Raw genomic sequence first — 71,496 nt, 5'->3', positions numbered from 1 at the left:
AAACACAACAGATTTTCACTTTTTAATTTTTTGGTCTATAATTTGTATAAAACAAAGAATTACAGATATGTTGCGAAAACTAGAAAAGTAAGACTTGTGATCCTAAACTAACTAACTGTAACAAGTTTGCTAAACTGAAAAAGAGGGAGAAAAGAGGTTCTCTTTCAGATCCGAAGAACTAAGGAAGTTTTTCGACGTCTAATTTACTTCAGAAACACTCTCAACTTCTTCAAATCGTGTGAATTGCAATGAATGCCAAGGTTGACCTTTTATAGTCATCATTGTATTAAACACATTATATTCAACTTTTCTGTGTGTCTTCTTCTGGGTGGCTGATCTATATATTATGCTACTCTTCACTTCAACCTTTGAGTTTGATGTAGACACAATTTTAACTTATTATATCCTTAAGTATGTCGAGGTAACAGTAAAACAAACAAAGTACAAATCATATGATGCATTTGTACTTACTTAGGCTGACATGTTGTACATGTTCTCATACCAAGAACAGAAGTAGAAGAGTTGGTGAACCAAACTTGTCGGCCAAATTTGTATTTCAAGATTCAGCTTGCCAATAGTAGTATTTGTTAGACTATTAGATGATTTTTTTATCTTAACTGATCTTCTTTCAGCTAGATGACAAACCAATCCTTTTTGGTGACGATCTTGATCTCACTTCAACTAGTCTTCGATCTTATTGAATGTATTTTGCTTTTGGATCAATACAGACAATTATAAGACTTTTATAAGTAACAATCCTACCTTTAACTATATCCGAGAGATAAGCATACACCAGATTTACCAGCTATAGAAAATTATGAAATAGTTACATCGGATATACAATGAGTACAGAGTGATAGATATCCTTCATCCAAAAAAGGAATTAATCAGATTATGGTTTATTATTTGTTTTTAGATGAAACTCAATTGTTCAAGGATATATCCGATGAGTGATATATCTTAATCCAATAAACAATAGAATCGGATGAGGTAATATCCGATAAGTGAACTATATCAGATATGTACCTTGTAAACTAAGGTAAACAAAAATGTTTCTTGCTAAGAGTTTGGTCGAATGTTTATGTGTATTATATACAAATCTGATGGTTGAGATAAACACTCTCATCCAATTATTTGTTTTCAACTTGCTTAAATCATAATTTCTTTTGTGTTTGTTTTAGCACATATTAATGTGATTAATCAGTTTGTTTCATTGCTGGAAAATTGGATTGAATTAACACATTGGATGGACCTAATCCAATCTGATTATTCATTGGATGCCGGATGGGTCCAAATTCTAATGCAATCCAATAGATATCCAACAAAATTATCAAATGGATGAAATGAATTGATCCAAATCATCCATTGAGTTGGATTATATCGGTTATCCAATGTTAATCGGATTGGTTCGATTGGCAAAATCCAACATCCAATGAATGATTGATCTGAGATGGGTTCATGCCAGGCTGGGTGCAGTGGCCAAAGCAAGATTTGATACCCATCATCTTGAGGAGTATGCCCAGACTTAGATCGATTCGGTTCTATTCACATCTATTGGATGTAAATCGATCGACAGACCTAATATGAATCATGACAAAGAAAGCCTAAAAATTTACAAGTAACTCGACAAAAAGACCAAAAGACGCTTAAGAACGTGGGTTGCCAAACGCCGTTCACGTCCATGAAAGAATCCTTCACAGTTATTAAATTCAAACAGAGAAAATAGAATACCAGACATAATTTTTTCACAACCGTGAATGAACTTTTCATGATCGTGAACAATAGACAAATAAATTCATGATTAGAGCTAAAGAAAAAAAAGACCAAGAAAAAAAATGCATGCAGACACTAAATTAAAGTAAACATTGAAATGCACTAAAAACGCAACTAATCTACATAAAATTAGGTGCATAATATGCACTTAATAATGACAACAAACGTAATACAAAATTATTTACCATCACTAATCAGATTTAAAGCATGCTTGTAGCTGATCATATCACTATTATTACTAGCGTCATCTAAAGATATACTAATAACACTATCTTTTAAATTTTACACACTTAAAATTCTCATTAACCCATTTTAAGTCCTCTCAGGATTACTGGAGTTTTGTAGCTGCTTAACTTCAGAACCCCATAAAATTAATTCAGGTACGTACACAATAAATGTAGATATAACACATATTTTGAATCTATGAGATACATCAAGTATTGAAACTTATCAAATTAGAGAGAATGGATAAGAGGCTCGTGGGATTGACCGTTGACGTGAGGGGGCAGGATGGCTATGGATATGCTGCCTGAAGAAGAAGATCAACTTTACATCACCCTTCAATTCCAACATATTTTTTAAAACGAAAGAAAACAAATATTTTAGAGATTTTGATGAAAATGTGCTAACAACATCTCCAAAATAAAGAATATAGGAGAAAGGGTGTCCAGAAATACTCCAAATCTGTATAACTCCCAAAAGATGATTAAAATGAGTTAAAATATTTACTGTTATTTCTAACCAATAATAAACCTTGAAATTAAATGTCTGGTAAAGAGAAATATTATTTTATTACATGTATGCAATATTTTAGTAATATAATCAATATTGTATTATCCAAAATTGAATAGTTGCTAGAGCTGAATGTAACTTTTTTTTTTTAATTACGACTCTTAGTTTTATAGAAATTTAGAAAAATATGTTGAAAATGATCTTATATTTTTTTTAATCTGTAATAATCATTTTAACAATGTGAGAACATCTTCAACATGTATGCTATATATATTTTTCTCTTTTCTAAGCCAGTACGGTAGTCTTCGTTCCCTAAATAGGAATAGAGCTACTTTACAAATAGGGCCATAGGGCCGTGTGATGCTGCGGTGTGCATCTCAATCTAAAGTCGATAACATAAAATGTCAACCATGTTTTATTTTTGTCTATTTTTTGTCCATCCTGATGCTAGTTGTATACCCATACAACATAGCTCAGTGTAAATTTTGAATAAATACCTAGTACAAATAAAATATATATGCTGATCCATTTTACATTTTTATGTTGAATGTGAGACAGAATTCAAAGCAAATCAATGTTAACGTTGTGAAAAACATGTTTCCTTGTGTGCAAATGGTTAGCAGATGATGTTGTTATGGAGATCTTTCTCAAAATTACCAGTTCTAATTTTTCCAAAGCTCTTGAGACTAATCAAGATGCAAGCAAGTTGGCTTAGACATCACGGTGAAAATGATAGTGGCTAATTTGAAAGTCTTTTAATTTGTGAATATAATACAAGTTGAGAATTTTATTATTGGTTGCTACTGTGATTTTGAAGTTAAAGTTTATGGTTCATCAGTAAAAGAATTATTTTCAATGGTTTTCTCAGATGCTAGCATTTCATCAAAAGATAAGAATATGTTATAAATGTGTTTCTCAATAAAACATAATGGTATTTTCGTAAATACTTAAAAATGTATGCTTTTGATTTTAAACACGCCAATTGGGAATCAAGTCATATAAATAATATTTTTCCATATAAAACACTACTTATATAACTCTGTTAGAAAGAAAAAAAACAACAGTTGTAAAATAGTTAAAAAAAAAGTAGGTTTACAATAGATATGTATGTGTATATAAGAACATGATGCTCTTGGCCCAAGCCTCTTCGGTTGAGTCGATTACAGGTTTATGTTTTCCTTCCTCCACAAACCCAGCCAGGTAATTCAGGTTATTCACTTTCGGTCAAAAGAATCGAATTTTTGAGCAGGTGAGTTTCTTCACAATAGCAACCAAAAAAATGCTTTTTACTAGTTGCTTTTTTTTTCCAGCCAGTCAAGATCAATACCAATTGTTTTTTAAAGCAAGACTTTTAGAATAGATATCAATCTTTATAAGCATAAATTTGAATATTGGTCTAACATTTTCAACATTCAGACCTTATAGTAAGGTCTACTGGTCTATCATTTTCAAAAATTAAGAGGTACATAAAAGGTCGTCATACAATTGGAATATATTGAGTTGGTTTGTTCGGTTTAGTTTTAATAAGATCCAAAATAACAATCATAAGCTTCTACATGCTCAAGATTTGTCCAATGTTTTGTATGACAATAAAAGTTAAACAATCAAAACGATCCAAAATTATAATGGTATAATTTGTAACAAAAAAAAAAAAAAAAAACACATTTTTAACATTTTTTGATTATGTAATTTAATATGTGCAAACTTTAAAGTCTATACATTTAGCATAATAACTTGTACCTCTTAAAAATTTCAAGATAACTATAACTATACATGCATATACTATATTATAAAACATTTGATAAAAACTTTTAAAAACCATTTATATGCATAAAGTACTGTWTATTGATGCATATTACTTGAACATTCAAGTTTACAAGTAATTTTACGCAAGTATAACTTATTAAAGCTCCATTTTTAAATTCGTGTAACTAATTGCGAATAAACATAATCAAATACAGGATAAATATCCACTTTGAATATAGAAAATCTGAAATATAATTAGGATAATCATTGAGTTCTAACAGAATATTTAATTATTATCTTTATAAAAAATTATATTATTAAATCAAAAATAAATTACTTTGTTATTAAATCTAAATTAAATTATAATAAAAAATTGAATTAAAACATTTACATAAAAAAACGAGAACTATTAAATAGTTAATTTGATACTAATATCGATTTATTTTTTTCAAATTCATATTTCATTCAAAAATAAAAACATTATCGCTTTCTCAAAACCACATAAAATCATATCATATCGATAGAGACAAAACATAAAAACTAAACATTAAAATCAAGATTTATTTCGCTGCATTACGCAAGTCTTCTTCTGGTATATAATAAAACATTTAATTTAGTTTGTTTGTTGCATTCATTTCATCACTGCATTGGATCCTTCAAAAGATACAAAATGGTTTTGTTTTTATGTTGAATTCTAGAAAAAGTTTATAACAAGAATCCATTTCGTTTTTGGATGATTGAGGGGTCACCACTAAACTTCCCAAATTCAATTAATCTGCAACGTATAAGATCCTTTTTGTCCCACAACGTGCCATAATCTAATCGAATATTTTGGGGGAAGCAAAACAAATCACACACAAACATATGCTCTCTTTTGTCTTCTCTTCTTGTTCCCGATCTTTCCTGTGCTTTGCTGTGTTGTTTCTAGTTGGTACTACATCAAGTTGACCACTTTCAGGCACCACCGCGCTCCGCCGCAGTTACAGTCGGAGTAATCTTACATCATAGCCGGTAACTTTTATTCCATCTGGGTGTTTCTTGTAATCTGTTGTTTTACCGTTATTTATAGCGAAATGGTGATTTTTCTTACTTTGTTACATGAATTTGGTTGATTAATCTTTTGTGTTTATCTACTTATCGTGATATAAAGGGTTTATCTTTTGTAATTTAGATCGATTAGGCTTTAACAGTCTAGCCCTAATTCCCTTGATGGTTCAACCTTCATCTGTTTGAGTTGCTGACTGCTTCTAGTTTTATAAGTTTACTGATCTTGATTCTTCTGCAACTGTGGTTGTATGTTACTGATCTTTGATTGTGCTAGAGTAATATGATGATATGATTCATTGATTCTGAATTTATGTTCTGTAAGTTTCTGAACCCTAGTGGTATCAACATGTTTAGTTCATTAGCTTTCTAGTAGACAGCCAAAATGCGGCCATTGGGGATTCATTCAAGTACTAAACAATGTTAAACAGTATTTCTTAATGCCCACTGTTTTGATTAGATACTATGAACCTGCAAATAAAACCTCAAACACCTTAAAAGAAACCAAAGGATCAAGTAAAATGTGCCACAACATTCATCAGCCAAAAAGTTCAATACCAATGAATACCATATCATCTTTGATCTTATCCCTTGTTTTTCTTAAATTTTGTTTTGTTTTCCCTGTTAGAGTAGGCTTCTCTTCTTCAATCATCATGATGCTGGTAAGATACAATTGCAGTTTTGATTAAAACCAAACCAAACCAACCGAACCAATTATATCCCACCTGAGCTGGGGTCTGGAAAGGTATACATATGCAGACACCTAAATTATGATTCCTTACAGTTATGTTGATTTTGGTTCCTCATGGTTGGGATGATTGATTCCTAGTGAGGCTCTCAAAGCTGCAAGTATTAAAAATAACTCTTATTTTTGCTGCCCTCTTCAACAATGTTCCCGAGTTATATTTCTTCATGGTAGATACACCAAAGGGAACAAAATTTTCTTTCTTCCTTTCTTTTGGATAAACGAATATAAGGGCATTTTAATGATGGTGAAGCTTAGTGTTTGAAATTGTCAATCCCACCATTATCTCAATTGAGAACTAGTTTGCTTTTAGTGAAAATGAACTTTCTGCTTTTGAAAAAGTACCGCTCTGATCTTGAAATCGAAACATGATGGTGTATATCTTTTCTGGTAGGGACTTTAGTCGGAGGAATCTATTGTCTGAAATTTGTAAGTGGAAACAGAAGAGGAAAAAGTGAAAGGAGTTTCTTGTACGTTTGATTGATTTCTTAGTTGTTATCTTGATATGTGTGGGACCCGATGATATCTCAACTTTTGTTCAATAATATTTAATGTTGATTCTTTGTGGGTGGAAAGTACAAGATTTGATTTTCTGCTAATTATAATAAGATGATGTAGATATATGTACAACGATGTATGATCATTGCTCTTTTTATAAAGGAATCCCATGAGTTCTTGTAGCTTAAAGAATTCGTTTGGCCCGATTAATCAACATTATCATATATCAGATTCGATGAATGGCATAACTCTGATAATTTAAAGAAACTGAAGAGCCTTTCAATTGGAATCATAGAACAGTTGAAAATAATTAAAGCGTTTAAGTGTGATTTTTGTGGTCCCGCCATAAATCAATGGTGGGATTAAGATATAAAAGAAATTGCAGGATGTGATCCTGTGGAAAAGCTAAGTTCTTGTGTCACTTTTGGTAGCAAAAAGAATCTTATTTGGGAAATATGTACTAAAAGAAACCGATGAATTAGCTGTTGTTTTGTTCTCATTTCAGTAAATAGTATTTTTTTTTTCCACCACTAAGTACGCACCTTCTTGCCTGTTTTATACCATATATATGTATATGTGTGTGTGTGTGTGTGTGCGTGTGTGTGTGTGTTAGGAAGGAAACTGATGAGGTTTTATCTTTTTCTCTCATTTTGGTAAGTTGATACTAGTTTTTCCAAGCATTAAGTTCATATCTCCATGCCTTCACTACACACACATAAATACATACTTGCATACATGTATTTATATATTTGTACATATATTTGTAGCTAAAGAAATCGATAAATGAGTTGTTTTCTTTCTCATTTTGGTAAGTTAATACTAGCTTTTATTGACCATTAAGCTCACACCTTCATGTATTTCATATTTACTCATGTGTGTGTGCTATGCTGTTAATTGCGGTGTTATAGCGGTCAGTGGTCCTGGGCCGCAATTATGATTTGCAATACCGGTGTTAAAACCACATATAGGGGTTGGGCTTTCAGTCGGGCTTTTTTAGGGTTTAGTGAAGATCAAGGGACTATGGGCTAGGGCACCAATTTTGATTTGCAATATCAGGGTGAAAACTCGCTATTTCTTTCTCATTTCTTCGGTATCGGCGGCGTGCATCGTCTTCTCTCTTCTGCATCTTCGCTTGAGATCAACATCATCTTCCAACATTGTCTGTTCGTCATCTCTTCCATTCACATGTTCTTCTATTCGTCTTCGACGTATATAATATATTATGTGTGTTTGTGTGTGTTAGTGTGTGTGTGTATATATATATATAATTCTAACTATTATATGGACTGCTATTTTAGGACTGCTATACCACCGATTTACCATTGCTATAACCATTATATCAAATCACGGTCCTGATTGCTATATTAGATTTTGATTGCTGCAACAGCATAGTGTGTGTGTATGCATATGATATGTATATACGAGATGGGCTGATAAGATTGCTAATTTTGCAGATACGCTTTCAAATCAAGAACGATAAAGGGTAAACATTGTTCTTCAAAAAAGCAAGAAACCATGGCTGCTGTCCCTCAGTTGCAAAGGCAGTTTATCGAGTACACAACATCTTTGTATAATGAGGTCTGAGATCTCTTTAAACTTGAAAAATGTCGCTTAAAAAAACTTCTAGTATTATAACGTATTTCTCTTTAGCCTGGGAAAGTGGGAGTTTTTATTTCTCTTATTTCAATTTCGTATTTATGGGTTGATTTTTGGATGTTGTTAGGGGTATCTTGATGATCAGTTTACACAACTTCAGAAACTGCAAGATGAGAGCAACCCAGATTTCGTGGTTGAAGTGGTGTCTCTTTTCTTTGAAGACTCGGAAAAGCTTCTTAACAATTTGGCAACTGCTCTGTAAGCTCACTTTTTACCAATCAGGGTTCTTTTTCTCAACGTATTTTAGACGCTTGTTATTTGTTCCTTATTGTAATATACTTTTTGTCTGACTTTTGATCAAAAAGTCAGCAGAAGACTGTGGATTATAAACAGGTTGATTCTCATGTTCACCAGTTCAAGGGTAGTAGTTCCAGGTATTCACCGATCTTTTCCTGACACGCCTATTTTTGGACAAAAGATTTCAATTTATATATGATCTATGCACAGATTATAATGATAAAATGTCTTTGTGCTTGTTGGTTGCTACTCAATATGTTTGAATAAAAAGATTGATGATTTTTTCCCTCCTTTTTGGTAATTTGTCTCAACAGCATAGGGGCACAACGAGTCACAAACATGTGTGTTGTCTTCAGAAACTACTGTGAGGAGAAAAATCTTGAAGGGTAAGTAACTATTTCTCATTATTACAATTATGGATTTCGAAGGAGATATTATTTGTAGGCAGTAAGACCCAAGAACATATTAAGGTACAAAGAAGTATGATGATGAATAGTCTTGATTTAGGGTTCTATATGTAATCTTGTTTTGATAATTGTAGATTTCACTAGTTGGGGTTCTTCAAGGAAACAACCACTCTATTCTTTAGGGTAAAGGTCAGGTCACTTACATCCCATCCTCCCTCCCTCCTACCAAAAAAAAAAGAGCCCACCTCCGGGTGGGATATACTCGGCTCGTTTGGTTTGATTTGGTTTGTTTTGATTTATCATGCTACTTGAACCAAACCGAACCAAACCAAACCAAACGAGCGCAATATATCCATCAAGAGGTGAGGTCCTTCTTTTTAGGGGGTTCTGATGTATGCAGACTTGACCCGTATCCTAGAGAGTAGAGCAACTGTTTTCATGAAGAAATTAGTATACATTACACATGTACTATAGAAATTGCAGTACTTTTTATTTCTGGAAAGTTTTCAAGCTATGTTTACCAATTCTTATCATCACTTAAAAAACTAATGATGGTGCTTTATGTTCAAAAGATTATTTATGGTGTGGTTACTAAAAGATGTTTGGATACTTTTCTCATGTGAATGTTCCTATGTGCACTACTAAATGGTATTCGATACGATGTTTAATAGAGTCATTGCAAATTTTCATAAAAATTTTTAAGATACATTTGAATCTTGTAGTCAAAAAATTATTTAGGTTGGTTTTTAAAGTTCGACATGGATCCCTTTCTTTTCTTTTTACTGATGATAATAACCTTAAACCGTTGGAAATAATGTTCACAGTTTTGAAATCACTTTGTATTGTAAAGAAGTGAAAAATGGTTAACATGATTATTTACCAGTTGTTTCTGACTATATCTGCAAGTATTTGATTTGTCTTTTAAGGGTTTATCATGTTTCTATAACAAGAAAACATTTTATTCCCATATCAGTACAAGTGCCAGTCCTGGGATGTGTCCCATGAGCATTATGGTGTTTTCCTTTTTTGGCAAGTTTTTGTAGCTAAATTACATCTTTGACCCTTATAAATTATTGATCCAGGCATATAAAGATTCTTCTATAATGTCATCGTTGAGGGTGGTTTCGTCATTTGGATAATTAGTCAAACTCTTTTATAGAGCTACATGGCATTTTCTTGATATGGAGAGAGTAGCTAAATTTAACACCAATAATTTTTTCCATAGTAATTCTTGTACTTCATATCTGGCTGGGGTCTTCATAGAAACAACTGTCTACTCTTTAGGGTAAAGGATAGGTCTATATATACCCCACCCGCAAACCCCATCTCCTGATGGGATATATTGGGCTCATTTAAGTTTTGTTTATGTAGAGTGCGTTTAGTATGCAGGATGAGACAATAAAAAAACTTGTCCCACGTTTGACCAAATCTAAGTGAGACCAACATGCATTTTTTTTCATGTCCCACCAAAATAGGTGGAACAAAAATCAAGACCGGTCACAATTGGTAAATTACTATACTATCATGTCAAATTAAAACCCTAAAATCTTTCACAATTCCCGTTCACACACCTATCTCACTCTTGCCTGTCCAGTCTTGTCCAGTCCTGTCCAGTTCCTTCCACGTACCAAATGCAATTGTACTTCTTAATGGAGTCATGTCATTCTGAAATTGAAAGTTGTTTGTTTGACATCTGAAGTTAAACTATGAAAGTACTACTACTATCAAAACTTTCTTTCTAAATTCGTTGGCTGGTGGTTGCAGGTGTATGCAGTGTCTGCAGCAAGTGAGACACGAGTATGTTCTCGTTAGGAACAAACTCGAAGCCTTGTTCAGGGTATGTCTTCTACCAAAAGCTAGTAATTTATGTTTTTACCCTTGTCCAAGTCAAAGTCTAGGTCTGTGTTTAGGAAAGATGTTGATATCTTCCTTCGTGTTTTGACCCGTTCTGCATATGATGAATGCAGTTGGAGCAACAAATCTTGCAGGCTGGCGGATCGGTCCCTATGATGGAATAGGTTCGTACCAACTGAAGTCCAATGGTTGGGAATCGAAACCTAGGATGGTAGAGGAGATTATGTGAATAACATTACTATTACTATTGTTTTTCATCCGAAATATACTAATATGATTTCTGGCATCAACTTCTTGTGTTTGAGTCCGAGTCTGACTAGAATGATGGGTTGGTTATCTTGTTTTACCTAGACGATGATCTTTGATTCGTTATTATTATAATGTTGTTTCTTGTGTGAATGCCGCCTTGGTGTGTACGTCTTGTGGTGGCGTTGGCGGCATGGTGGTTTTTTTTCCCTGGTTTGTGGGTGTCATTATGGATTTTAAACAATTTTGATTGGTTTATTGTAACATGTCTACAGATGATGTGGTACAATCTTTGGATTAAATGTTTTTGTGATGGAGTAGAGGTGTCAGGTGTGTAGTGGTTTGGATTTTTGCAAAATCCGTTATCTGGTACCAGTTGGAACCAGATTTGGAATTTGCCATCCTATCTGTTGATTGATCGGTTCCGGTTGGCCGTGCAAACACTTGTTGGATTAAGGTTGCACATGGATTAAGTGGGCTGGTTTTTGATCGGTGTGATTTGAAAAATCGCAACGTGTTATAGAAGTATTTTGAGTATAATCCAACTTAACTCGTTGGGAGTTGATCAGGTTGTGACATGATAACATGTAGCCGTGCAATAAAATAGTAAATAAAGTTACATGAATGAAAGAGTACAGATTGACTTATAGAAGATTGGAAAAGCTTGAGATCATCTGATACTCCGACTTGAACTCTGCAAAATGCAAGGACGATAATAAGTCAACTTGGGGATAGCTTTTTATGCTTTTTGGGTGTGACTATTTCTTGGAGGAGTCATAAACAACAACTGACGACGACTTCAACGATGACGGATGATTATAGTTTATGATGTAACATGTCATGCAATGTTGTTGAGAAATTTGATAAATGGACTCAAAAAGTAGTGAACTCCATTTCAAGGCCAATGAAGATTTACTACCATAATAACGCAATCATAAGCTTCTCGAAAAACAATAGTTCAAATGATGTTGTATTATATCTTAACGCAAAGTATTTGTTCTTACAAGGAGTGAAGAAACATCGTTTATGTATCAAGCACATTAGCACTCATGATATGTTTACAGATCTATCAACTAAAAGGTCCAAGTTATCTTAAGAACTTAAATCCTATTGTACATCTTTTTGCTCTTAACTATTTTACATTCTTGCATGATTGTGGTACGTTAGGCGTGCTTCATTTGGGAACAAGACTCGACAGGCAAAAATAAGTAGACGGATGAATTTGTGGAAGATATTAAAGTTTTAATTTGACATGGATGGTTTAATAATTTACCGATCTTTTCTCTCTTTCCCTAATTCATGTTTCACCTATTTTGGTGAGTCAAAACGATGCATTTTTGTCCCACTGAGTTCCGATCTAATTTCATGCCAAACGTGGACCAAGTTTTTGTTTTGTCCTAAGGTCCGGTTGCTATGTCATAAGACTGAATAGGACTCAGATGAGAATGACGTAAGCGAGTAAAAGAGTTGCGGAAGGTTTTGGGGTTTTTTTATTCCATCCATTTTGATGTCTCACTCCAATCAAAATGTCGTACCAAATATGGGACAGTTTTTATTATGTCATGTCATGTATTCTGTCCCATAATGTACTAAAAAAGTAAAAATTACACAAAATTCATGATCCATGCCCCCAGAATTCTAAGTTTGAATCCTTTGTCAAATGCAGGGCCTGATACACTAGTACACATTTTTGGGTTGTTCTCATGGACGCTGGCCGACTCCAAGCGCTTGCAGTAAACATTAGCGCTCCATGTTTAAGTTGCTTGTTCGGACAGATAGAATTGTGTGAGTTTGATGTATCGTTGAACGTTTTCATGTATGACGTTAGCTAAGCATATACTCGGATAATACAGCAGCAGATATAAGTCCGACTAGTGTCATAATGGATATGACATTTGCCACTGCTGCAGAAGAAGTCGATGAGAAGTAAATCTTGTGCAACTTGCTGTCACCCCTGAACCCTCTCACATTCATCGCCTGCGAAAACATACATAAACATCTACTTCACCCACATTATATAAACTCATCCAAAAACCAAACCCTAAATATATCAAAATCAAACTCAAACAGCACAGATTATAGAACCATAAATTAATGAGGGCTGTTGATGTTCATCTAGTTTGTATTAATATATGCATATAATAAATAAGTAACTTGAGTGCCACGTGTCATCATATGGTGAGACGGTTATATTGTTTTCCCGCCTAAACATGTATGTAGACACAATTTACATTAGTGGTTCAAAGAGGCCTATTTGGTTGACATATGTCCCTCTAAACATGTATCTTTTTTTTCGTGTTTTAACTGAGTTCCGTACGAAACGGGATTTACTTTCTTAGCAGGGTAAAATAGGTAATTAAGAATATAACTCTGAATATTCATATTTAGACTTCTAAGTCTGAAGTAATCCCAATTAAGAAGTCTGCAATGTGAAGTTTGTACTCTGAACTCTTGTGATTCAGAATTATTGTCAGAGTTATTTTCCAGAGTTATAAGACAACTCTGGTTTGTTGTTCTCCAGAGTTACAATGTGTAGTTAATTTCCAGACTTAGAAGACAACTCTGAACTGTTGTGCTTCAAAGTCATGCTCAGTTAATTTCCAGACTTAGAAGACAACCCTGACCTCTTGCTCCGTAGTTATTCAGACTTCTAAGTCTGAATGAAGAAATCCCAATTAAGAAGTCTGAACTGTGAAGTCTGTAGTATCAAGTATTCTGGAGTTATGTTCCAGACTCGGAATATGAACTCCTGTGCTTCAGAGTTATTCTCAGAGTTATTTTCCAAGACATAAAAGACAACTCTGAGCTCCTTTTCTTCAAAGTTATTTTCCAGACTTAGAAGACAACTCGGAACTCTTGCTCTGTTTTTATTCAGACATCTAAGTCTGAATGAAGAAATCCCAACTAAGAAGTCTGAACTGTGAAGTCTGTACTTTCAAGTATTCTGGAGTTATTTTCCAGACTTAGAAAACAACTCTGAACTCCTGTGATTCAGAGTTATTTCCCAGACTTAGACGACGACTCTGAACTCTTTTATTCAGAGTTACACTTATGAGTTATTTTCGAGACATAGAAGACAACTATGAACTCTTGCTCTTCAGAGTTATTTATCTCTGGAAATTCCAAACTTACTAAGTCTGAAGTCTGCACTCTCCTTCAAAGTTCTAAATCCAAGTTAGGAAATGTCAGAGTTAATAAAACTGAAGTTTCCTCATTTAGATTTAGAACTTTCAATAAGACTGCAGACTTCAGACTTCAGAACTCTGAAAAAATGGGATTTACTTCTACGTCTGAATTGTGAAGTGTCTACTGTCAGGTATTCTGGAGTTATTTTCCAGACTTAGAAGACAATTCTTAACTTTTGTGATTCAGAGTTATTCTCAGAGTTATTTCCCAGACTTGGAAGACAACTCTGAACTCTTTTCTTCAGAGTTACACTTCTGAGTTATTTTTGAGACATAGAAGACAACTCTGAACTCTTGCTCTTTAGAGTTACACTTCAGAGTTATTTATCTCTGGAAATTTCAGACTTACTAAGTCTGAAGTCTGCACTCTTCTTCAAAGTTCTAAATCTAAATGAGGAAATGTCAGAGTTAATAAAACTGAAGTTTCCTCGTTTAGATTTAAAACTTTCAATAAGACTGCAGACTTCAGACTTCTTAACTCTGAAAAAAATGGGATTATTTCCAAGTTTAAATTCAATTTATTGATATACGTTAATTTCTAATTCAAAATTCAAACTTTTATCCATTGCCTATTGTAATCCCAATAAAATCGGGATTTAGTTTTAAGTTTGAATTCAAATTCCGTTTTTTTCTCATCAACCGTGCCTTTAAATTGTGGCTGAATTTTGCTACTCTTCATCACTCAGATTGGCAAAGTTGAGTTCCGGTCTTTGAGGTTTTGATTGCACGGACAAGCATGAAGAACAACATGCAGAGCTCTGCATGGTACCTGTAGAGCCTCTGCATAGTAGTTGCAAACCCTCTGTATAGTACTTACAAAGCCTCTGGCTTGCCTATACAGAGCTCTGCATGAAGGAGTTTATTTGCTCTGGTCCACCTCTGATCCCCCCTTGCAGTTCTTTGATACACGAATGAGCACTAAAGGTTTCTGTTTTGCAACATTGCACCGTTTGAATCACCTGATTTTCATCATATCATCACTTTCGACGATCATTCATAAGTGGAAGATAAGTTTCCTGAAATCATTTCATTTATTTAAAGTAGCCCGTGTAATACACGGGTGCGAACCTAGTTAACATATTATACTATTAATGATTTATTTTTAATACAGTGAATTACATTTTTGGTTCCTGTGGTTGCCACTCGGTATCAAGTCTAGTCCCTACTTTAAACTAATTGCAATTTTGGTCGCTATGGTTGCCACTTTATTTCAGATTTGGTCCCTTTGGTTGGTTGCTGTTTAGTTTTGGATTTGGTCCAACTAGTTAACTCTGTTAAAAAAAATAAGTCAACTTGGGGGCAGTTTGGTCTTTTTATTCTTTTATCTTTTTTGTTTTATCATTTTTCTCGTTTTGTATTTTTAAATAAATTTGAACTACAATCTACTCATGCACCTCAAAACCGACCCACCCTCCTATTCTTCCCCCTTGACGCCCCTACACTCCGGCAAACCCCTTAGCCCAACCCCACCCTCCGCTCATCTTCTCCGGCAAACTCAGATCCAAAATCAAAACCCAATCAAACCTTAAATCTAAACATTAAATGCAGTAGTCGGAGATGGTCATGTTGGTCATTTTGTATTTTCTAACTAGCTTATAAGCTAGTTTTTGCCAAGCGTGATTAGTTCATCATTTAGCTTATCAGCTAGTTTGTCGGAATGAAGCCTCAAAAATCATATCAAACTTTCAACCATAATTTTACTTTCTTATTTTTATGAACCTTCAACTTTCTTCTTTGAGTATGTTAGCCTTATTCCTAATGTTCTATGTTCTCATTTTGATTTTACTACACAATCGCCTAGGTAGGTTGTTCCAAAGTTTCAACCCGACCAACCCAACCCGCATGGTTCGGTTTGGGTCGAGATTTTTCAAACCGCAAATATTGGGATGGATTGTTAAAATGCTTTCAACTAGGCTAACCCAACCGGTGTGCAACCCTAACCATTATACTCGTCATATTTTTCAGCACTTACTTTATAACCTCGGATCGGCTCTTGACTAACCCCCCATAAGGCCTATAAAGTTAACAATCAGTCAAACCTCGAGTGGTCATGAGGGGACCAGAACCAGTGATGATTGGGGAGCAAGGTCTTACCGCTCGAACACAAACTGTGGTTGTTTTGTAATGAAATAACAAGTACGATAAAGGCAGCAGTATCTCAAACCTGGGTTATCTGCTCTGCGTGATTAAATATATTTTTGAAGATCCGACGGATGTACGTAAAGAAAACTGCAATTCAACAGAGTATGCTTCAAATTACGAAATTAAATCATAAAGACAATGCATTACAACTTGGTATAATAAAAAGTTGTAGATTTACCTTCAACTGTCTCCATAGTAGCCAACTGTTGCCAATTTATCCTTCGAGATACAATCCCCAATGCAACAATCCGAACCTAACATAAAAAAAAAGTGGAGTAGAGTAGTTGTTTCAGTGAAGACAGTATGAGTCAATAAATGTAGCTCACCTCATCGAAGACTAGGTTGATAAACCTCAATGATAGTAGAAGAGTAAGAATAACTTCGGCAACTGGGACACCAACATACGCCAATGGCTTCATAAACCATTCCAGACCAAACGCAAGTTGTTCTGGTGTTGTAGTGCTCAGGCAAAGACTTGCACTTTGAAAAATCTACAAGTAAAGACCCGCTTAAACACATAAGAAACATATATGATTTGAGCTTAATTTCTCGTTGAATACAATGATTTTCAAAAATAAAAAATAAAAAACTTACGGTGAAGGTTAAGCATGCAGATGTGCTGGCTACAGACAGTCCTTTTCTTGTAAGCTGCAACGGTCCTAATTTGAATAATAGATATGAATAACCAGCAAAAGATGATGGAATAGCGGACAATCCCATCATTGAAGGCGGTGGGGTTCTTGACTGTACAACCATTGGCATGCTATCTGCACCGAGTCCCAACATTAGGAACAAAATCCCGGATAGTAAGGCAACTCTTCCCAGTTGATCCTACAAACACTATTAATTAGCATCTTCAAGTGAAAAATATTCAATAGCAATAAGAGAAATGGCGACACATACCACCCAAACTTGTCTTGGCTGTATCCATACAGACAATAGAGCCAGAAAAGTGATTAATCCAAAACGCATATATATATGGGACCTTGCTGGTAAAACAACTAAAACCAGAAGCCATGCCTGCACAAACAGAAACCAAACTTAGAAACACAAAAAAAAAGTAAAACTACATCTTTGCTTTCTGATGGTATCATGTTTATATAAATGATGGTTATTCTGCAGTTATGGTATATCTTGTTAACTTGTTAGGAATGCATGTCATTTCATTTGCGTTTATAATGCATTTAGCAACTTCTGGAAACTTATAACCGCTGGCTCTAGATATGCAAACTAGTGACTCATAGGCACACGACTTTCAATCAGACTTTCGTATTTATAGTATAAAATACTGTTTTGTTATAGCGGTCTTTATAAACTGCCCAAAAGAGATGATAATGATGATAGAAAATGATAAAATCATCTTTTTCCATCTAATCAAACTCCTATAGGGATTACATTTTTTGCTTCAAAATAGGGAAAGAATAAGATTTGTTAACGGAAAGGCCCGTGTGCTCAATTGAGTTGAATTTGCGTAAAACCAACCAAACTCTTTACTTTGTAGATGTTGGATGGTGGTATCATGTATGGTGGTTTATGCGTTAACTTAATTTAGGTGTTTAAAGCTTAAAGCAGAAAAAAGAAGATAAAACCATAATTCATTGGTTTTCTTTACACAAACAAACAAACAAACCCTCGCACATGTGACAAATTGACTAGAGAAAAGGAGTTTGCTCTATTATCTAGATCACATATTGCATTAGCAGCTAAAAAGGAATGTGATTAAAAGCATGAAGTGGAAATGAATAAGAGCAAGGATAGATCATATATCTAAGTTAACACAAATAACAATGATATCTACTTGACTTAGTTAAGTCAACAGATCAAGCATCGAAAACAATAAAACAGAACTTCCCCTGAAAACTTTGAAAATTGTCATATTAAACCTTAAATGCTAATCACAAGCAACCTCTTATGTTTCAGCACAAGCCAAATATAAAAGATCATTACCTATGACTCAAACCCTTGCACTTTCTTATGAATGATTATCCTTGAACTTAGAAAGAACGATATGTACTCTCCAGAACATGTCCTTATTTTAAGAATCTGATGAAATAGTCCGTCAACATCCCAGAATTCTATAGCTACTGGACTTTTGAAGAATTGCAGACAAGTCTAAGAAATTTACAGCATCTATATATGTCCCACAGTAAATTCACAAAAATATAGTTATACTGCTGAAAGAGGTCTGGCAAGATCAAAGGTTTCAGAGAGAAACCATCACGTAGGTCGGCAAGGGTTGTAAATCAATCGGAACCAGTCACGTATAAACGTATAGGAGCAGATTCCCAAGATAGCAACAAATTCCAATAATGTACATTGGATCAGACACATATGGTGCTAATGGTGACAGATTCAGACAGATCAACACCAAACAATAAAGAACAGAAAAACAGGAGACCTAAGGTTAAGGCTTTAGTACCATGAAACAAGCAGGGCTTCCCAACTTTTCGTTAACACTAAGGGTCGTTTTTTCAGCAGCTTAATGAGCTCAATGTAACTCACAGCTTATTCGGTCAGCTATACATGACTGTTTGGTAGTGGCTTAATGATATAGAAAGTGTCTTATTCACTAAGCTTCTAGGGGAAGCTTTATAAAGAAAGCCAAGTTTTTTCCAATAAAAAACGCTCTCTCCATCTAGGAAAAAACCCTTCCGTACAAAAACCTTCTCAATCTATATTGACAGATTAATCCAATCACACAACTTTATCCATATAGAAACAGCCCCTAAGAATGATATGATTATATATAGAGAGCAAAAAGATGGCAAGTGTGACTTGATAGTTGATCTTCTTACACTAATGAATGTGAAGATGAAGTTCTATCTCAAGTGAGTTGGAAACGTTTTCTACAATAATTTCAGAATCTTTAAACAACTCATCAAAAATTACACTACACACAAACATCTAAAAGCATGAATCAAATTGAGCTCTTCTTGTCATTCTAGCTTTCATAAATCCCAAATGTAGGATACATAAACACAAGCACCAAAACCATTAACATGGTTCAAGAGAATATATTAAATGCCCATGAATATATTCAACTAATTCGTAGAAAAACATACAACGCAATCAATAACATTAGACTCCACTCATTTGCATCTCATATTACCTTTGTAACCGGCCAAATTTCAATAAAGCAAAAACCCACTCATAAAACCAATTCCAAACAGCAAACAGAAGTTGAAAACCCATGAACCAATTTCAAGAACTTGCGAAAATAAGTTCTAGTAAAAGAACGAGGCTTACCAATTTTATTCTTGGATCAACGGTGTGCAAGAAAGTAGTCGGTGAAGATATGAACTGACAAATTGGACTAGAAGTTGCCCCGGCAATCGACCTGAGGATTTTGTCAGCTGAGATAATATTTTTTGGTAAAAGTCTCTCCCATTTTGCTGGATTGGAATCACTATTTTCTGTACATTTGATCCGGGTTTTGAACAACGTTTTGCGGTTGTAAGGAAGGGAAGAATAACTGTACTTAGGGATCTTTAGGTTTTGATGAAACTGATGAATGAAGAAGATATGGGGGTTGTGAGAAGATAGCGAATGGGGTGTGAAATTGGCGGTTGGGTGGATTTGGGGAAGTGGGTTGTACATTTGGGTGGACTGGTTTGAGAATCGGCTTCAATGGCGAAGATATAACCTCTTGTGGCAATGAACACAGACGAGTAAGTGTTGAAGCTTCTGCTTTTGTAACAAGACAATATAACCGGTTAAAAATACTTATACCACAACTTCACATAATACAAATTTGACAAAATTTTCAAACTAATGCTAAACAAATGAGTGAATGTGTATCCTTAAATTTCGGAGACGATTATTTTTTGAATGTGAAGTATGCTTCTTTGTTTAGTAACATCACTAACATTAATATATACATAACAATGGGATGATTTTTTAATGTCACGTTTGATTTAAGCATCAAGGGTAGGTTTTGAAACCTAATCTAGCCAAAGATGGTCGGCATCACATCCCGCTGCATCGCTTGGGTAGACAACTAGTGTTACAAAGGCAGAAGCTTCCACACTTGCTCGTGTTCATTACCACAAGAGGTTATATCTTCACCGCTGAAGCCAATTCTTTAACCAGTCCACCCAAAATGTACAGCCCACTCCCCCAAATCCACCCAACCATCAATTTCACATCCCATTCGCTCTCTTCTAACAACCCCCATATCTTCTTTGTTCATCAGTTTCCCCAAAACCTAAAGCCCCCGAAGTATATTTATTCTTCCCTTCCTTACAACCTCAAAACACTGTTCAAAACACCGGATCATATGTACAGAAAATAGTGATTCCAATCCAGCAAAATGGAAGGGACTTTTACCAAAAAATATTATCTCAGCTGACAAAATCCTCAAGTCAATTGCTGGGGCAACTTCTAAATTGATGTATGGGGTAAGTTGCCAGTATGGATTTAGTTGTCAAAATCCTCAAGTCAATTGCTGCGGCAACTTCTACATTAATGTATGGGGTAAGTTGCTTGTATGGATTTAGTTGTCTGTACCGACAAACTAAATTGATGTTTGTTTGTTGTACCGGATAAACTGTCTGAAAGATGTAAATGGCCACTTTACCCTTACAGTGGAGTTTCAAAAACATCATATTTCTTTTAAACATTTCATCGAACACCTTGTTTACAGTTTTCATATTACCAACTTTAGCATTCATAATACGCAAGTCTATCCCCTTTATGTATTTAAATTAACAAAATTATGTTGATTAAAATCGTCTTTCATGTATGCCTCAATAATTATGAGAAATAATATAGATCCTCCATGGTAAAAGAAAATCAATAATCAAAGGAAGCAAGATTAATATCAACAACACTAGAAAGTTCTTCCATTTTCTTCTCCCTGTACACCATGACACATGATGGATTGCCATTTCCACCAACTCTCTCAATTATATTTCTGTTCATTTTATCACTTACGAATGCAAATATCGAAGTGGTATATAAATTAAAGTAATTTATTACCTTGGAAAGAAGGAGAAGGAAAGAAAATGGGTGACTACGGTTTTCTCGGTGGTGCAGGGAAGAAAAGGAGAAAGGATCTTCTGGTTTGTGACGGTGGTGTAGGGCAGTGGTGCTGCAGCAAGGGTCATGGATCGATGAATCCCAGATGTAGAAGCCAAGCTCGAAACCTAGATGTGAGAAGCCAAGATCGAAACCCCATCATCGTTCCAACTCCATCTCTAAGAAAGACGCAGTAGATAGACACCCGTATGGGTGCGAACGTGTGGTGGGAGAGTCTGGATTTCCTTTGAATTGAAACGCTGAACGAATAAGTCATATGCTCCATAGAGCTCGTTAAGATCTTTCCAAACAGTCCTTAATTGTTAATTATTAATATGTTAAAAGTAAAAATTAGTTGATGACATAAAATAAACTAAAAGGTCGTTTACCAAACACTTATCCGAGTAAGCGCTTACTAAGTCACATTGCCTCACGGGATGAATATGGTAAGGGCTAAGAATTTTATCCGGTAAGAGCGAGACAAATACCATGAGTCTTACCCGGCAAGTGAGGCGACGACGCTTATCACGGTAAACGCTTACCGGGTGAATTGTTGCATACTATGTCATTTTGACGGATTAAAATCTTACCCGGTAAGTAAATAATAGTGTTAAATTTTACCGGTAAGCACTTACCGGGTAAGTGTTTGGTAAACGACTCCTAACATGACATATTAAGAAATTAATTCATAACCCGAGAGGAAAAGAAGGAAAGTCTTGTTCGGTGTTCGTATCCGTCTTTGGTTTTCGTCTCTAGTTCGTCGGAGGATCGAAAGTCGAAGGTTTTCACGTCTATGTAAGGATACATTTTTGAGATGGGATAAAAGTAACCAGGGTTTTTTTTCTTGAAATCAAATTATGTATTTGAGAAAATAATTATGTATTTTTTATTGAATTGTTATTATGAAATGTCGTTATAGTTTAGGCCGGTGGTTTCACATATGAAATGTTATTAGACTTGTTGCAAAGAAGCAGAATGGCTAAAGGACTTGTTAATTAACATACCGTTATGGCCAAAGGCAATGCTGCCAATTTATATACACTGTGATAGTGCGGCTATACTATCAGCGAAATGGCTAAAGGACTGTTGACTTAGACATGGACAAGACAATCAGTTAATAAATGATAGCGTGATCACTATTGATTCTTACGATCAAGTACGAACTTAGCATATCCTTTTACAAAAGGATTACCAAAAAAACTGATTGAAAGTACTTCAAAAAGGATCAGACTCAAGCCTACCTATTAAAAGTCACCATGATTGAACCTTGTCTTGACACTTGGTATTTCACCAAGTCTCAAGATTAAGTTAAAGTACTCATTTGAATGTGGCTGAAAATTCTGCAATGCTTTAAAACCTATAAAAGGTTGAATATAGTTCTTAATGGACTTGTAACACATATTATTAGCTTTTTCTTCTTTTACGTAATTTCATAAGATTTTTCTTACTTTGAGCTTCAAAGTAAGTTTAAGTATTTAGAGCGTTTAAGCTATGAAAACACTCTTGACAAGGTCCACCTATCTGAATGTGGAAGTAAGGTCATTTCCTATGCGCTAAAGAGCTTAGCTCTGAAGCATTCAAAGAAATCAAGATACAGACCCATGACCAGTCAACGAGTTGGCTTACAGTGGTTGAATGAATGACAGGAAGGATATGCGTGAGGCATTTCCATCTAACACGTAAGGGAAGATGGTTCATTGACTTTGGTTCGACCATTCTTACCCTAGTTAGACTTGAACACTTTCACTATGTAAAGGTTCAAGGTACAAGACTCCACTTTTACTTACGCATAACATCCCTAAGAACTTTAGAATCTGGTTAGGTCCAATTGTGTTAGTTTCTCCCAAATTTGAGTCTATTTTGGAAATGGTGGGGTTTGTTGGGGAAATTTTCGAAATAGCATAGAAGTCTTATTTATTTTAGATTAAGTCTTAGGAATAAGAGAAAAACTCGTTTTGGTAGATTTTATCTTGTCCCACATACCTGAAAAAGTGGAAACAAAAGTGGGTATATAAGTGGAACCATTTTCTATATATCAATTTAATATATTGGAAATGATGGGGCGTCGCCGCAATATGGCGCTTTGATTGCGTACTTTGCACTTCGCACACACGCTTCACCCATATTGGATGGTTGGAACATGGATAGTTGTGATGGTTGGTGAAAAGTTACCTTCAAACAGATGTGACGGTTCAAGAAAAGGTTGGTCGTTGCGGTTAACTGAATGGTGCTTGTTCGAACAATCACAACGGTTTCAACCGTCGCCTATAATGGCAGTTCCCATGAATTGCACCTGTTTGAATAGTCATGATAGTTCGAATCATCGCCAGTAATGCCCAAGTGACGAAATTCTGTCATTTGTTAAGTTTAAGGGAATGTCGCAAAATGCCTATATATACCCCTATAAAACATCATCAAAAACATATTTTCTCTACACTAGATTACTATAGCTTGTGTTGCTATAGACACACAACTTTTTAGTTCCTAGAAATCCTTGCAAACCCAATAGTTCACCTAATTATCATCGCTAAGGGTCCGTTTACTAAATGCTTACTTAGTAAGTGCTTATCAAATAAATTTCATAATCGGATGAACATGACAAGGGTCAAGAATCTTACCGGGTAAGAGCGATAAGAATGATGAAGAGTTTTACCGGGTAAGTGAAGATAACGACTCTTACCCGGTAAATTGTTGCATTCGATACGTTTTGATGTACTAAAATCTTACGCATCAAAATAAATTATAGTGTTGATTCTTATAGATAAGCACTTGCCGGATAAATATCTGGGTAAACAGCCCCTAAGTGTATCTTGGTAAGCAATTTGCTGTGAACCCAAAGCACTCTATGTTCTATCGAAACGGTGGGGCCAAACTGCTTTAAGGATAAAGAGAACTTGCCTTGAAGCGATAAGTAATAGGTTTCATTTAGACGTTTCATACCTTTAGTTTGTAACCCCAAAAACAACATTATCTGACAGATACAGAGTTCAGAATCAGCGATTTCGAGGTCTTGCTTAATGGCCCCAAATTGCATCGGCAATCTGCATTTTGAACATTCTAGAATTCATAGTTGTTTGAGGTCTTTTTGCAACTCAATTCTATCCCCATACCATAAAATGACAAATTGGTTAACTTCGTACCTCTGGCTTTTGTCCGTTATGTCTTTTGTCGCATTCAAATTGGAAAAATGTTACATCCGATCCTACCATCAAATTTATAGCCTTTGAGAAATATGTTTTGTATTTTATTACATATAATAATCCATAAAAATATTTGATTCATAATAAAATATTTAATTAATTTATGTGTTAAATAAAATATGACAATTATTTTATATGAAACAAATATTTAGGGGCTGTTTACTTAAATGCTTACCCGGTAAGTGTTTATCTATAAGAATCAACACTATAATTTATTTTGATGCGTAAGGATTTAGTACATCAAAAACATATTGAATGCAACAATTTATCAGTTGTAATCTTCACTTACCGGGTAAGACTTTTCATCATTCTCATCACTCTTACCTAGTAAGATTTTTGGCCCTTGGCATGTTCATCCAATGAGAAAATTTATCCGGTAAGTACTTACCAAATAAGCGTTTAATAAATGACCCCTTAATTTCAGAATATAATTATTCTTATTTGGAAAATAATACTCGATTTCATATTTAAAAACCATTTTACTTGGGAAAAAAATGTTCAATTTTTGCACGTATATAAAATATTTGTTTAGTATAATGGTTGTTTTAATACAAATCGTCAAATACAAGGATGATGTCTTATTGGTTTGAACTTGGACTCCAATGGTCAAAAGTGACTAGAGGTTCCGGGTTCAATTTCAAGGAGGAATAAAAATCCCTTTGTAACCATAAATGTTCAAATACGGTGACTTCAGACTACCCAAAAAGTATATAATCGTCCTAAAATTAGTCGGCTAAAAAAAACCCTATGAAATTATAGTTAGTTGTTATTTATCTTGTCATTATAAAGTGTTGATGCTTGTTTATTCATTAGTATTATAGTACACATTAAAAATGTAAATAAATAATAGAATATTATTATTAAATTAATAAAAAAAAGGAGTAAAATATTGCAATAATATTTATAAGAAAAGAACAAGGTTCCATTGCCATAAGTGTTTTTTCCTTTCTTCATTTTTGCCTTTCATTCTGTGTCAAGAAACCTTTTTATTCTCTCAAAATTCTGCATCCTTTGTTTCAAAACCTCACTATTTATGCATCTACTGAAATCTCTCTCTCTCTCTCTAAAATCTAACTCCATTCTTCTGGTTTAATTCCATCACCACTTCCTCTTTCCAAGCTCAAATCCATTGATATCAACAAAACCCTCATTGATTTCTGTGATATTTCATCTGGGTTTTCACTTGATTCATCAAGAAGCTGAGATTTCCAGTTCTTTTTGTGAAAAATTCAAGTGGGTTTATGAGATTTTGAGGGTTTCTCTAATGGCTTCTGAAGATTTGATTCAAGTCAAATTCAGGTTAGCTGATGGCAGTGATATTGGGCCAAGCAAATACAGTCCTACCACCACTGTGGGATCTTTGAAAGAGATGATGCTTTCACAATGGCCCCAAGGTTATTTCAATATCCAAACTCTCTTCATTTTCCATCTTCTTGTTGGGATTTTGTTATACAATTTGCATCTAAGATTGATTTTGATTTGATTTGTTATTGAATTTTAAGTGTTTATATCTTCTTGTAATTGGATTTGATCATTTGTGGGATCTTCTGTGTGTAAATCTTAGCTTCATTTTCCCTGTTCTCTCTATCTTTGTTAGTAACTGTGGCAGCTTAATCCCACCAACTAGGAAATAGGCTGGAGTAATCATAGGTGAACCTTCATGCCACAAGGGTTTTAGCAGCTCCATGGTGCACCACAACCCAAGTGGAAATCTGGGTTTGATCCTTGGGTTAGATTGGTTTTTAGTGAAGAGATAAGACTAGACTAAGTAATGATGCATAAACTAGCTACTAGTAAATGCTGCTAAATTAGTGAAAATCTTGAGGTCCTACATGAACTAGTTGTACCCATGTGCAATTTATTTGAAGTGATAAGAAATGAATATGTGATGGTGGGTTCCATTCATGAAAGAAGCAATGAACATGGGCCAAGAAAATATGATGAAAAAAAGGAAGAAAATGGCATAAAAAGAATGGAAGTTTTACTGACTTCATATTTGTTGATCATTTTGAAAAGTTCCCATGTTTTGGTTTGTTTGAATGCAAATGTTTAACACCGAATCATCGTTATCGCTTGAGGGATGAAGTCATATTCAATAGTTGTTGTATTGATCAACGTCACCGACTACCCTTTTTTTGCGTTGACCAATGCATCCGCAAAATACGGTAACGGTTCCCCAAATTCCGTCTCTTTGGCGTCAACAATGCGGAAAATATGTAAGATACATTATATATCAAAGCTAATAAGGACCATGTGAAATCGGTGGCATGGCGGTATCCAGTAACCACACCTTTATGGAGGTCAGGGTTCAAGTGTCACCAAACGTCAGAAGTGTATGTAAGTTTAATCTTTCCGTGTTGAAAAAGGAAATTGCTTAATGATTTGTGCTTAAAAAGGTATTATCTCATTGAAGTCATAACAACATGGTTAAGTGATTGATTAGCTTCCTATTTGCTTAACTTGATGATCTTTCTATTTCTGTCCGATGAAGAAAACGGGCCTAAGACCATAAATGATTTGAAGCTCATAAATGCCGGAAAGATTTTGGAGAATGATAAAACGCTTGCTGAGTCGAGGTCTCCGGTGAGTGAAGTTCCCGGAGGTATTATCACTATGCTTGCCGTTGTGCGCCCTCCTATGCCAGACAAAAACAACGGTAACTCATTCCTTTATGTTCACTAAATAGAAACTCCCAACGTCCCAAAATAAGTGTCCAAATATTTAAAGAGTTGATAAGATAAATAAAGTAACAAGTTGGTGCACTCATTCTATATGTATTTATAGTTGAAAAATTAACTGTCATTTTTCCCTTTGTCAATGCACAAAGTTGGTTTTTTTAATATACGAAAAATGAAACTCAAATACGAGTCTCACATTTGGTGAGATTAGAATCCTTAGACCTTTAGAAAGGCTGGGTTACTGGTATTTTTTATCTTAAAAGCGGAAGAATAATAACATGTGTGAGCGTTTTATGTGAATTTTATCGCAGAGAAGTTGCAAGACGGCTCCCCGAAACAGACCAGCTGCCCATGCATGATTCTGTAACCAGACCGGAAGACTAATCGGGCTTCTTTAGGCTCGTGTTACGTGGATTACGAAGTGGAATTCGGGTGTTTTTTTGAGGTTGCTTATAAAAGAAATTTGATCCTTTTGATTTTAGATGTTTAATCGGAACTTTGACTTGAAATATACAAGCTTTTAAGATAACTAAAGACGTGTCTTTTTGGCAAAACAGGTCTCTCAAGATAATTTAAGTAAGATCTTGTTTACCCTTTTTTTTTTTTTTTTCTATTAAGTTCGTATAAGTTAAATTGTTTGTCTGGATAAAAACATATTGATCTCTGAGAGATGCAAGTATAACATAGAATGCATTAAGCTTTAATATAACATAGACCTAATGGGTTAATTCTCTAACCCGATTCAATCTGAAAAATAGCCTAATGAACCCAATTCAAACTGAAACGAAACTCAATTGGGTTTTAAATTTTCCAACACGATGTCGTAAAAGAGTGGGAATCATATCACCCAACCTGATAAGGCTGGCATAAATTAAATATATCTTAATTACATGAGCTCCTCTTTGTAGTCAAATTTGTTTTTTATTATAGAGTTTTAATTTGTAATTGTTAGGACTAAAATAGTGAAGTTTATGCAAGTTTTATAAAGTCCTTTTATTTTGTATTATATTGTAATATTTGTAATTGGACTTAAGGGTACTGAGCTTTCAATGTAAATGTCACTGCCACCTGTAAATAGGTGACATGGGCTTAGAATTAATGTTGTTAATTCATTAGTTCATTCTAATCATTCACATGAAAGAGGTTATAGAGAGATTGTAATTTTCTGCTTTGCATAATATGAATCTGGCCGGTTTCATCATTTTCATCTTCAATATCTTTCTATTTACTGTTTTAGTCTTGAATCGTTGTTTGATATTGGGACTTATAATTGGTATCATATTAGAATCGATTAATTTCTATCGGTACGATCATTCCATCTGCAACAAATTCAAGTTATTTTTTCTGTTTTTTAGCAATGGAACAGTGCTCATGAACTTAGACTTCATGTTCGACGTTTTGTGCTTAAGAGATCATAATTCATCATTGATTTCAATGTTTTAATCAAATTCCTTTCAAAGGAATTACTTTTTAGTGGGTTCAAACTTATTTTAATCATCGATTGAAGTTTATTTGATGATTTTTGATTAATTTGATGATTTTAGTTAAACTCTATACTTCGATACTGTCAGATTTGAGTCATTTGACTTCATCACTCAATGAATGTTTTTGATGAGCGATAAGGGGTTTTCATTGCCCATTCAAGATTTGAAGCTAGATTGAGCGATGTAAGAGTGTTCATCAGCCAGAATGTGTTTGTTGGTGACTTGGTTTTAAAAACTGTGTTGAGCGATATATGTTTTGACTTGGATGAATTTTTTGCCTCCCGATAAAGCTTGTTCTTCGTCCAAGTCTGGGCTTTAATGATTGTTATCCGCTCAACATGTTGAGCGATAAGGATCTTCATCGCCGAACACACCAGGCGATGAAGAGATGCTGGGCTTTTAAGAGATGCTTTAATGATTGTTATCCGCTCAACGTGTTGGGTTTTCAATAGATGCTTACTTCAAAAAACCTTTGAGGGGAGATTGTCAGGACTAAAATAGCCCTAAGTTTATGAAAGTTTTATAAAGCCCTTTGACTTTGTATTCTATTGTAATATTTGTAATTAGACTTAAGGATATTGGGCTTTCAATGTAAATGTCACCTATTTAATGGGCTTAGAATTAGTGTTGTTAATTCATTAGTTCATTCTAATCATTCACATTAGAGTCGACTAAGGCGATAGAGAGATTGTAATTTTCTGCTTTGAATAATATGAATTAGTGTTGTTAATTCATTAGTTCATTGAAACTTATATTGATACTATATGTACTTAATTATTGTTTCTACAGAATGCACACATTTTCATTCGTCGTTTTGTATACAAATTTGAAATTGCTTTCCGTGAAGAAACCTAATATGAAGACAATACTAAAGTCTGAAAGTTCCAAAACCGTTGTTAGTGATTGATGAATTCAATTTCCAACTTATTTTTATTTTTGTTTGAATATTTTTCAATTCATTGTTGTTATCTTGGGTAAATGTAATATCTTTTGTGCTTAAGTACTAACTGTCAAGACATTAGTTTTTGTATTTTAGGGGTTTGACAATCTGGGATGATCTATGTCCGTCTAGCCTTCTCTAGACGCTCTGTGTCCGTCTAGCCTCCTTTAAAAGGGGTCTAGTGGAGTCTCACATAGTTGGACTTGGACCATTTATACTCAATATATATCGACGCCTCTCTTATCTCCTTAAAAGCTGTTTTGAAGAGTAATTTAATGAGATTACACATATTCTCAGAATGCCCACCACTAGAGATGGTCAAAATTGGTCCGTCCTGGCCCTGGACCGGTCGGGACCGGTTATGTTTTTTATGAAAATTCAAAGCCCGGCCCAAGACTGTTTATGGGACCGGTTATACGTAAGCCAAACTTTTTTTTAAAAAAAAGTTGATATAAATTATATATCAAGTTTTCCAATATTTCTATAAGATTTTCACCTTTTTCTTTTTTTAAGTTTTTCAACTTCTTTTTGTTTAAAGGAAAAACAAATATAACAACAACAAATAGAGAGAATGAATATGTAATTATCATTAATCATAAGCACATTATATAGGGATGAGTTACAAGTAGATAACTACGATATATACCAGTCCTTTAGACGATGACACTAATCCTACAACATTCCCCCTTGTGCCAAGTCAAGGAGTGATGGTGCACAATTGTCGTCTCGTTAAAACCTTACGCCAAAATAAAAAACCAGCGGAAAAAATAAAAATAGTACGAAGGAAATAGTACAACGCACCAACTTCTTTGCAATACATAGACTTTTCCTTTAGTCGAATATTCTCTTAGATTCGTACATTAGTCATGAGAGTTAGGAAAAGAGGATGATATATAAACTATTACATCACTAAAACCTTACACCAAGGAACAAAAACCCAATGGGAAAAATATAACCTTGGGTGAAGTAAAGAGTACAACATACCAATATTACATATATAGTAGACTCCCCCTTTTGTCTACTACTGCTAATTGTATAAAAACTTAAGCAAAATATATTTTGTGTTATCACCCTTGATGTAGTTTACTTTCAATTCTTTGATATATTATGCATCATTTCCATAAATGTAGGAAGAGTATAGGATGAACTCAAAACAGTAGCTCCTCTAACATGTACATTGATAGTCCTCAACCATGTACAATATTAAGCAGTCTCATATAGAGTAATATTCTTGGAATAGTTTAAAGAGGTTTGTTTGGTTTATTTCCAAGCAATCAACATGTTCCTTATGATAATTCCTTATCCAATCTGAGAACAACCTTTGTATGAATCAGATAGATACCTCATATCAGCATACATACATAGAAATTGTTTGGTGTTTTTCAACAAGGGCTAGTATTTTTTCCTTTCATTATCAAAGTAGGTATTGAAGTTCCATTATCAATGCCATTTTTCTCTCTGTAGAGAAAGTATAATCCCACATAATGGTTCCAAAAGATTAATTTGATATCATTTCAATAACGTTGCGTTATCGATGAGCTAAATCTAGTTAATAAGTTCATTGAGAGATACATATATCGTCAAGTGTATTGTGCTAAGTACAATAATGCGCCTATTGTACTTAGATAGGGTTATCTAGCTCCAAACACCTCTTCGTCATCATCCTTTAGACGAAATAGATCTTCCTTCTACAAACTTGGTGTCTAAGCTCCAATAGCTAGACAGAAACAAGTTTTCCCAAGATCTTTTATCTTAAATTCAGATTTCAAGTAAATTATGGTTTCTCTTATTTTATCAAGAGTGTCTATTATGTTCATAATATCAGCATATAGAGTTATGATTATCTCAAGATTCTTTAACTTTATTTTACACCGTAAAAAAAATTAGAACAAAACTATATAATTCATTAACTTAGATAATTATATCAAAATCATATTGAGATCGATATAAATTCAAATACTCATTTTTGATTCTTTTTTACGTCAATATCCACTTGATTTTAATCAAAAATCAAATAATTATGAATTCGATTTGGTTTTAGTTTCTTTTCAGTTCGATTGATATCAATAATAAAAAAACATTAGATCAAATCATGAACTATGTTTAACTTCTAACATGATCATACTCACATATAAAGACGAAGAAATACATATACTTACTTGAATAGAAGTGGTGGGAAGCAAACCATTCAACAGTGTCGGGAAATGGATAGAACAAGCGTTTAGCAACGACAAACAATAAATACTGAGTTTACGTGCTGATAATGTGTTAAACGAGAAACAAATATAACAACAGTAAATAGAGAGAATGAATCTGTAATTTTCATTAATCATAAGCTCTTTATATAAGGATGAGTTACAAGTAGATAACTACGAAATATTCCAGTTCTAATCTAACTCTGATATATCTATAATTATCTCTATCATCATATTCTTTAGACGTGATACACTAATCGGTCTTTGAACAAACTATAGGGACCAAAAAAGTAATCTGGTTTAGAATTTATGTGACTCAAGTTTTTCTAAATAAATTTAATTTTTTTTATATATCCAATCATAAATCAGTTTTCTTAAAATAAAGTACAAATTAAATAAAAATCTTTATATTTATTTAAAACTATTATATTCACAAAAAAGTTTAGCGTGAAAAAATCTCAAGTTTAAAAAACAAAGGAAATCAAGATAAATTCACATGTCTTTTGGGTTGAGAATTGAAATATGTGAGTAAAACATTGAAAATTAAGTTCGGTTAGCATGAGATTATTAATATATTGTCAAACTACGAATAATTAAAATAACAACAAAATAAAAAATATATAAATTAAGATTAAAAAACACTGATTTTCAAATGAAACTATCACTACAACAAAATTAAGTTTATTTTTTATAACTATAAATCAAGTCTTATAAAATGGTTTGTTATGACGCTTATTAGTTGGCGTCATATAAACATAAATTTGTTGTAGTGATAATTTTTTATAATTGTTTGAATAATCGATGTTTTTTTAATCTTAATTTATAATTTTTATTTTGTTATTATTTTGAATATTTGTAGTTACACTATATATTAATAATTTCACGTTAATTGAACTTATGGTCTGTTTACCTAAATGCTTACCCGGTAAGTGCTTAACATTACGAGTCAACATTATAATTTATTTTATTGGGTAAGATTGTAATAAATCAAAACGTATCATATACAACAATTTACCTGGTAAACGCTTACTTGGGTAAAAGTCGTCACCCTCACTTACCGGATAAAACTCTCCATCCTTATTATCGCTCTTACCGGGTAAGATTTTAAGCCCTTACCATGTTCATCCGGTGAGGAAAATTACCCGATAAGTACTCACCGGGTAAGCGTTTAGTAAACGGCCCCTTAATTTTCAATATTTTATTCGTATATTTCAATTCTCCACCCAAAAAATATATGAATTTATCTTGATTTCCTTTGTTTTTATAAATTTGAGAATTTGGATATATAAATTTGGATATATAAAAAGAATTTAATAAAAAATTAAAAAGAAAACGTGAATCACATAATTTTAGAGCAGGTTATACTTTTGGTCCCTATAATTTGTTTAAAGACCGATTAGTCCTTCCTAACGATCGTTGACTAACGTTGTTAAATGGAGAGATTTGAGAAGTCAGAGACCATTAATGTAGGTAGTTTGTTTTAGGAATAAAATCCAAAATTTGAGCAAACCATAATTTACTCTTTTTTATATAATTGATTTTTGGAAAGAAAAAAAAATGAGGACTGATTTGGGCCCGACTTGGGACAGGTTCTAGGAATTGGGTTTTGTACATGGAGAACAGGTCATGCGTTTGTGGTCATAACCGGTCCCAAGATTTCTCATAATCAGCCATAACCGGTCTCGTTTGAAAAAGTTGAGTCCGGTCAAGCTTTATTGTAGCTGGTTATGGGCCGTCGGTTCCGGTCCTGGTCCCAACCAGTCTCGGTCATTAAAAAATAATTTTTTTATTTTTTTAATGATATATATTTTTAATACATTATAAAATTTGTAATTAGGTCACTCAAATACACTTTAAAAATGCGATTTATTATAATTAAAATTACATTGTCTTACGAAATATAGTGAGAAACGATAATTGTGAACATTTTTTTGCGTTTTTTGCGAATCGAGAACTTGGTATGTAAATCCCTCAGCCAATACACTTATATATAGTGTATAGAAAGCAAAAAATACAAAAAAAAAGCCCAAAAAACAGCTTTTTTTTTTTTGAAAAATTAACGGCTACATTTAAAAAAAATAGCTACATTTTTTAAAAATGGGACCGGCCCGGGCCAGTCCATAACCGGTCCCCTAACCGGCCCCAGTCCCATGAAACACCCCAAGTCCATAACCTTTCCCAGATTTTGGTCCTATAACCGGTCCTTACTGGTCCCGGATCGGGCCGGTCCCGATCCCGGTCCTGGTCCTCCGGCATGCCCGGGCCTGTTTGGCCATCACTAGTCAGGACTAGGGATCATAGAATCGGTTACAAAAGAAAAATCTCAAACGAGGACGGATTTGGACCCAGCCTAGCCCGAGACAGGTTTCTGACCATCTCTAACCAGCACTACAGTTGGAACAAAAATGGGAACATGAACACCAATAAAAGAATCAACTTTACTATAAATATGAATCACAACATGAAGAGTAAAGCCAAAAGGGGAAAAATAACCTCAAAAGACCTAAAACATTTGCATACCCTTTGTAACTAAGACCATTTACACCACCTAAGCACACTTGCATCTTGGCCTCTTTTGAGTCTTCAACTCTTCACAACAAGATTCAAGCTGCTGCAGTTAACCCCCAAACCTATTCACAGATTCTGCTGACCCTTCCTTTTAACAATATGGTTCGACTAATTTTGACTCTACAAATGGGAATCGTTTAGGGTTCCGGTGAGGAACGAACAAGATTTCTGGGTGATCTTGAATTCTTGAGGGTCATCAGAAGTTTCTGTCTTTCCCCTTCAACCTCGGCAAACTGCAGGCTTAACTGAGAGTAACGTTCGTGCATTTCCTTCAGTTCGGTGTCCATATTTGCATACTTGCTCTTGATTTCCAATGTGTCTTTGATCACTTCATTGATGTCTCTGAAGCTTTTAAAGATTGCTTCTTCGTCACCGTGTTGTTTAAGGAAAGAGCTGAAAACATAGACAAGATTATCATGTTAGTTTCCTCGTATGATGTTCGACTTTTTTACAGCTGACTCCCAATTCACCGTGCTGTTCACGGACAGTATGATTCACTAGACCCGGCCTGCCCGGCCCGTTAGAATAAGCAAGTTTGGACAGCCATTCATGGACAGTATGATTCACAGTGATGAATCTTTTTTCCAGAGAGGTTTGTTTATATATCCGAACATCTTTAAGCTATATACATTGTTATGTTTTTACGTATTATTTTAAATTGGAAAGAGAAGTACGTATTTTGAATGATTTTACATAACTTATGATTTTTTATAAGTTTCGTTTTTTTAAATGAAGATTTTTTAGGCCCGTTAGCCCGTGGGCAACCCCGGACTGTTTATACGGTGGGTATGGGCAAGTTATCAAGCCTGCAAAAAGGGGTTTGGGTTTGCTATATTAGACGAGTTGGACAAAAACTAGGTTAGGCTTGACCAGCGACCAAGCCTGCAAATAATCAACTCTAATATAGTGATAAATATGAATTAGCTCATGAGTTGGCACTCAGAAAACATGGCAAACCCAAGTGTAGGTGAGCCCAAGCTGAGCCTAAGAATGCATGGCTTGGACTCAGCCGCTTTACAAGCCAAGATGACTCAATCCCGTTAAAGCTATATGGTGTGAGAGCCAATAGAAACCAAGCTCTTGCAACCTGAGCCAAGACGTTAGTTTTTCAAGCTCGGACCAGAGTCACCCGAGCCTATCAACTTTTTTCAGAAGCCGAGTTTCAGGATGACCTCATATACACACTTAACAAAGATTATGACTACCTTTGGAATTGAATGCTCGAATTCTTCTTCGTCATCAATGCTTCAGCAAGCTCGATTTCCAAAGCAAGCACCCTCTCTAACGCGTTTCCATCTTCCGAGAAATCCTTAAAATTTGGGTACATCCCTCCAAGCTCTTCATTAGCCTTAAGTAAGAAACTAATGATTAGAATAAAATTTCTATGATCCATAACTTATAGGAATATAGCAATATGCATACCAAAAATCATAGCACAAATTACCTTGTGGAGCTGCAAAAGTTTTCTCCGTAAATCTTGAAAACTTGAGCCAGAATTCGTCATCGAAAGAATGGAATTTTCGGTTTTCATCCCTTCCAACTAGCAAACAGCAAAAGTAAAACTTAGGTGAATCTGAGACTATCGTGCTCTTTAATGAATGATGAATTATATAAAAGAAGAGAATGATTATAGTTGGTAGTTCGTTTCATAACAAATATAGTTGCAAAACGCCAAAAGAACGCTACAGTTGATAGAGAAACAGCTAACATGAGACTTCAGTTATCAATTAGGGGTTACTTTCAACTATTTTCAGTCTTTTTGCTATTTTCTGCCATCTCCAATGTTTGCAAGTATGATGGTTGTTTGGAAACAACGGCCATGTTTAGCAACCATAAGCTACCTTATTTTTTGAGCTTATTGAAAAAACCCTCTTTGGTTAGCTATAATAATATAAGCTAGCTTCTCGAAAAGCTACTTCAACTAGAATTTCAATAAGCATCAGGTTTTTTCTTCCAATTATACCCCTTATGATTTTCCAATTAACTTTTCAGCACGTCCTTTTAGGTTATTTTACATTGTCATCTAGATTATCAACTAGTATTTACTAAATATGACTAATAGGATCAGGTTAGGAGAAAACCACAAAAAAATGAAAAACTGAGGAACACTCTGGTAACCATTCATTTGGACGGTATGCACATGTGCATACAAGTAATTTGTAAGCAATTTGTCTGGTATGCACATGTGCATAACATGCAGACATGCATAAAAACCAAAAAAACAACTTCAATTACTTGTATGCACATGTGCATACCATCCAGATGAATGGTTACCAAGTTATGCCTCAGTTTTTCATTTTTTTGGGGGTTTTCTCCTGAACCTCCCTCATGACTAATATATCAGCTAACAACTAGCTTAGCTTATCAACTAATTTTTCAAACATATCCGAAGTGTCAAGTACAATGGATGGAAATGCTAATCCCTCGCTAAAAGAAAACAAACACATCTAAGTCCCACTCGGGAGTAGGGTCTGGGGTAGAATGTATACAAACTTGTCCTCAAGTATAAAGCTTAATAACAATGAGCACATAATTGCAAATGTTTTGTCAATAATATAATGAGGTTAAAGTGGGAAAGCTTTATCGCATACCCATCTACCACTTCTCCTAGCTCTTGAAATTTCAAACAAAAATGCACAACCTAAATAACAAATATAATGGCCACCAAATATAAAATTTCCACAGAAATATTCCTTACTGTCTCTTCCATTTGTCATCTTTGTACTTTAAATGTCAAACATGTATATACTAGATTCATAATCATTTTATAAATACCATTTAGATCATAGTTATTATCATTATAAGAAGTGATTCGCTTTACCTCAAAGATTTGTGCTGTGCTTGCATTTCCGTTCGCTGAACTATCCATGCCCACACCCTTCTCTTCTTTGCGGGAAAGATGCTCTTGAAACAAAGAAAGTTCAAATGCAATTTTCAATTTTTCCTCCTCACATTCTTGAATCGAAGCAACAATTTTTTCTTTTTCTTCTTTGCAACATTCAAGGTTTAAGAAAGCGCATTCCAGTTCAGCCTGTATGGACTGTAACTCGGCTTCCAATCCCACATTCTTGAACGACAATTCTTCGATCTTTTTCAAGTAAGAAGCTTCAGACTTCTTCCTACTCTCAGTTTCATCAAGAACATCTTGTAATTTCAACAATATTTCCTCACCGTGCCTTTTCGAAACAGAAAGTTCTTGCTTCAGTTCTTGCACCGTGGTTTCACACTGTTCTTTCATGAACGCTATCCGTAAAGATTCTGATGGCCCTTCAGGCTCTCGTTTTTCAGAGTCTTTGAGCTTAACCAGGTTCTTGAATTCTTCGGTTTTTAAAACCTGTTCAGAGAGCTCGTCCGTAAGTTCACTACATTTTTCCCGTAGCACGACATATTGATCATAATGCTCATCTAACATAGCTTTGAGTACCACTCGTATGTTCTCCATTTCCAATTCTTCACGTATGGTAGTTTCCTCTTTGTTCTCTATTGGCATCAAGAAATCTTGTTTTTCTTGATTGAGCTCACAAATGGGCGACTTGCAACTTTCGAATTCATCAGCCATAGAATCTGAGCCCAAGATTTCTAGAACAAAGTTTCCGTCTTTAGAAGAAAGCTTATGCAGCTCAAGTTCTAAAGAAGAAAGGTACGTCAAAAGCCCATCGGTATGCTGCATGTAACTTTCCTTCATTTCCAAGCTATTTTTAAATTTCTTAGCAACAGATTCGAGTTGCAATTGAAGCTTCTCTACAATGGTATTCGACGAGTCTACTTTGGCGGCCATATTACGCATATCGTGCGTAAATTTCGTTCTCATACCATCAATTTCTGATCTCGCAATGTCTCTTTCTTTCTTCAGATCTTCAATCTTTTCACCGGTGTAGTTATGGAGCTCTTCCAATTTCGTGATCACACAAGTGATATCTCGGATGCCCGTATCTTGAAACGAAGAATAATTAAATGAAAAGTGCTCACCCAATTGTTTGTCACAAGATGCCAACAGATTCCCGAACTTCTCTTGTAGAAAATCAAGAAGTTTCTGCATACTTTCCTTTGACTTTTCCAACTCAAGAAATCGAGCTTTTAGAGTTTCTAGTTCTTCCTTCGTAATCGACAAGTCTTTTCGAAGATTTCCGCTATCCAAACCTTGTACTTCCAAGAGATTTTCCAGCTCAAGTTTTTCAGCCGAAACAACCTCGTATTTACTCTTATAGACTCTGTAATCCATTAGGAGTGCTTCACATTCAGTAATCTTCTCCATTAGAAGAAAGTTTTCCCTCAAAACACTTTCCAAACTCGCTTCCAATTTCTGATTTTGCAGTTGCGCATCATTAATCTGAGCAATCTGCTCATCAGCCGTCTGCAGCCTCCCAAATAAAATATCCCTCGATTGGTTAGAAAGTTCTAACTTCTGTGCATATTGTTTTATTTGCTCCTTCATTTCGTTGGCCTTTTTACTTGCTTCAAATAATGTTTCCTCTAGAGTCCCAGAGTACACATCCAAGTATAAGTTTGTACAAGGAATTTCACAAAGTTCATCATTCGAGTGGACCTCACTGCCCAGAAGCTGTTTTTCACAAAGGACTAAAGTATCATCAGATTTCTGAAAGTTTTCGATCATATTTGGGTACCTTTGAGAGAATGGTTTCGAAGATTCTGAAAAAGTATCTTTAATGAGGGTCTGATTGGTTTCAAACATAGACAAAACCTGGAAGGATAGCGTGTCGAGATCTTTTTGCAATTGAGTCACTGCAATTGAGTAATTCAAACGAGCCCTTTTCAGTGCTGATTCTGCCGTTGCAACCCTTTTCTCGAGCTCCTCATTGACACAACTCAAAGTATGTCTTTCTTTGGCGAATTCTAAGATCTGGTCGTTCATATCATGGCGTATCAATTCATTCTCGGCTTTGCAGGTTGAAATAGTCTCAGCACATGTCAAATGCTCGTTTTTCAAGCTCTGAAACTCTCCTAAAATCTGTTCCTGGTTTTCTTGAAGTTCTTGCACAAGTGCTTCTGCAGTTGTAACCCTTTTCTCAAGCTCCTCGTTGACACAATACAAATCATGTCTTTCTTTGGCAAATTTCGAGATTCGATCGTTTATATCATGTCGTACTGATTCAGTCTCGGCTTTGCAAGTCTTAATAGTGTCGGCACATGTCGAGTGCTCGTTTCTAAGGCTCTGAAACTCTCCAAGAATCTGTTCCTGATTTTCTTGAAGTTCTTGCACAAGTGATTCTGCAGTCATAACCCTTTTCTCGAGCTCCTCATTAACACAACCCAAAGCATGCCTTTCTTTGGTAAATCTTATAACTTGATCATTCATATCATGGCGCAACGACTCAGTCTCCGCTTTGCAGGTCGAAATAGTGTAGGCACATGTCGAATGCTCGTATCTAAGGCTTTGAAACTGTCCTAGAATCTGTTTCTGGTTTTCCTCGAGCTCTTGCACAAGTGCTTCATAGTAACACTCCATTTCATCCATCTTTCTAACAAGATTTTCCCTCTCGGCTTTTGCTTCATCTAGCTGGCTTGAAAGTATCAAAATTTTACCTTCTACCAAATCAAAAGCTCTTGTAGATCGAAATTCTTGAATCTCATGTTGCAGGGGCAATGCTTCAAAGGTTCCCTTTTCAAGATCCTGAACAATACTGAGGAGAACCTCCAAATCCGAGTGTATGAAGCTCAAATCGGACTCGTGGAAACCGATATGAATTTTCCCTTGGAGCTCCCTTATTCGATCCTCCACAAGTAAAAGCCCATTTACACATTTGAGTTGATGGCAGTCAGCTCGATCCTGCGTCCTCCCTATAAATTCTGAGCTAGATTTGATTTCTTTCAACTGTTCTAGTTCATCATTGAACTTCGAACACTCGGATCTGAGCACCATAATATCTCTTCCTAGTTTTTGGCCCGAAGAAATCTCAGCCGTTAAATGCTGTGCAATCTTTTGTGTTTCTATACCCATCTCATTAGCATAACTATGCAAAGCACTTAGTTCCATTTTAAGCTCAAAAATGGAAGACTCAGCCATTTCCAAGATTCCTCTGAGTCTATGATTCTCTTCATGAGCAATTGCCAAATCATTATTCATCGAATAATCTGAACTCCACTCTTGAAGATCAGACCTTTCTGCTTTTTCTATTGGCAGGCCTTGACCATGGGGTGGCTCGTTTAAATCCCCAGATGCCATGCTCCTAAGGCTATTAGGTTCATGAATGCTTGATGGATCAATCTTGTCAGCATAATAAGTTTCTGAGGTGTTGGATGAGCCATCACATCTGACCGATGAATCTAAAGATTCTTCATGTGTGCCTATTTCTCTCACAGCTGAAATAAGCTCTTTAGATTCTGATCCAAAATGGGTTTTTGTATTAACCTATTTAAAGCAGAGCAAAAAGACAAGTGGTTATCTTATAAGCAATTAACAATTTCGTGACCACATAGAAAAGGGACTTTTCTACTTCATCTGTCCCATGAAAATGCAATGTGCACATAGCTTAATAAACGTGTTTAACTAGTAATTAAATGTCTAAAATACCATTTAATCAATGACAGAATAGAGAAATCTTGTGAAATATCAACGTAATTTTTAACAATGATTAAGGCAAATGATTACTCTGAGCTTGTGACAAAAAAGAAAAAGGAAAAAAAGTGGAATTCTCATGGGATGTAAAGAGTATTAACAACAAAATTGTAATGCCAAAATGTGGACATCCAGGTCATCAAATGTTACAAGATCAGCAGGTTACCGGTCAAAATGATTATGAAAAAGAAAATTCAAACCTTCGGATCTTGTAACATAATTCTTTGTTACACTAATAAAAAATAAGACAAACTTCGTTACATTTTGATGTATTTTGCCCTATTCTATAGAGATTATTAACATTAAAATATAATCTATCCGGATCTCTTGCAGTTGCAAAATTTTCCACTTTCAGATGTAGCAATATTTTCCTTTTTGACAAGTTTTCAAGCCAAAGTTACCCGTTTTCTCATTACCATCATTACAAATAACCGACTGAAACGATTTGGTCCACACGATCTTGTTGTCACTATTCATAAATCTTTTACATGTTCGTTAGATAGCCTAAAAGATAACCAAACCTTATTTCCGTGATCATCAGAGATCTGCGACTCGGAAGATGATGACGTTGCAATACTAGGTTCCACTTCTCGGTTTAGAATGCTGCTGTTCTGCAACCCCTTATCAAACTGCTGTTCAAATTCTCTGCAACCAGTGTTAAAAAAGTTATCTTCAATGTCAATATAACCAATCTACTCCCTGAATTCCATAAAAATGCAGTGTCTCATTTGGTATGGTTCAAATAAAATGTTTGACTACTCGTCAAATACCTAAAATACCTTTCAACAAAGAAAAGAATAAAGGAAAGTTTCTGGACCCAAATCATTAGTACTGATTTACTCGCAATTTTATGTAATTTAACTTGAAAACTTTCTAGAAACCGAGATGTAGCAATTTTCATGGGGAGAAAGCAATATTTGAAGACGTCGTACCTGAATCCAGTTTTTGCCGTCAGTAACTGAACTGTAACCTGGCACCCAAAAGATTAAGTCAATCATCCTGATGAAAGAAGTAAAAGTAAGGGTAGAATTGGAAGAAAGATATTTGCAAAAAAAAAGTGTGCATGTAATTGAATCTGCTTTTGTCTAACTTTTTTGAATTTTTATTTAAAACTGAGCACATGGTTCAGTGGAAGTGTTTTGACTGTTAATTAAATAACAAAGCCATCCCTCAATAATGACGAGATAGAAGAACTTTTTGGACCAAAAGAATGTTATAAATACCTTTGTAATTATTACATGTTGTCCCATATATAAGGGAGCTATTAGAAGTTCATATATATATATATATATATATATATACACACATACAGGGAGGTTCAAACGAAAACAGTAACCGAATAAAAGAACACGAAAATGGCCAAATCACGTGCAAAATCACATGTGATTCGACCGTTTTCTTATTCTCTTATTTGGTTACTAATCGAATGAACCCGACTCTCTCTCTCTCTCTCTATATATATATATATATATATTATATATAAGTATTAAGAGTTCCTCACATGCAAAATGGTTCCATTATCAGATCCATATATATACACAGATAAGTGTTAAGAGTTCCTCACATGCAAAATGGTTCCATTATCAGATCCATATATATACACAGATAAGTGTTAAGAGTTCCTCACATGCAAAATGGTTCCATTATCAGATCCATGAAGAGGTAAAGCGATAACAGAAGGGTTTGATGCATCCGCATAATCAGCAAGGTTGATGATAGCCTCACCAAGGATGCTAGACCGTGAAGTACCCTGAGCTCCATATTTAAGCCAAAAGAATAGTTAGCAAAAACTCAATAACAGAAGTATCTAATAAATGAAGACTTCTGACGTTCCACAAAATACTAGATAATCAAACATTTTTTAAAGATATATTTCAAGTCAAATGCTCCACCATGACATGGAAAATGAGAGTACATTTTTTTTAAAACAGTTATATTTGGAAATGACTATTGAAACTTACCATCCCCACAACGAGTTTATAGAGGTTATCATCGTATCGTTTGTTTCTAGAATCCACTAGAAGTCTTGTAGTTTCATAGATAGGATCTGGCCATTTGCATGTCCCATTTCTCACATTTGCTTTGCTAGTCTTTGCAATGATCTTTCCAGACTCGGTAGGTATGAAAGAAATATATAACTTTTCCCATCCACTCTGCGGAATCTAATACATTGCAACCATTTCAAGAGAAAGAAGGGGGAGTGGATAAGTCGTTGCAACTTCAATGGAGATATTGAATAATTTATTACAAACATGCCAGCACTCAAATTGAAGATAATTGCTAATTGTCTTCCTTACGCATAATTATAGAGAAAGAACATAAAATTCATGGAATTTCATATTAATAATTCAAGCCTTCAATTACATCTAAAACGACTAATAAGCACTACTACAAAATGAAGCTCTCTTTGTCTGGGATCTTTAGAAACATGTTATTTTCTTGATTGAAAACATATAGTTTTCATTCACGTACTTGTGTGTGTGTGTAGTGAGGTTCAGGGGGAAAATCCCCAAAAAATGAAAAATTGAGGAACACCCTAATAACATTTGTACGGTATGCACATGTGCATACAAGTAATTCAAAATGTTTCATGGTTTCTATGCACTGCACATGTTGAAAAATTACATATAAATTACTTGTATGCACATATGCATACCATGTAGATGAATGGTTACTAAGGTGTTCTTTAGTTTTTCAATTTTTTGCGGTTTTCCCTTGAACCTGACCCTATATATATGTATGTTATTGATTGGAAACATTGGGGGTAATCAAAAGAGATAAAAGAGGGGCATACATTAGTGGCATGAAATTGCAGCCGAAAAACAACTTTTACTTTAGGTTTCTCAAGCTTCCATTTGGTAGTCCTCAACATCACTGCGCAACCATGAAGTGCAAATTCTTGGGCTCCCACTGTTATTTAATCAACACTACTGCCAAAACAACACCCGAAATCATCAACAAGAAGATTGCAGAAACAGTTTCGCTTTTAATTCAACACAACTCAATATTAGCATGATATTCATCTCTAATCAAACACATATTTATTTCTGAAAAAAAGAACAAACGGTAACATGAGAGTTGCAAACACATTTCCAATTCGACAGAATTTCATCAATCACAGTGCCAAATAGGCTGAGAACTGTTGCATAGAGCCCAAGTCAAACTGAAGAACACTTTTTCTTCTAGTGACAAGGATGTGTTTCTTAGCATATCAGCACTACAATTGAACTCATGAATCTATTGACAAGATTCTAGCAACACCCGTGTTTGACTTTTCTTTTCCTGAGAATGTACCTTTATATTTGTATGTTTGTGATCATTGATTCTAACGGATAAAAATCAAGTTATATGTTAAGTTACCAACTTATCTAAAAGCTAAAACCGGTAAATCAAATGATCTATTGGTTATATCGAGCTTCAATGTTCAACCTCGCATGCAAGAAAAGGTTAAATTAATTCTAATAACAGAAAACAAGACCTATTCCTTTGCACCATTTACCTCCATTTTCCATCTATGGGTCCCACCTCAAATTTCCTTGCATCAACTAAAAGTGACCCGTAATAACAATTTTGTCATATGCTGTAACTTGTAAGCACATATAGCGAAAACGAATAAGTGGGGTCATTGGGGAATAATATGTTGGGATCACAAATGATAATGTTTGCAGGGAACGAGTAATGAAAGATGCCATGTTTACATGGTTTACCAATTTGCCTACATCTCACTACATAATTCATGAATTCAGTGAGAGTTCATTCATTGGAATAAGTTAGCTCCTATTATGAGAAGAAAATCAAACGGAAAATGGATGAGACGGGAAAACTATAAACCAAACCAAACGAGCCTTGTATATCCCATCCAAAGGTGGGGATTCGGGAGGGTAAGATGCCTGACCTGACCTCCACCTCAAAGAGTAGAGCGGTTGTTTCCGTGAAGACCCCCAGCTTGTGAAAAGTGTGTGAAAGAGAGAAAGTCTTAGCTTAAATTTTGAAAGGCTGGAAATATATCCAACATGACAATATTGAGACCACAAACATCTCTCAATACAGAGAACAGCATGATCAACATGAATGAGATGATTAGGAAAAAATATATTATATTATTAGCTATAATCTTGTTTCAGGAGTGGAGAAAAGGTTTTACCTGGCTAATAACAACTCGACCGGACATAAACATTGACCTTATTTGACTCGACAATGTAAAATTGCATTGCCAAAGACCAAAGGTATGTGTGAATATTAAAAAAATATTGCTTTCCATCGCTATATTAAAAAAAAATAGGCATCCAAGATAGATTTTGAAGAAATTAGAAGAAAGTGCCCCGCTAAACCAGACCAAACAAAGCAAACCGAGTAAATATCACCCAAAGTAGGGTCTGGGGAGGGTAAGATGTAAGCGCTCGTTCCTCCACCCAAATGAGTAAAGAGGTTGTTTTTATGAAGACCCCACCTCCGGCTTGCGAATAATCAGAAAACAAGGGAATCTTGTGGATAAAAATCAAATAATATCAATAACTTGTAAACATGAAAATATGCAATTAGGTATTAGCTTGGAATTTTTCCAAAAAGGAAATGACTGGAGAAGAAACAATGACTAATCTTTTTTTGAAAAAATTAAAAATAATAAAGGTAGGGTAATCATGCATGATGCTCATATGTTCCCCCTAATCATCAAAGAACAAGAACTTAATATGCTTCATGCACCATTGCAAAAAGGTACATTCAAATATCACATTGCAGTTGCAGGAGTAGAATCAAAACAATCAATTGCATATAGAACTCTTCTCAACAAAGACAAAACAGAAGAATTTCCCAAATTTAATATACAATTATACATACATACATCTACATAATGTTGTGAGTCATTATACCCACATCTTTGGTTGCAATATAATTCAATAACAATTCCATCAACTGAACTTGAGACAAAGTATATGTTTACCTTCTTCTGTTTTAGGAATGAAGTCCACTCTGCTTTGAAACCCTAACTGTGAACAGGAACTACACATTAAACAAAATAAATTGGAAAGAGAGAATCTATAAAACACCCAAAAAGACAGAAATGAAGAATGTGCTCTCAAAGTAGAAAAAACTATGAAAGAATGTCTAACTCAGTAAATGTCGAAGTTCAAACAAACAATGGCAACCCCACTTCAAATCAATTAAGTTCGCTAAATATAACAACATAAGGAAATCAATGTTTTCGAACAATTACGTGAAATTGATGAAAATTGAAGCAAAACCCTCTTGGGGAAATTAATGGAGAACATTAGAACAAAGGTTAAACTGGTTTATCAAAGCTTAAACATCGCATTCGAAGTTTACTTACAGAAAACAAGACAAAGATTGAATGGATAAGAGTTACTGTATTTACCTAAAAATGCAAGATCTGAAAAGGGGGAACTTGCAATTGAAGCAAAAATTAAGGGAATCTTGCAGAAATTGTGTTAACAATGGCGTGAAAAATCAGCAACTACAACTGGGTTTAGGATTTGTTTAATCAGTTCGCCATTGAAATGAAACTAGAAACGGCGAAACAGCAGGCAGCCAGTGAGTGAAAAAGAGCTCAATTTTTCTATCTTTTTGGAAAGCTGAAAAGATGACATCGCGCCAAACCTTAACTCCTTTAATTATGTAATCCCCACATACTTACAAATTTTATTTTATTTTTAATTACCTTAAAATTCACAAAAAAAAGTTGTTTAAAAGTTTTTAATCTTGATTTGATTTTATTTTTTATCAACAATTTTATTTTTAAAAATTGTCCAAAATAGTTAAATATTTAGAAGATCGTCTATCTTCACTATGGGTGGTCTACGTGCGCATTATGTAAGTAGCACTTACGCAACTTATGTGATGTAGGCATGGTAATAGGGGGGAATGGGACGGGGACCTCAATCCCCATCCCTAGTTTGAGCCACATAGGGATCCCGTCCCCATCCTTGAGACCCTATTTAACGAGAAATTCCTGTCTTGACCGAGACGGTGGACCAGGTTTTCCTACGGGTCGGGACCAATTCTCATGCCTAGTGTGATGTCCATTTTGCATCATTGTTTTTGTTTGAAAAGTGGATTACATAAGTTGTATAATGTCATTTATGTAATTTTCAGTTAAATCTGTCAATAAGTTGAAAATATGGCTATAAAGTGAACTAAAAAAATTCAAAATAACCTATTTCAGTCAAAATTTTTAAAATCACCATCACTTATTCATTTTTTTTTTTTGTCAATTGCCTTAAAATGGTCAAGATTTCGAAAATATCAGTTTTGCAACTTGCAAAATATACATTTTATAACAAAATTAATACAATTATGAAAATAACAACATTATTTTTGAAACTTCTTACAAAAACTAAAATGAAAAATAACTGTTAAATTCTTTAAATTTAGATATCTTTTTAATATTTAATGTCAAAAAATAATATTTTATTAATATAATTAATGTTAAAAGATTTAGAATAAAAACATAATTGAAATTGAAATTGAAATTATCATCTTTTTCAAAATTTGATTCCAAAAATATATCTTAAAATGATTTTATGATTAATTAATTATACTAATAACATAATCACCATTTTTAAGCACATGCTACGACAAGTTGTAGTGCTTAAAAGTTGTACCAAACACTATCCACTAATTAATATCTAAGGGTTGTTTATCAAACGTTTATTCGAGTAAGCATTTGCTTATCAAGTAATATTACTTTACCGGATGTAGCAAGGACTAAGAATCTTATCTGATAAAACCGAAACAAAAACCAAGAGTCTTATCCAGTAAGTGAGAATGACGACTTTTACTATAGTAAACGCTTACCGGATAAATTGTTGCATACAATATCGTTTTGGTGGACTATAATCTTACCTCGTAAATAAATAATAGTATTAAATTTAACCAATGAATACTTATCAAGTAAGTATTTGGTAAACGACCCATTAGTCTTGGAATATTTTTATTTGCTAAATTTTAATTTTTGATAAAACTTTTTAATAGTAAAGTACATTTATCATCCATGTGGTTTGTTAGAAATTACAGATTTCGTTTTTGTGATTTTAAAAATATGGTTTTCATCCCTATTGTTTGCTCTTCATTTTTATTTTAGTCCCTAATACTAACTATTTCTTTTAAGAATGAAGGAATAAAATATAAATAAATTATAAACCACGATGATGAAAAAAATCAATAAAGCTTAAATCATAAGAACAAAAATAATATTGAATTATAAACCATGGGGACGAAAAATCATAATTTCAAAAGCACAAGGACAAGAATAGAAATTTTCAACAAACCACAAGGACGAAAAATGTAATTTTTCTCTTCTTTTTAATATATTATAAAATATCATTTTCTTAAGAGTAATCTAACAGGTTTTAAGAATTTTCACGATATCAAAACAAATGTCTACTACTCTGATAAAACAACACTGAGGTATAATATGCGCAAATGTAGCCCCTCTCAACACGGGACAATTTGTACCAATCGAGTCTATATTGAAAGAGACGTATTAGTTTCTCCTCAATATATATTGAAACTAGAGAAGCACAAAATTTGGGCCTTTTAAACCTGTTTTTAGTTGGAAAAAAGACCCAAACTATTTTAGGGCCAGGTCGGGCTGATATGGGCTTCGGGGTTAAAAAGGGTCCGATCAAATGCACAAGGACAAGACCTTCCAAGCCCTTTTTTAGTGAGAGAAAAAGTGTCAAGCGTTTTCACACACATGCCCTAGGCTTTGTGGTTGAAAAAGGACTTAATCGTGCTTTTCCAAGGCAAGATTTTGGAGCGCAGCTGCCACCAAATTTCCGCCAAAGCAAGTTTGAGGCTCACTAGGCCCTAGCTTTTTCAGGTCGGACCTAAACCAAGGTTCGAGCTTGGGCTTTTCGTGTATCTCTGGTTGAAACCTCCCTTCTCTACTCAAAGCCCAGCAATCTAATGTGTTCCATATACCCAAAATGAAAATTGAACATTGAAATATAACATCATTTGAGATATCAAGTTACGAAAACAAAATTTTCGACTAGCAGAATTACAAAACCTCTACACCCGAAAACCAGGAGTTGACATGGTACAATATGTGTACAAATCGGGAAATCGAAGACATCAAATGCCAAGTGCTCAAAAGAAGCAGTTTTCAAATGGTTTTTCTTTTGATCACTTTCTAATGTTTTGCTAACCGTTAGCACCTTCCATTGTTAAGGTTCGGTCTTCAATCAAAACGGGTGATTTAATTAACATGAAGTTTTCTCGAGAACGACACACCAATTAGACTTGTCGAAAAATTGATCCACAATAACCGCATTCTTCATGCCAGAAACCAACCTGGCAAAAAGCAGAAAAGAGTTGGGTTGTCAATAAAATACATAAAACAAAATAAGAAACATTAGAAGACGCCAACTTGCTGTTGTTAGTGCATACCATGGATAGAGGTGAACAAAAAGTAAACGGACCAATGGCTGGACCAGATCACCAGACCGGCACAGAACACAGCGGTCCTGGTCTAGTATCAAATCTCATCTACAGTTAAGGACCATCCAAAGATTGGTTCAACCCGGCTGGTCTCCAACACATGCCCAGAATCTCTAAAGGGTTCATCTTTGGTTATGGACCATCCAAAGATTGGTTCAAATATCTGGCCCAAAGACTTGCTTAGAATCGTAAAAGGGTTCATATATGACTAAGGACCATCCAAAGATTGGTTCAACACAGCTGGTCAAAACACTTGCCCAGAATCATAAAAGGATAAAAGGGTTCATCTTAAGTTAAGGACCATCTAAAGATTGGTTCAAGCCATCTGGTCCCCAATACTTGACCAGAAGGGCCAGTCCTAAAAGATGGTGCTAGCATAGCAACTACGAATAACTGATCCTAACCAATCTGGTCCAAAGACTATCGATTCAGTTTCTTGTGCATCGTGGACATAGGGTCAAATCTAGAACATTTCTAACATGCAAAATATTTATATTTAAATAGGTCTGATATTGTTTGATAAACACCACACCATATAAATCATGCACAAAGTAAGGTCTGGGAGAGGTAGGATGTATGCAGCCTTTCCTCTACCCCAAAGGGTAGAGACTAGAGAGGCGGTTTCCGTGTAGAGAGGTTTTGAGAAAACGATTTTGTGACAAAAATTTGGATCATATTTAGTGACGATAAACACGGAGGTATCACCTCGTGGATCAATATCAATACCATCACAATTGTTGCCATTTTCATGGGGAAAAGGAAGTATATGCTAGTAAGTTCATCTATCTTAAACCAAACCAAACAGACACAGTAAATCCCAGTCGAAAGTAGGTTTCTTAAATTGGTATGTATTATTGTATATGGTCATGTTACATAGAGCTAAAATACCATGCCCTATATATGATTGTCCACGAGCAAATTAGTTTTAAAAAGAAATAGTACAGAAGGAGAAACAATCATAACGCTTAGATCCGGTTCTACCCAAACTTTTATAGGTTCACCCCAACAAAAGAATTCTTTGCAACCCAGGATTCATACGGCTCGGCAGTCAACTCTTTTTGTATCCCATTTGAATCTACCATATCTAACTGAATCGAAAGTTCGATTTCATCTAAACTACTCATTTTCAAATGATATCCACATTGTTAACGGGTGTTGTCGGGTCGGATGAATTCAATAATAGACGCCTGACTGAAAAATTATCTACCTAATCCAATTATAACTATATTTCTTACTGACAACTGAATCCGATTTTTCCCATTATTTTCATATCTCACTTTTGCTAAGTAATGGGGAAGAGGAGACCAACGTCTTGGACCTAACGCGGGATCCACTCAAGGGCCTACCACTTTAGGTGATAATTTCCACAAGCACAAATTCTACTTATCCTCCCCTGTTCCGGTCATAGAAATAGGAATTCAATAAACTCTTAGAATCTTTGCTATTAACTATTAAGCTATTCATATCCGGAATAAATACTCAACCGCTTGTGAACCTTCGGGTACTGTTTTATCCCAATTCCATTCATTTAATATCCTTTTGGTGTCATTGACATAACAGATGTCATTGCTATTCTATCTCTTTCTATTTCTTTTCTCAAGATTAAACATGATACCATAAAAGGTTAGGAAACGGGGAGGTGGGGAAAGGAAGAATGGTACCAAATATGAACGAGAATGCGACTTCTCAATACCAATTACCATCCAAGCATGAGTTATACGTTTTGGCATTTAAGCTCCAATTCTTTTTCGTTAGAATCTATAGAACGAGAAAGTATTGTGAAATCTTGATTATCAAATTCTTCATTTATCAGCTATTCACGTCCTAAAATGCTATAACCATTACATCATTTGAATTCTTTGTTGCATTACTTATTTCCAGCCAAGGTTTCATTCCTAACAAATCCCCTACACATTCACATCTTTCAAACGGTTTCATTATTTTCTACAAATGAAATCTTTATGCCAACAACTCTTTTGTAATCAATGAAATCCTCAAACTGTTGCACACTTGCAAACACAACTCATTGCCACAAAAGCATGAATTTTGCATCCAAATCCGATAATTGTCTGTGTTCATGGCTAATTAAACAAAGCAAGCTGAAAACACGACGCTAATTCATCAACTTATACTACACACGGCAATGAGATATGCATAAAAAAACAGTCTTTATAAGTAATATACGAATAAAAACATTACCTTTCAAGTTCCCCTTGACCAAACACATGGTAATACCTGTCATACACTATCGCGCCCTTATTATCATCTTTTCTTGCAAGACCATTCTCAAGTGCACCAGCCGAAGCTCCACTCACTTCAGCACGATGGTAAGGCAAATGCCAAGGTACAAAGTACTCCTGTTGCTGGTCCGTTTTATCTCCATTTTCGATACCCACAAAGCAATCCTCTTTGCCTTCACTCACATTACTCGAATCTTTGACTTCTTCCTCTGAAACACTCACCTCAGTTTCAGGAATGCTTTCTAACGTAACCGAAGAAGAGCTACGCACACGTGGACTACCGGGTCCAATCCATTCTTCTAAATACTTTCCGGTTAGTGGGGTCCATTTATTAAGTAAAGATGCATCTTCTTGCTCAACAGCCCAAACAGTAATCAAGATATGCCCACCTTTTTTCACAATTCTAACCAACTCATCAATGGCTTTCTTCCTCCTATGCTCAGTACTAAGATGATGCAAAACAGCAATCGAAATCGCAGCGTCTCCATACCCGGTTCGATAGGGAAGATTCACAGCATCTGCTACTAAAACCTCATGGCCTCTATCATTACAGATCTGAATAAGGGGTGCACTAATATCACAACCAATGAAAACACAATCAGGATTCAGACCTAAATACTTGCCATTACCACATCCTGCATCTAAAATTACAGACCCAGATGGCAGATTGTTCAAAAAAGCCGAAACTTTTGGCCATTTCGCAAAACGGGTTGCACTGAAATGAGGAGCAATTGCATCATACACACGATGAACATACTTCTTTTCGATTTCTGGGGTTGATTGAACACTCGAAGAACATTTCGCATCTGGGTTGAGTGGGGATGATACACTTGACGACTTCTTTGTTTTGATTTCCTTCATAGTTGTAGTCGTAAATTGGAGTTTTCCCGTATGACTGCGAAAGGTAGAAGCTAGAAACTGATGCGGTTTTGATCTTGTAACTTGTATAAGCATCAATTTTGAAACCCTAGAAGAGAACCCAAAAGAGATAAATGATGAATTTTGCAAAATGGGAAGGATTGATTATGTCATTGAGCCGCCAAATTGATGTTTCAAGATTATTAAACCCTAGACTTCTTCGGCACAAAATCCTCCATGTTCTCTTGTTTCTTTTGTCTCTTCTCCTAACCCAATGGATGAGATCAGACACTCTTGGAATTTAATCAATGGAATGCAACTAATTTCAGGGGTGTTTGGAGTCTTGTATCTTGTTTTCTTATTTAAGGTGAAAAAGATCAAACCTTCAAAAACAAAATTGTTATAAAATGATTAATCATCGAGAATGTCTTACCGTGTTTTTTATAACTGAATATTACTTTAAAACACGTACATTGTAAACAAATAAACTATATATACCGCCTATGCAAATTGTAATACATTTACTAGCTTCGCAAGCAATGGAACGTTAATGCTGACTTATCATCTTATACTGAATCTCAACAACGTCGCACCCAACAGGGTCTAAGCGACTTCATGTATGACTTAAGAAGTGGCTTTTTGTCCTCAATTCATTGAAGGCGAGTTCAAGGGGAACTCACCTTGACTCAGCTTGCCTACTTCGTTTCTTTATGATTCTATTGGCAAGTGTAAGCTTATGTTAGCCATTATATTTGAGAGTTTAGAAGGGAATTCACGATTGGTCTCGACTAAAATGCATAGAGATAGCATGTGTGACATGTGTTGCAAAATTGATTTTGGGTCGTGAGAAATCACTATAGAACTTTGGACGAAAGCCAATATTAGGTAAGAGTTCGCGTTCCTTAAGTAACATTTTGACCTTATATGCATGGGTATCATGAAGTTCGCTCAAGGATGATCTCAATTCACACCCTCGATTGAGCCAGAAATAGAGAGCTTATAAACCTAGAGAAGTTGTAATGTCCTGTACATTAAACACGATAATGAACGTACCTTTAAAAGATGTCAGTTACCGAATTAGATGAGCAAAGGCATTGCCCCTATAACCCCGTAAGGGGGCGCAAGTGCAACCCCCTTACCCCTGCCATATGCAACATCCAGTGAACTCTAGGTTCTAGCTAGCTTATACAAATGTACACTCCACACGTTCTAACACATATTATAGCTTAACTACGAGCCCCTTCATTTTATTGTGAATCCAATAACATAAAATGATCAGATGATTCACTAAAATCACTAATATTGTGCACTTAAAATGTTGTTCTTACATATTAGACATATAACTTAAATATCCAATGTTTGTCATCCTTAAACAACGTCTAGACATTTCAAGCCTTAATTCATGCATTTATGCAATGCTCATACCACAACCACTTAAATGGCCATTTTATAGTCAATTCACGACATTAAGGCCTCCCACTACTCTCCAAATCTTAAACGAAATGCTTTTAGTCCATCACATGCTACCTAGTGCACGATCAAACACGAGTTTTGTACAGAGGATTTACTTGGACTTGATGAAGTACTTGTTTGTTCTTGACTGCTTTTATTGCCTCCTTTTGCTCTAATACTCAGTATTTCTCAATTCTTTCACAAACTTGATTAACAGTATGAGATTGAGCAAATTACAATTTTCTCTCAATTGTTGCCACTTCTTTCAGTGGTTTCTTCATCAACCACATTCATTTGAAGGTCTTTATCAACTTGTTCGATCAAATAACATTCAACCCCTTATCCAGACTTTCAAAGAATTGCATAACAAGTCCTTGTTTTTTGCTTATCGTTATTTTAGGGAGTTACATTGATTAAGTTTGTGTTTATGCTTTTGTCAAGTTTATTTTCATTCTAATTGTCTGTTAAGATTAATCTAGAACGAGATGTTAGAGTGTTCAATTCAAAAATGGGCTAAAATAAAACAGTAAAACTTAAGTGACTTCATTATTTCTCAAATAGGGATTAGGTTTCTGTTGTTGAAATCAAACATCAACAATCTTTTATCGTTCCTACTTGCAAGTTGCAATTGACCCAAACTTTTATGTAGTTTTTTGACATGATTCTTGACTTGCCTTGCATATTAGGTTCAAAGTTTTTGTCAAACTATGTTTTTATGATGTTTAACCTTATGCCTATTGAACTATAATCTCATGCTTGTTCAATGTTCTGTAAATGCACCCATAATCCATTCAGTGTTTATAAATTAGTTGAGAACGTTGTTTTGCAAGTGTATCTCGTAAGTTGTAACGGTATCATGCCTTGTCCAAAATGAATATTATTAAAAATTTGGAAAAACAAATTTACTGTACCTTAATGACAACTTTCTCAACTAAAACCATATCAATACAGAAAAGTAACAAATGGTATTAAGAAATGCAACCTACACTAATGAAATAACCAAATTTTACAAAAAGAGTATGACGTCATCTTTTGGAGCATCCTCACTGTACTGATACCACAACCATCATGAAGGAGATAAATCACACATCACGAGGTCAGGTGGTGGTGCCTACTGGCCTCAGTTATTCTGATAGAATGCCCAACCCTTTACGTACCAAGTACATAACCAAGTTCAAGAACATGTGATATTTCTACATATCTTAAAAACATATGGAGACTTTCATACAACAATGTTTAATATCCTGAATGAAATAAATAATGGCATCCTTCCACAAATTGTAAACACCTACTCATTCAATTTGAGACAAATTGCAGTCTTGGAATAACAAGAGTACATTGCTAGTAACAAAACTTCACGATCTATCACAAGCATTATCATTACAAGGTAAACATAACAGTCAACCAACAAAAGACAATTGATAAAGCATGTAGTTGAGAAGAAACAAAACTAAGGGGTTGCTTACTACAGGTAAAAAGAGCTTACCCTATCAAAGATGTTGTTTACCAAATCCCTCTTACCGGTCCATGATGTTGACCGATATATTGACCTAGCAAGCTAAGAGAGGGACTCTTGACTCTTACTCGGTCAATGATTAGTGTTGACCCAGAGTGCACTCTTCCTCGGTTAGCAGTTACCAATTTCTGTTGGTAAATAACCCTTAAGCTTCTTTCAATATCAAGAATACAATATTAAATTCCAGATACAAACCATTGGGATGTTGTTGCTTTACATTCGATGATTCTGACTACTCTAAAGATACAATTGTACTGAAAACATATTGAAATAAGAATACAAGATTATCCCAAATGATACAACTTTACATAGAGCATGGGGTCAACCAGCCTCAAGACATAAGGGCAAGAAGATTTACAGTTGAAAATGGGGAGTGATGCATCCCAAGAACTAACCGACAGAAGCCTTCGGGGGAAAATGGATCCATGGACATGATATATAAATAATAAACTCTAATTTTAATATAATCCAATCTCTTAACCAGACCAAAGAGTAGATTAGGAGAATTAACTTAAGCGACGAAGAATTCGTGTGAGAATAAGAGTTAATGTGAGAAGTGTAAGAAGAGATTTGGACCCTTATCGCTTTTAATCTCAAACCAACCCATGAATCGCACTTTAGAAGGGAGTTGATCCGGTGTATCTCATTACACTTGATCTATTGTTTCTCTTCAATTAGGATTAATCAAAGGGTGGAGATCCCTTCTTACCCTTCTCACCATAACTTTCATTCTCATCGGAATCGAACCCTAACTCAAGTTGCACAAATAAGAAAAAAATTTGTGAAAAGTGGACATGTTGCGATGTTTTCTTCTAAACTAAAACAAACCTAACAAATGCAGTATATCCCACCTGACACGTAGGGTTTGGAGGTAAGATGTACAAGATCTTTACCTCCGTCTCAAAAGACAGAGGGGTTGCGTCCAAGTTGTTCACTAAGGATAAACAAGGGGTTATTTAGTAGAAATAATCTTCTGACTGATTTTTTAAATGCATGACTTTCTGACAGATTTTGAGGCATTCTTGTGTTTGGAATAGACATTCTTCTGCCAGGCAGCTCAAAAGGTCATTACAAAAATCTGTCAGAAGCTTATTCTCCTAAATAACCCATAGACAAAAGAGGCAAACTGTAATCAAGTCATTTTACCAAAGTCCATGGCATGAGTGGAAAAAAATTGCATACAGGCATAGACCCTCTTCTGAAAACACCTCCCTTCCCTACCCCTAAAATTTTCACAATTGGGTGGGGGGTATATATGAACAAGATTTACAACAGAGCTCTCATGACAAGTACCTGCAATTCCATTGGAGGGCTGAATTAAGGAACTTGAAGGATGGATTTTCTTGACCTGTATTTGTTTACAATTCCAATCTGAGTTGCTACAGCTGATGTTAGCTGTTCAATCTCCAATCATAAGGCTGATATACCACTTTTAATTGAGTGCTATCAAGCAATTCCAATAGAGTTCGTGTCTTTTCAACTTCCAAGTAATTTGAAGCATGTTTCAGTACCTCCACTTCATTCTTCCCAAAATCAACACTATACCTGATAAGTAACAAACATAAGTCCTCTTCATGTAAGAAAAAAAATGAAAACAAATGATGTAGCTTAAATTCTAAATAACTCCAAGAATCAAATGGGATCCGAACATTTGAAGTATTAATTCAGATATGAATACAGTAATTCATGGTATAAAGTTGAGAAACATATAATTGGCTCTATAAATTTCTTGCTAAATATGAATATAGCGCCATTTGTGGTTTTACAGGTGTTAACATAGTTTAGTATCTTGCAAGTATGAACTGATTCACAAATGAAGAGAACAGAAAATGGCTCAACGAACAAACCACTCTCTCTGTTTCAACATTTGGCTAAAACATAATAAGTCTCTTTTAACTAATGATCAAATACCTAAAATACCTTGAAGTTATTGCTAAGGTTAATTGGTAAATTTTGATTGAAACCTTAACAAATACAGAAGCATTGCTTTTTTGGGGGATGCAGGGAGTAAACCCAACCCAACCCAGTATACCCCACACGAAAGTAGGGTCTGGGGCCTAGGGGTGTGATGTATGCAGACCAAACTTCTACCCCAGCTAAATCTGTGAAAACCTCCGGTGCATGCAAAAGTGTGAGCGAAAATGAAATAAGTACCAAGACTAGTAAATAGCAAGCAACAGGAAAAAAGAAAGAAAAATAGACACATTGGATGGAGGGAGTATAAAATAAAATATGGCAAGACACCTTCGTTATGACTTATGCCATGAAAGTTTCACGCTTCAACAAAAGGGCCTTTGGCTTAGTGGTATCTGCCTTGCTAGTAGAGCGTAGTCTCTACCATAGGTGAGGAGGGTGCATGAGTTCATTTGCCGTATATAAACATTATATACTAAAAAAAGTTTTACACTTCATCATGTCACAGCTCACGGTATCAATTAGCAGACATTTCTAGTTAGAAGATACTTAACCCAATCTTGGACCAGCTTATTCTATACATCCGAAAGTGTGAGCGTGAATATAGATAAACGGTTCCCAATGCAAAAGTACAAAAGAGATAACTAATAAACATTTCTTTCATTACTTACCATTTGAGTATTTTAGTAACTGATACGGTCATGGAGTCCAAATGCAGTATGAATGCCCCACTTTGTAAGAAGTCACGAGCAGCCTCCGACAACTCCACGTCAATGTTTTTAGAAGAATAGCATCGAAGAGCAGGTGCAGATCGATTTCCAGAAACCAATGCAAAGTGGATAAGAGGCTCAGGATAGGGAAGAGACACCTGAAACATTTATATATCTATATAAACAACTCAATGAATTCTTTGTGCCAACACAGAATCAAAAAATTTCACTCGGTTGTAATATAAGGCAAAACTAACAAAGTTGCAGTTACAAACTTGCATGCATCCATAATTCAACTATAGAAGTAATTCAATCATCTGAAATAGCAGTTGAATGTGTCACCTTAAAGCGCTTATCTGTTATACCAAATGGCCTGATGAGAGTATATGGTGGCCTCTGGTTGGATCTTAAAATGCCATTATGAATGTCTGAAAGCGAATATGCACACCCACCAATAACATATTTGAAGTCATTAAGCAATCTTCTTCTATCCAATGCTCCTTCGGGATGACCCCACACGAGTATTGCATGAATAGCCATCAGATTGTATAGATTGATAAAGAAGGCAAGTCTTTCCTCCTTGACCATTCTATTGAGGTCAACTCTTTGAAGTTCTTCTGCAATCCTTAAATACCTATAATGGATGCTTCAAGTCAATATATAATCATCCATGTGGTCAAATTAAAACTGTTAAAGCTTAAAGAACATTAACCAACCTTGCAAACTCCTCACTCCCATGGATGGTTCTATAATCAACACGCTTTCCATCCTCTGACGTATAGGCATCAATAATGGCATATAGCAAACATTTTAGCCTATAAGAAAGTTGTACAAGAGGCTGTCGCTTCAGTTGAATAATACCCCTTGGAATGTTTTGACATTGACTTATTACAGGATCTTGATCCAAAAATCGGTAAAGGTGATTCCCATCTTCAAAAGTATTCTCACTATGTTTAGGCACAAAATGTTGTAAAAGAAATATCAACTTCCCGTCAGAAACAAAAGTAAAAGGATAGAAAGGGGCGAAGGGAATGTGAGCTCAAAGAAACATACGAGTACTCACTCAAGAACATGCCGAAAGAAAAGTTCCTTAGAAAGTTTGCGGGCGAATTCAATAGCCTATTTGGAATTAAAGAAAAAAAATTAGAGCACTTCGCAATTATGACAAACTATGGCATATAACATAATTACCACCAAGTTAAAAAAATGTAAAACTAAGGACACACTTGCTAACTAAGCATTACAAACATCTTGAATCCACACATAATATTTCATGGATTCGACATTCATTTCAACTACCAAAAATACAATACTAACTTGTCGATGAGATCTTGTAAGAAAGTTGTAGACATTTCTTGTCCGTAACTTAAATCAAGATTCATTTGTTAACAAACATAAACTTCTCATACAATCGGCAAAGCAACAGGCTGTTATAGATCATACCAAAAACTCTTCTGTAGCTACCTGTCAACCTACCTACCTATATATATATATATATATATATGTAAACACTTTGCATAGAAGCCTAGCAAGAATTAAAGCTAAAGTTGAAAATGCTTTTCTTTTTTCTCAAAAGAAAACAATAGTAGTACAGAAGTCCCACAAACAGGGCGTACTTAAGTCACCTGTGCCTGCATTAGATACATAATGCATCACACCCTATGTTTAAACCTTCACAATGGAACTTTAAAAGAAAGTTTCCTACCCCTTCTTAAGTAGATGGACTTCACCTCGTATTTGGTGTAAATCATAAACTCCCTATATATTTTGCAAATTGGTTTCATTTATCATAATAAAATTACAACTTAAGCATTTGAAGTAGGAAGGAGTACAAAGAAACCAGAAAACACCAATAACATCCAAAATATTTACCATATGTACTAAGTTTAAAAACCCAATAAATAGTGCCCTATGGAAGTGCCAGTTCAATTGATGCTAACATCATTTCTAGCCAGGTGTGAAGATCACTAGCAAAAGATTATGAATTTCTTTTATAACCTGTGTTGACAGCAGCTTATTTTAACCACAAGTGGAGAGCTGAGACGCTTAAATTTAAGCCGACTAATAAAAATAAGAAGTTTGTGGCAAATCCACAAAGATGCTGCTTCTATGTGTTCCAAGAAAAATTGGTAGAGGTAAAATGAATTTGTACAGAATCAAAGAAAAAGCAAAACCTGCTTTAGGTTTGTCAACAAAAAGAGCATCCAATAAGCATGGAAATGAAGGTGGAGGAGATAAGTTGTAGGAATCTAATAGAAATAATTATTTCAAGCCATGCAAATTAAATGTGCAAGATAGAAAAAGAAAAGGTATTGTACCTCTTCTCGTTCCAAGTATTGATCTTCTGTTAAGAAATCTACAGCTTCTGAACCCAGAAAGCAATTGGTTATTCTGCGAAATTTATAAAATCGATCCTTAACAACAATCGATTCCTTCATATTCCTGACTATAACTGCTAGTTCATCTACAACACCGCTACTAGACACATCATCTTCGCCTGAAAATGGTGGTAGAGGAGCTTTAGGTGATGGCCCTTCGGTAGTTACATATTGTATTTTCTCCTTAAGCTGACCAGACTCATCCAAAGCCTTTAGCTCATTCAACCCTCCAATAAGGACCTGATTGAAAAACACTGCGGGGACATCTGAAGAGCCAGTGATCTTTTCTAGCTCCAGTTTTCTACTAGGGTATACATCTATGTTTATTTCAGAATACCTGAGCCTTCTCTTACGTAAAAATAGCCTTGCCTCTTTGCAATCTTGGCACCATAACCTCGTATATAATACAACTCTTCCTTTCATTGCTATTGAGTCGAGTGACTCAAGGGCCACCTCCTTTAACTCAGCTTTGTTTCCCTGATCCTTTTCAAGTGAGATTCCAATAAAGCTTAGAGCTCTCCATCCACGTTTCTCTAGTGTTGTCTGACTGACTAGTTGGCTTTCTCCTTCACTTGAATTTACCTCCTTATCATTCTTGTTTTCACTGTTAATATCCTTGTCTTTATCATCAGGATCATTATGTCCATCAACTCTTCTAGAAAGACGACGGAAAACGTTGGAGACTGCCAATAAGCTCTTCAATTTTACAAAATTTGTGAGAGCTGCAGCCTTTCCAGGCCAAGCAGCACTGTTAGCTTCCACCTCAGGTTCCCGAATTCCATTACGTATAGAGCTTTCTTCCTCCTTGCTAGAAGTATTATCCTTGACGTCCGTTTTGATATCCCCTGTTTGTTCAGAGGAGGAATTTTCAGCGATCCCCTGCCGATCATTCAAGTCATCACCTATCTTTTCACCATACTCTACAGAAGTGGCATGGCTAACATCCTTCGGTTTTATGTGCATAGAAGCTTCATCTTCAGATTCTTCCTGAACATGACGCATCTCCATTTCCATCTTTTCACCAGAGTGATGGTTGACTGTGATAATTTCAGAGGAGGGTTCCCTATCCTCCTTATCCTTCATGTTATCCAATATCTCACCCTCTTCAGAAGTAGAATCAACCGTAGGTTTATTTATGGAATTATGTTTTTCCTGGTCTTCCTTCTGAATATCCGATTCAACAGTGTGAGCATCGACTGAATTCTCAGAATTTGAGAGCTGAATTGGAGAAGAGGATGTATCGTTATCAGTAAAATTATCCTCTTCCTGACTCCTTATCTCAATATCAGTTGCAGTAGAACCAAGTATAGTATCAGTTATAGAATTTTCCTTCTCCTGGCCTTCCTTCTGAATATCTGGTTCACCAGTGAGAGTATCGATCGAGTTTTTAGAATTTGAGAGCTGGAACGGAGAAGAGGATGTGCTACTATGAGTAGAATCATCCTCTTCTTGACCTCTTACCTCCATATCAGTTGCAGTATCCTCAATTTCACCATCCACCAAATGGCTCTTACTAGAAGTTTCTATTTCCTGGTCTACTCTATGAATGCCAGATGCCAGCTCCTGGCCATCAGCTGTAATTTCCTCAAGTTCATTGTTTAACAAATGTTTCACAGTTGAAGATTCTACATCCTTATCTTCTTCATGAATTTCAGGCGCCTTTTCCAGGCGTTCTTCGTTGGTATCAGTAGGAGTTCCCACCATTTCGTCATCTGATAACTCGTTCTTAGTAAGAGTATCTATGCTATGATCTTCCTCCTCGGGTGCATCTACATCCTTCACATTCTCAGGAGCCGGAGAACCCACTAGTTCTTCCACAGTTGAGTCTTCCTTCTCCATAATATCAAGAAAGTTTAGAACCAAACCATCTAAAAGATTGCACCCAAGTAATGCATGACCACTCGGCTGCTACTATGACAGTTGTTAACTCTGAAGAAAACTGTTGAAAAACAAGAACCAAGAACATTTCAAAATTTTGCAGAGATTAAGCCAATTAGTATCATTAAAAAATCAGGTACAACACAATCATGTATGGTTTTATATTCTAGTTTAGAATGGCAATATAATCTTGCGCCCATATGAGCAACATTCATTTTATTTTTTTAACCAACGTAGGGCCTATCTGTGAGTAGCTTACTGAGCTTAATTGGACCCACAGATTATTCGGTCAGCTATAAATAACTGTTTGGTAGTGGCTTAATGATATAGAAAATGGCTCATTCAGTAAGCTTCTAGGGGGTAAGCTATATGCAGAAAGCCAAGTTTCTTCCAAACCTGCCCCTCCGACTTAAAAAATACGCTCCTTCTATCTATGAAAAAACCCTCCCAAATAAAAACCTTCTCAATCTATACAGCCATACATACAATTATATCCACACAGGGCTTAATGGAAAACCAACCAAACATCCCCTTAGATTATTAGGTCCAGAGCTGGTGGTAAGTAATCAGTGAAACTAAGAGGCCCATAACAATTAATACTATTTTTTGACAAAACAAAGCATTACCTGGATAATAGACCATTGCTGGTTATCTAGTCATATACCTCAACGGATTTTCCCTTCATGAAAGCACCCCGGAATTTGGAAAGATATAACAAGACTATAAATCTTAGCCCATCAGTCAATGTAATCTAAAAGTTACAAAAATAAGTTTTAAGGTAAGAACAATCGATCTACTTCACTAACTTCTCTACACAAATACCAACTTAAGCCTTGCAACCGCATCCATTCATGGCTTCATGCCCTTCAATCTAAAATCAATTACTCCTATCACAATCAGTAAAGTCACTGGAACAAGTAATTATCACATTCCTGATAATCCGTCTACTAACAATGAAGTTACAGAGCACATATCAAGATATCAAATATTAAATAGTGAAATAAAAACATGAATTTATGAAGTATGGTGCTCATCAAAGCACTGACTATTCTTCAAGAAACCACAAAAAAGATGAAAGAAGCCATGATCACTATGGTAAAGCTTGCAGGGGCTGAGTTTGATTTTGCAAAATCTTTCAATTTCTGATACAAAAATGCAGATTAAATTCATCTTAACTTTTGATGCTTTTGCAACATCAAAGTTGCTGATACTTATCGTTTAAGAAATAATTCTTCAAAACAAAAACCCTCGAGCATAAGAAATTGATCAAACTCACCCAACAAAATTCCACAAATTGAGCATGTCCAATCCATCGGAAACACGACCAAAACCAATCAGAAAGATCAACAAAAATGATCCCATTCATCACCTTAAACGAAATTGTAACACAACAATCTCATTATAAGAAAACGAGGGTAGAAGAGGCGACAACTTACAGATCTAGGTTAAAATAAGATTGAAATGGCGGACCCAAAACGAAGAATTTATGAGGGTTTAGAAGAGATTCAATCGAACAATAATTATGGAAGCAATTTGGGGAATGAAACCGCTCCGTGGGTTGTCGTTGGAATATTTGGGTTTTGTGTGAATCTAAGACCAACGACGGAAGCGGGAACTTGTTTCATAGTTAAGTCTCTCTAACTTACATTTAAGTCCATCACTTTCCCACTTATTTCCATATACCCCCCACAGTTTCTTTTATTACATTTATAGTTTAATTTTTGTGGGATGTTATATAAAATGGTAAAAAGCCCAAAAAAGGTCATTTGACTTCTAACACCGTTTACATCAGATCCGAGGTAAAATACCAGTATATACCATTATACTTGTAGCATACAACTATTAAACTCGAGTGCTTTCATCGACACTTTTCTCATTAACAACACCTGCCACCGACACCTACCTCCCACTGACAACACCCTTATTGACCCCACCTTACCAACATCACGCATCATTGGCTCCCCATACTGTCGAATTCATTGTGTTTCCCTGTTGTCCCTTCACACTCGACCTCATCCAGTCATCCTTCCTCATGCACACCACTAACAACGATCCCCTCCCCTTACACACTGTTGTTGACCTCCCCTCCATGATTTCTTATCCACTTGAAACAAATACTGATTTAAGAAATTAAATTTTATTGAATTTAACGAATCTACCACAATTGTGTATTTCATTATTAGTCGTATATGTTGATAGCAATTCATACCCACTGATTCATTTTGCCATTTCATTTCTTGTTTGCTACTTCTACTCAAATTTTGTGATCGAGATAACACCTTCCATGACGGAAACAGACAAGAAAGGCAAATTGACGAATTCGATTGTTGATCAAAAAGGTTTGTTCTTGAAAATTGATCAAATATACTTAAATATTTCATTAGATATCCAAATAAAAGATCACTGGAGTAATTATAATTTCAGCTACAAGAAACAAATTACACATTACATGCATACGATGACGTATAAGAAAACATAGCAAATAATCCAAAGGTTTCCGCACCAAAATCAAGAAACATGTGAAAATTGAACAAATTATGATCTTGACAGTAAGACAGATGATAATGCATTATAAGATCATCAAATACATTTGGTGCTTAATGGATCCTAAAATATGGTGCATTATAGGATCCACACAATGGCATTAAAAGATTCAAGGCATGAGAGTATGGATCCTAAAATATGGTGCATTTGGAAAAAAAATATTAAATGAACCCCATAACTTTAAATACTTAAAACTTATCTTAGTAACGATATGATGTATAAGAACTTGAAGTTGATGTATTGGTGGCTAAGAATGAAAACGTTAGTTGACCGCTATGATGAGACATGTCACACATGTCAGTGGATCAAAGTCAAACCTCCAAAAGCTAATGGTGGTCAAGAAATATCGAAGATCATGTATGAAAGTGGGATCTTATACATGATGATGGACTTTGTAGTTAGAACACCCATAGATTGAAGAGGGTATGATGTTGTATGGGTTGTTGACAAACAAACTAAGCGTTTACATTACTTTTCTATTAAAGAAACTAGTCTTTGGCACCATGCGTCATGCATCGATCAAAATTCATGTTAACAACAGTGCAACATTTGATTTCATTGTTTATTTCCATACTTCTATTTTTTTTTTTTGTATAAACAGACTACTATGCAAGTCCGAATGCAATTCTCATCATCTTCCTTGTAACATTTGCTTTAATTGATTATTTTTGTAAATCTGATTTCATATATCTACTTGTATTCCATTATCTTTTTTTTTTTCTCAAGAAAAGGGTTTGCCAAAAGGTATATTTAATTAACTAACCCTTTTAACTTTCAAAAACGTCTCTCCTCATTTCATATACCAACCTTCGTATTCTCAATCTTTCAACTCTTCGTCAACGTGGGTGATATGCACTTATTATTTAGTGCTTAAACACTCTTTTCTTTTCTTTTCTTTTAGATATGATATTTTTCATTCATACCCCAACATTGAGTCACTTTATTCTCTTATTTTCCACTTCTTTGTTTATGGAGCTAGAGTAAATGATTTACCTGTTTTTACTCTATAATAGGCTAATGTGAACTTATTTAGGACATATTGAAGCTGGTTGATGCTACTGGACTGCTGCAACATGACCTACGAGTGGAGCTATCAAAGATAGAAAGCTAGGAGCTACATGACATGATAAGAGTTGACTTTTTTAAATACATTTTTGTATTTTCCAGTTGTATTTATTTTAAATATCTGGAAATTAGTTGTTTGAACATAGTACAATTAGACCTTTAACTTTTTGTTTTAGTTGTACTTTTAGCTACTTTAAATCTAATTTTGTGTTAATTGTCTATTTTTCCTCACCTCTATTTTAGTATATATAGAGATATTGGGGTTAGTATTTTGATCATCCCTTCAATATCTGAAGTAGTTATCTTACTACTTGTAGGTTTTTTCTCTCTCTAAAAGTATAAGCAACATTTTGTTAGAAGTCTTTTCCAAGTTTTTCTTTTAATTGCTCTTTATTTCTTGCAATTTAATTTCCGTCATTTATTTATTACGCTTTCTTGCAATTTACTTTCAGTCATTTATTTATTACGCTTTCTTGCAATTTACTTTCCGTCATTTATTTATTACGCTTTTCGCTCTTTACATTCCGTCATTTACTTTCCGTCATTTACTTTCCGTTATTTAATTTTATGCCTTTATTTAGCGCAATTTATATTTCTTGCAATTTTCTTTCCGTTATGAGTAGCTAAATTTATTAGCTCGGTCGTAAGACGGCAAGGGTGAGTTGGTAAACTCTAAGAACAAACCTCAAATGCTCTTGGATCAAACCGAACCTTTCAATGAAAACTCTAAGAACAAACCACAATGCTCTTGGATCTTCAATAAAGACCCTTTCTAGCTCCCAAAATTCCCTTAAATGAAGTAAGAGAGACGAGGGGAAGAAAACATGATGATACTAGGTAAAAAAAATCAAGTTAAAAACGGGTTTGGGCAAGTGCCGCAAACCTGGCCACGACCTAGGTCGCCCATACCTTTAGCCCGTGCCCCTTGCCTTTCTACACGACATATGCCACGACCCAGGTGGTGTGACTCACTGTGTCCCTTTTTCATATTTGCTTCAATTCTCAAGTGAGTTAGGGGACTTGGGCCCCTACCCAAGTCGAAAGGGAAGTTGTTGGGACCCCTCGAAGGACCGAAAACCCCTGATTTCTCTATTCTTTCGACCCTAAAACCCCCTCAAGGTAAACATATATAAGTAAACTCCAAAAATAACATTGTTTCATACGTAAATATCTGTGATAATTCATAAAAAAGGTCGACACAAACACGGGTGTTACACTTGGACATTTTCAACACCCCCTCTTTAAAAGGATGCAACAGATGCAGTCCAATTGATGGTCAATTGAAATTAAAGACATCTAATTGTCATTTTGTTTCTCAAAGCTCAAGTTTCATGGTTGCTGATGATGGTATGGATACCAGTGAAGACAACATTGATGAGTATATCCAGTCCAGTTCTTCAAGCATGACATAATCATCAAACGACTCGTTGACAATTGTAGTTCATCAAGCTCTTCGAGCTTCAATGGTGTTAAAAATCCAAAAATAGAGATTTTTGGGGGATGAATGATAAAACATTAGTGTAAATGGTAAATACACTGAAGACAAAGTTAGGTTTAAGTATCAACTTTCATTTGGATGGTTTCACCTTTACGAAGAAGTTGAAAATAGGTTTAAGATACAAACAAGAATGTTTCCAGCTCGAGTATAACAATGATGAAGAGGAATGGGTGTTGTTGGTGTGCAAATCCTATTGACACGAGTGTATTGAGATTTTGGAGTTTCTTGGCACTTGTCATGTGAACTTTCTTGCTTGTTATGCTACATTCACTATAGGAAACTCGAGTTTAAGCAATGCTTCTTGATGGATGTTCCTAACACATCACTAGTACATCTGAGGGACAAGCTATTTTTAAGGTAAGGGATTCTTTTGACACATTGATATAGATGTTAATGATTTATATAAGTGATTTAATTAATTTTTAATATACTTATTTTTTTTTTTTGCAAATAGAAGGTCAACCCCAACCCCATGAGTTTAGAGGGTCATTCAAAATGAGCCAATCATATGAGTTTAGAGCATTGGCCAAGAGGCGTCAACTTCATGAGTTTCCACAAAGGCATCACATCCTCCCTTAATAAACATACTTCCTTCTTCTAAGCTCTCATATTCTCACCGAGGTGGGACAACCAAATCCACCACTATTCAAAAATTTAAAAGTACTCAAATGTTCCATCGCCAAATCATTGGTTGTGGTTGTTCCTTTAATAATATAGAAGATAGAAGATAGAACCATTCCATAAAGAAGATAAAGATAGTGCTAGACTCTATACAGGGTGTAGAATGAGAGTTGAAATTTGACCTTACAACAAGTTGCAAATCATTGGTTGTGGTCTTGTAGCTACATGCTTTGACAATTAGGTTTAAGTATGAACCTTCATCTGGGTGTTTTCTACTGTATAAATAAGTTGCAAAGAGGTTTAAGATACAATAGGGACATTCACTATGAACCTTCCTATGGGTGAAATTTCTTGTTCTAGATGCTACTTTCACTATGGGCAGTACGGGAACTAGCAATTGTTTCTTGGTGGGAAGTTCCTACCACTTCGCTGGTACATATGAGGCAGGCTATATTTGAGGTAAAAGGCTTCTTTTTTCTGCTAAATTAATTTTAATAAAATGGTTATTGCTTCTTGTCTATGAGTCCCTCCTGCCTTTGCACTCGAGGGCCAATCTCCGTCATCCCGAGGAAACCTTTGCACGCCTCAGTTACCTTTTAGGAGGCGTACACTCCATAGAAACAATGTTTATATAGAGATGATAGAGATATAGGAGGAGTTTATATATCGAAATAATGATGATTCATGATACTGTTGGTTAAAGATTCCTAGTTAAGTAATATCAAGTCTTTTGGAAGCTTAAGCTGTTTGAATTTTATAATCATGTATAATGGTATTACATGTATAGTTATGGAAACGATACGAGTAGTTTGATATTTTTCACTAGTATAATTTCAACAGTTGGAAAACTATGTTTATGTTGACCATTCTGTATAAGCAACTAGTCAAACCATATAAATCTTAGGATTTTAAACATCATAAGAATTTCGTTAAGTGAGATCTACATTTGTGATTTTTTGGGGTCTTCATGAGAACAACCCGTTCTACTATTTGAAGAGGTAGAAGTCAGGTTTGCATACATCTTATCCCATGACAAATGTAACAAAGTTAAGATAAAATGCAATTCGTTAATTTTCTACTAATAAATTGTAATGTAAAATAATTAATGTATTCCATTTAGACGGTCAACCAAAAGAAACTAATCCCATGAGATGGCATGAAGGCACCAGTGTTCTTACATGGATGTATGTTTCTTATATCCATGATGTCATTACTTTTGATCCCCAACAAATTTTGATTTTTGTTAAATGTTGAATATTTGCAGACAATCAAATTGAAAGAAAAGCTGGCGAAGTTATAGGTGGACCAACAACTGCGAAAGCTGGAGTAGTGGACTGAGATGGAGATCAAACGTAAGATGAGGACAGACTTAAAGTTACAACAAACCGAGTACATTTTGCAGTTAACTCAACATGTCCCATTATTGGCCAAGTTTATTGCTTTTATGCAACACTAGTGTTTGACACCATGCGTTGCATGGTGACAATAATCCTTTTTAAAATTATTGAAGTTAGCTAAATGAGTCGATGATCACATTTATATATTAAACTAATAATAATCAATATTACCTTTGATATATGAATCCACCTTATCATTATCGGTTGTTCTTTTAATATATATATATTTATATATAGATTATTTAAATTACAAAAATGAAATCTTTTAACGATTAATGCGGTTGAAAATATTTTAAAATAAATAGAATTTGAAAAAAAAAAGTTTCAACAATTGTATGTTGAAAACATTTTAATGTAAAATATAAATGAGAAAATAAAAGATGAATATGAAAAATGGTTTTTCATTAAACTTGGTTTCTCAAGATTCCATGAGGAATAGTTGTTGTCAACCAAACTCTAAAACAATTGCTAAAAACATATTGTTGGTTCTATTGGGAAAAAAAACTTAAAAAAGATGTAGAAGACATTAGTTAAAGAAAACCTCTAAAATCCTAACAAAATTAAGAAGAATTGCGTACTCGGATTAATCGTCTCGAAATAAACCTGAAAAAAAAAATATAACCATTTAAAAAGGGCATGTTGAAGTTTGGTGATGCTACATGAAAAATTGTAACAAAAAAACTTCAAAAATCTCAATAAAAGTCAAAAGGAATGCATACACACATTAGTTTTCTCAAAGTATACATGAAAAAGATAACCATTACAAAAATATGTTGAAATTTGTTGAGGCTACATCATGGTTTGTAATACTTCCAAGATTCTATCATCAGACGATTAATCGAACCATTGTTGCCATGAAAACTCTAAAAGTGTTGTCAAGAACAAACTCTCCGTTTCATTGAGAAAACTTAGGAAAATCATAGAAGAGAAAAGTAAAAAAAAAAACAAAATTATAAAATCCCAACAAAAATAAAAAGGAACGCATACCTGAATTGGTCTTCTCGAAATAAACTTGAAAATAGATTTATTGAAAAATAACAATTTATGAAATGAAAAACAAATCAAGTGATGGAGATGGAGAAAAGTGAAATGAAAAACAAATCAAGTGATGGAGATGGAGAAAAGTGAAATGAAAAACAAATCAAGTGATAGTGATGGAGATGGAGAAAAAGAGATTGAATGATGAACAATTTATGAAGAAGAGTTAGGGAAAATGAAAAGATTGTGTTAAATGCAAACATAAATGAATAATCAATGTTTATAGAAATTAGAATGTGAAATTAAAAAAAAAAGAATAAAGGAAGATGAATGGAAAAAAAGATAAATAAGTTTCCAACCTTTAGGAGAAGCCAAGTCATCAACCTTGGTTTCTCCTTTAATATATATATAGATTTCCCGGGTGGACCCCCTCCCCCTCTCCCTAGTTAGATTACGTACATTTTAAATTGATATAACAATATTTTTTAATATTTTTTTTGGAAATATTTGATATTTTAGATAACTATGACGGGTTATGTGTTTTACATAGAAAATATATATATATTTTTTAAAATTAAATCATAATCAGCAATGGATCATCGACGAAATGTCGTTGATAATTATGGATATATGTTATAACCGGGTTGAAGGTTATAAAAGTTTGGGGTTGCTTTTGAATAGTGGCAGAAAGTTGAGGAGCTGTTTTGAAAATATGATTAAATTATTTTAAGCAACACCGCTTCATATCTATATTATATTATAAAGCATTTGACAAAAACTTTAAAAATAATTTTTTATGCATGAAGTACTGTTTATTGATTCGTATTACTTAAAATTCAATAATACAAATAAATTGTGTGTGAGTATAATTTATTAAAACTTTATTTTTGAATTCGTGTAATTAACTGCAGATAACATAATCAAATACAGGATAAACATTTTCTTTTAAATATGAAAAATTAAAATATAATTAAAATAATTATTAAGTTCAAACAAAATACTTAATTATCATCCTTATAAAAATTATATTATTAAACAAAAATGAATTATTTTGTTATTAAATC

The 71,496-nt window shown here is 34.8% G+C and overlaps 6 protein-coding genes across 9 annotated transcripts; 2 read left to right on the top strand and 4 right to left on the bottom strand.

The window, feature by feature from the left end:
• The first annotated feature begins 4,992 nt into the window (after positions 1–4,992).
• Positions 4,993–11,091, top strand: LOC112511177 (histidine-containing phosphotransfer protein 1). Of its 2 annotated transcripts, none has more exons than XM_025116668.1 (7): positions 4,993–5,262; positions 7,993–8,116; positions 8,262–8,392; positions 8,500–8,568; positions 8,746–8,817; positions 10,603–10,675; positions 10,806–11,091. In XM_025116668.1, exons 2-7 carry the CDS (start codon positions 8,054–8,056, stop codon positions 10,854–10,856), a joined length of 459 nt encoding a protein of 152 aa, XP_024972436.1. In that variant the 5' UTR covers positions 4,993–5,262; positions 7,993–8,053; the 3' UTR covers positions 10,857–11,091. The 2 variants fall into 2 exon arrangements, with proteins under 2 accessions (XP_024972436.1, XP_024972437.1); XM_025116669.1 differs by lacking the exon at positions 4,993–5,262 and adding an exon at positions 7,140–7,191.
• Positions 11,092–12,465: 1,374 nt separating this feature from the next.
• LOC112511146 (protein ABCI12, chloroplastic) lies at positions 12,466–21,534 on the bottom strand. Of its 3 annotated transcripts, XM_025116617.1 has the most exons (8): positions 21,243–21,513; positions 19,512–19,949; positions 17,169–17,285; positions 16,860–17,096; positions 16,592–16,756; positions 16,444–16,519; positions 16,288–16,352; positions 12,466–12,915 (listed from the first exon to the last, which is right to left on the bottom strand). In XM_025116617.1, exons 2-8 carry the CDS (start codon positions 19,860–19,862, stop codon positions 12,763–12,765), a joined length of 1,164 nt encoding a protein of 387 aa, XP_024972385.1. In that variant the 5' UTR covers positions 19,863–19,949; positions 21,243–21,513; the 3' UTR covers positions 12,466–12,762. The 3 variants fall into 3 exon arrangements, with proteins under 3 accessions (XP_024972385.1, XP_024972386.1, XP_024972387.1); XM_025116618.1 differs by lacking the exon at positions 19,512–19,949 and having other exon boundaries at positions 21,243–21,534; XM_025116619.1 differs by lacking the exons at positions 19,512–19,949; positions 21,243–21,513 and having other exon boundaries at positions 16,860–17,032; positions 17,169–17,275.
• A 3,914-nt stretch (positions 21,535–25,448) lies between these two features.
• On the top strand, positions 25,449–27,736 carry LOC112511336 (membrane-anchored ubiquitin-fold protein 3-like). Its single transcript, XM_025116926.1, has 3 exons — positions 25,449–25,875; positions 26,973–27,137; positions 27,471–27,736. Exons 1-3 carry the CDS (start codon positions 25,746–25,748, stop codon positions 27,524–27,526), a joined length of 351 nt encoding a protein of 116 aa, XP_024972694.1. The 5' UTR covers positions 25,449–25,745; the 3' UTR covers positions 27,527–27,736.
• A 6,475-nt stretch (positions 27,737–34,211) lies between these two features.
• Positions 34,212–46,434, bottom strand: LOC112510750 (putative WEB family protein At1g65010, chloroplastic). Its single transcript, XM_025116075.1, has 11 exons — positions 46,298–46,434; positions 45,866–45,911; positions 43,718–43,853; positions 42,885–43,085; positions 42,551–42,673; positions 41,856–41,893; positions 41,445–41,568; positions 37,168–40,716; positions 35,791–35,886; positions 35,552–35,694; positions 34,212–34,739 (listed from the first exon to the last, which is right to left on the bottom strand). The coding sequence occupies exons 3-11, from the start codon at positions 43,793–43,795 to the stop codon at positions 34,484–34,486; spliced, it is 4,608 nt and encodes a 1,535-aa protein (XP_024971843.1). The 5' UTR covers positions 43,796–43,853; positions 45,866–45,911; positions 46,298–46,434; the 3' UTR covers positions 34,212–34,483.
• Positions 46,435–48,870: 2,436 nt separating this feature from the next.
• Positions 48,871–52,764, bottom strand: LOC112511520 (tRNA (carboxymethyluridine(34)-5-O)-methyltransferase). The gene is made up of 2 exons (XM_025117169.1): positions 51,583–52,764; positions 48,871–49,236 (listed from the first exon to the last, which is right to left on the bottom strand). Exons 1-2 carry the CDS (start codon positions 52,575–52,577, stop codon positions 49,146–49,148), a joined length of 1,086 nt encoding a protein of 361 aa, XP_024972937.1. The 5' UTR covers positions 52,578–52,764; the 3' UTR covers positions 48,871–49,145.
• Positions 52,765–56,633: 3,869 nt separating this feature from the next.
• LOC112510857 lies at positions 56,634–62,290 on the bottom strand. Its single transcript, XM_025116205.1, has 6 exons — positions 60,392–62,290; positions 59,137–59,192; positions 58,790–59,020; positions 58,416–58,707; positions 58,035–58,231; positions 56,634–56,994 (listed from the first exon to the last, which is right to left on the bottom strand). The coding sequence occupies exons 1-6, from the start codon at positions 62,288–62,290 to the stop codon at positions 56,841–56,843; spliced, it is 2,829 nt and encodes a 942-aa protein (XP_024971973.1). The 3' UTR covers positions 56,634–56,840.
• Positions 62,291–71,496: the final 9,206 nt, after the last annotated feature.

The sequence above is a fragment of the Cynara cardunculus genome (assembly GCF_001531365.2).
Source record: "Cynara cardunculus var. scolymus isolate 2C chromosome LG 4, CcrdV1, whole genome shotgun sequence".
NCBI lineage: Eukaryota > Viridiplantae > Streptophyta > Magnoliopsida > Asterales > Asteraceae > Cynara > Cynara cardunculus.
This window is presented reverse-complemented; position numbering and strand designations above follow the sequence as displayed.

Bases quoted from the DNA above. Each gene is read 5' to 3' on its own strand.
- LOC112511177 (XM_025116668.1), top strand. From the start codon at position 8,054: ATGGCTGCTGTCCCTCAGTTGCAAAGGCAGTTTATCGAGTACACAACA. The intron at 8,818-10,602 runs GTAAGTAACTAT...TGGTGGTTGCAG, and splicing joins GAGGAGAAAAATCTTGAAGG to GTGTATGCAGTGTCTGCAGC. The intron at 10,676-10,805 runs GTATGTCTTCTA...TGATGAATGCAG, and splicing joins AACTCGAAGCCTTGTTCAGG to TTGGAGCAACAAATCTTGCA.
- LOC112511146 (XM_025116617.1), bottom strand. From the start codon at position 19,862: ATGTACAACCCACTTCCCCAAATCCACCCAACCGCCAATTTCACACCC. The intron at 16,757-16,859 runs GTAAGTTTTTTA...CTTTACTTGTAG, and splicing joins CTGCATGCTTAACCTTCACC to ATTTTTCAAAGTGCAAGTCT. The intron at 16,353-16,443 runs GTAAATCTACAA...GTTGAATTGCAG, and splicing joins TACTATGGAGACAGTTGAAG to TTTTCTTTACGTACATCCGT.
- LOC112511336 (XM_025116926.1), top strand. From the start codon at position 25,746: ATGGCTTCTGAAGATTTGATTCAAGTCAAATTCAGGTTAGCTGATGGC. The intron at 25,876-26,972 runs GTTATTTCAATA...TGTCCGATGAAG, and splicing joins GCTTTCACAATGGCCCCAAG to AAAACGGGCCTAAGACCATA. The intron at 27,138-27,470 runs GTAACTCATTCC...ATTTTATCGCAG, and splicing joins TATGCCAGACAAAAACAACG to AGAAGTTGCAAGACGGCTCC.
- LOC112510750 (XM_025116075.1), bottom strand. From the start codon at position 43,795: ATGTTGAGGACTACCAAATGGAAGCTTGAGAAACCTAAAGTAAAAGTT. The intron at 43,086-43,717 runs GTATGCCCCTCT...GCAATGTATTAG, and splicing joins TGCAATTTCATGCCACTAAT to ATTCCGCAGAGTGGATGGGA. The intron at 41,894-42,550 runs GTGAGGAACTCT...TTTGGGTGCCAG, and splicing joins ATAATGGAACCATTTTGCAT to GTTACAGTTCAGTTACTGAC.
- LOC112511520 (XM_025117169.1), bottom strand. From the start codon at position 52,577: ATGCTTATACAAGTTACAAGATCAAAACCGCATCAGTTTCTAGCTTCT. The intron at 49,237-51,582 runs GTAATGTTTTTA...GCTTTTTGCCAG, and splicing joins GGTCAAGGGGAACTTGAAAG to GTTGGTTTCTGGCATGAAGA.
- LOC112510857 (XM_025116205.1), bottom strand. From the start codon at position 62,290: ATGGAGAAGGAAGACTCAACTGTGGAAGAACTAGTGGGTTCTCCGGCT. The intron at 59,193-60,391 runs GTACAATACCTT...AATTCCAAATAG, and splicing joins AATACTTGGAACGAGAAGAG to GCTATTGAATTCGCCCGCAA. The intron at 58,232-58,415 runs GTGACACATTCA...TAAATGTTTCAG, and splicing joins TAACAGATAAGCGCTTTAAG to GTGTCTCTTCCCTATCCTGA.